The following is a 72,089-nucleotide window of genomic DNA, read 5'->3' as shown; positions in this document are numbered from 1 at the left end:
AAAGTTCCATATCAAATTTTTCCAATTTTGCAAGAGTGGATTCAAGGGGCCTTGGGCTTCAAGTTTTGACCTAATACATTCTCTATAAGTAGCATAGACAAACCACACGAATAGGGGTTGGAATTTCAGGGCAGAGGTACACTTGCAAGAACAAAAAATCTTCAAGAAAATCCAAACTCGGTTTCAGAGATTGGGGGCTTTTCAAGTGGATTTGAGGATTGCAATACGTTTGGGGAATCACTCTGAAGCTATTGAGATAATCACTCTGCAACAACACCCCCAGATTACTCTCCATCGAGCCAAGGTACGTGGTTTTAAACTTACGATCGATTGGAATAATTCGTGCGCATCCATGGCAAATTGATTGTATATTCTGATTATTATTGATGCTCTGTACGTTTCTGGTTGGTTTAATTGGAGTTTGTGTATTCAAAACGTGAATCACCATTATAGGCCGAATTAGGGTTCATAAGTTAGAATTGGGGCTTTTCGGTTAGGGTGAAATTAAGGGCAATTGAGGGTATAGTTATGTTTAGGGATCTTGGACGAAGAGATTCATGAGGTCGCGAAAAGTTTATACACACATATGCTCGATTCGCTATTTTTTCAGGTTCGTGTTTGCTACGAACAAAGCGTGGCTATTTCGTAGCTATTCGTCTGGAATTTTCAGGTTTTAGGAAGAAGATGACTGCGTGGCAATACGTTATTGGATTGTTTGAATCTTGGCGCGCGTTCCCATCTTTGTTTCTTGGATTCACATATGACACGTTGGAAGCGTTTATTAAACGCGTGACTAGCCTAGGCGAGATGGTAAGAGCATGTTTGGGTGTCCCAAGGGTCCAGGGTTCGATCCCTGGCCCTTGCTATTATTTTTTCTGAATTTCTAACTCACTATCCCATGCGCTGCCACCAAGGTGATCCACCATATACCCTCAGCTATTAGCCATAAGATCCTTGTCCTCTTAGATCTAACACCCAGGATCTGCCTGTCCATATCATGCACCCTACTGACCACCACATTGAATCCTAGTCCTATAAAAACTAAAATCTTTTTAATTAATTATTTGTTTTAATTAATTTCTTTTAATATATTTATTTATGTATTAATGATTATTTTTATAAATAAATTAGTACATGATAATTATATTAAAATGATAATTTGTTGTCCGTGCCGATTAAATCGATTAATCGCTATGGTCAACAATAATTTTAATTAAAATGTTTATTTAATTAAAATGCAATTAAATCATATTTGATTAAATGGTTTCGACTATCTTATTAGTCGCGATGATTAATCTTTCTACTGTTCTAATTCTAATTTGTTATTATTTGTAATAGTATTGATCGATTATGAGGGGTAACAATACAAAATAAAATTCACAAAAATAATAAAATACATTAATTCATTATTAGTGATAATCGAATCAATCGATCTGAATTGGTAATGATGCAAACCTCCTAATCTGTTAACTATGGCGATTGAATCCATTGATCGTTGCGGTTAATAGTGCTAAATCAAATCAGGGTTGTACGCCCAAACTTCAAAACACTTTCCAAACATCTTTCAAACTTCAATTTCAAAATACGGATTTTTATCCTCATTCAATACAACTTCAAACCTTCAAATCAAATTTCAAACCTTAAGGGCGTACAACCCGTCGCCCGAACTACGTTGACTCTGATTCTCCATAAGGAGATACGTAGGCAATTGGCAACAAGGCGAGTCCCCTTTCCTCTAAATCTCATTTTTCCCGATTCATTTCCCTTAATTATTTAACCCTCGAAAGCATAAACCTTACCTTAATACTCTTAGTCATCAAACTGTTTACCTTAGATTCAAAGCCATAGGAAAGGGTTGAGGGTGCCTAACACCTTCCCTCGACCTGAATATAGTATCTTACCCTGATCTCTATACTGCGTAGGGTTTCCTATTCGCCCTTCAGAATAGGTGGCGACTCTAAAAAGCTAAATTTTTAGGGCAGGTTGCTAGAGCTCGGTGTACGCATGCACCGTTTTCCTTTCCGATCCGTGACGGCTTGGTTGATGAGAGGGATCCGATCCTCTTGTCTATGGCCTGATCATTTTTGCGAGGTCTAATGCTTGGTTGACTCGGATGATTCGCTCCCCTTGGTTGTGGCGGGACCGTTTTTCTACCACTCGGCTAGTGCCGTTGGTTCCGTTTGCTTTACAAGCGGAGCTTGTTTGTGTGACATTATTGTTTGCTTTCCCTTCTTCCCTGTAGGTTGCTAGTTTAGTTTAGACTTGTACCCTTTGTATGATAACATTAGGTAGCAAGCTTTCCCCCTTAGTTTAGGTTTTCCTCATGCATTCTTTAAAACACAAACCACACTCTTTGATTTTCTTTTCTTAAGAGCTTGTTATTTCCGCTCCATTCCCAAGCATAAGTCTCCAAAGGTCGAGCAGCGGAGTGCGAATGTAACTCGTTCACCTAAAAAACAAAAAACAAACAGAAATTAGTTAGCCGAGCTAAGGTAGCTCTGATTCTGCAAAACAGATACGTAGGCAGCGGGGTAGGGCCTGTGCAAGCATAATCCTTTCTTTTCCCTACATTCTGCATTCATTTTAGTCCAGATTAGCGTAGATTTGTTACACACCCATAGATTTAGACACTAGCATGGATACCATCGAGTACGATGGGCGCGAGGGGTGCTAATACCTTCCCCTCACGTAACCGACTCCCTTACCCTTTTTCTCTGGTCGTGAGACCGTTGTTTTGTTTTGTTTTGTGGTTTGCTGGCATTCCCTTCCTTTTCAGGATAAATATGTTAGTGGCGACTCTGTTAATTTTCGCAGTAGCGACACCAGTCATGCATGAAGTGAAGATTGCAAAAACGAAAACATTAAACATAGATGTCGTGAGCCAAAATGGTAAAACATTCACCAAAATGGCTTTATCTTTTTGCAATACAGATAACATAAAGTAAGAAGACAGATAAGGTCAAAATACGTTCCATTACTTTAAGGGATTAGAGGTACATCTAATCAAAATGGTTGCATGATAGGCAAACCAAAGTTACAAAAATTACTACTAAAGTAAGTGTCCAAAATTATGGAGAGCAAAGATAAAAACAAAGATCCATAACGCCTCCAACAATGCCTCCAACAATGCATTCCTCAGTTAATCCTCTTTTGCAAACCCTCTAAGTTCAACAGGGCGAGATTTCCGCTTCAAAAGGATCCAGGAATCCTTCCGTGCGCAATTGTTTTACTAACCCTTGCTTTATAAACATGTGGGATAGTAACCTTCCGTAGCGAAGACAAGAAGGTTTGCCTTGGCGAGAGGCAGCAATAGCGACGACTTCAGTAAGATGTTTGAAAATAATCAATGGTATGTTGATTTTCTTTCCTCGGAGAGCACAAAGCATGAACTCCAGGTCTTCCACCATGATGCTTTCCTGGTCCTCATTTCATGGGCGAAAGTTGCCCACTAGAAGTTGATGCCAAATCCTACACACAAGGGCGCTGAAGGGATTGTTAGCCATGATGGTCCTTAAAACGGAAGAGGTGCTCATGCTGGAGGAGTTGTCAACAAAAACTTCCCCAGAGTTCTTACATCTCAGTACTTCAGAGATGAATGATGGAGAAATGGTAATACGGGATCCACAAACTTGGGAAACAATGGTAGTTTTCCCTTCTGAATCTATCCGGAGGGACGCAAACATCCAGAAATCCGCTAGTATGTTTGGATAAACAGACCCTTCCAGGATTCCCTGGTAAACTTGTATGTTTTGGGAGGCAAATAGTGCATCAACGTTAATGCCGTTTTGATCGAACTCTTCGGTAGAGAGTTTGAACTCTTTCTTGATAACATATCTGATAATATTATAAGAAAAAGGTGTCATTTTTGCAAGGAAGTATAAGAAAGAGAAAACCTTGATGAAAATATGGAAGAGGATGAATAAACGATCAGAATGGCAAGATTTATATAGAGAACGTTGGTCTTAATGAGAAATTTTGAGGGTACCATCCCAAGGCTAGAAACGGCGGACTCCATATCTTCCCTCGGGGAAACCACACGCGGTCCCCGTGGGAATTTAAAGCGTAACCACTCTTTAAGACCAACGTTCTCTATATAAACCTTGCCATTCTGATCGTTTATTCATCCTCTTCCATATTTTCATCAAGGTTTTCTCTTTCTTGTACTTCCTTGCTAAAATGACACCCATATCTTATAATATTATCAGATCTGTTATCAAGAAAGAGTTCAAACTCTCTGCCGAAGAGTTCGATCAAAACGGTATTAACGTTGATGCATTGTTTGCCTCCCAAAACTTACAAGTTTACAAGGGAATCCTAGAAAGGTCTGTTTACCCCAACATGCTGGCAGATTTCTGGATATTTGCATCCCTCCGGATAGATTCAGAAGAGAAAACCACCATCGTTTCCCAAGTTCGTGGATCCCGTATTACCATTTCTCCATCATTCATCTCTGAAGTGCTGAGATGTGAGAACTCTGTAGAAGTTTTTGTTGACAACTCCATCACCATGAGCACCTCTTCCGTTTTAAGGACCGTCAAGACTAACAATCCCTTCAGCGCCCTCGTCTGTAGGATTTGGCATCAACTTCTAGTGGGCAACTTTCGCCCTCGAAATGAGGACCAGGAAAGCATCATGGTGGAAGATCTGGAGTTCATGCTCTGTGTTCTCCGGGGAAAGAAAATCAACATAACACTGATGATTTTCAAACATCTTATTGAAGTCGTTGCTATTGCTGCCTCTCGCCAAGGCAAACCTTCTTGTCTTCCCTACGGAAGGTTACTATCCCACATGTTTATAAAACAACGGTTAGTAAAACAATTGCGCACAAAAGGATTCCTGGATCCTTTTGAAGCAGAAAGCTTGCCCCTGTTGAATCTAGAGGGTTTGCATAACAGGGATAACTGAGGAATGCATTGTTGGAGGCATTGTTGGAGGCGTTGTTGACCTTTGTTTTTATCTTTACTCTCCATAATTTTGGACACTTAGTTTAGAAGTAATTTTTTGTAACTTTGGTTTACCTATCATGCAACCATTTTAATTAGATGTACCTTTAATCCCTTAAAGTAATGGAACGTATTTTGACCTTATCCGTCTTCTTACTTTATGTTATCTGTATTGCAAAAAGATCAAGCCATTTTGGTGAATGTTTTACCATTTTGGCTCACGACATCTATGTTTAATGTTTACGTTTTTGCAATCTTCACTTCCTGCATGACTGGGTTGTATCTTTTCAGATACTTCCCGTTCACTCTTAAGATCCTACGATCTTCTGCCAACTCCTCTATCTCATAAGCATTATTTGAAAATACTTTTAAGATTCGAAAGGCACATTCCCAGTGTGGAGACCATTTGCCTAAAGCTTGATTCTTTCGATCTATAGGCAAAATAACTTTCCAAACTAAGTCATTGTTAATAAATGTTTTTGTGAATACAAGATTACACTCAAAGATGTTTTTGATTCATGGCAAACTCAAATAAGCATTCAAACAACAAGACTGAAGCAGAAAACTTAAAGAAAAGCAAGCATTGATCACTCATAAGTCAACCCATTATGTGTATGTGTTTATAGGTTGCCTCAACACAAGCAAAACAAGAAGAATGCAGAAAAACAGCAGTTAGGTCGACCTACCATCAACCCAGGTCGACCTAAAATGGAGAAAAACTCATATGTCCCTGCTAGGTCGACTCACACATCATTTAGGTCGACCTAAATTGATGAATTCTACATACCAGCCTGTTAGGTCGACCTACACATCAACTAGGTCGACCTAATCTGTGAAAATGTCCCCAGAATGCATCAGAAGAGGATTCTGGTCGACCTACTCCTTCAACAGGTCGACCTAACTGGGAGCAAAATTCTGCAAGCTCTGTTAGGTCGACCTAAGCACTACAAGTGGTCGACCTAACTGATCAAGAAAGTTCAAAAATCAGTTTTTCTTGATTCTAACTGTTATGCAATCATATATATTGTACAAGGGTAATTATTCAAAAAACACCAACGACTGAAAGATACACAAACGCTTCTCATCTTCGTTCTTCATCATCTCCAACACAATTACACATAATCATTCTTGCGTTGCGGGTTAGTGATGAGTTCGATAACGTCCATGGAACGGAATTGAAGATTCCTAGTGGGTGAAGGTTTGTGGGGTTTGTTGGTGAATAAAATCTGCGGGTTTTGTCCTCCACGACGGGTGGTTCTTGGGGGTTTTTATCAAGAGGCGTTCATTGAGGATTCGGCTGAGTGTAACGATTGAGGAACGGGGAGTTCAAGGAATCAAGACACTGCAGAAGGGAATCAAAGTGAAGCTCTTGGATAACCTTGATCTGGCTCAAGATTAAGGGGGAAGAAGATTCAAAGGATCGACATAATTGGTTTATCGTTTATCGCTTTGTTATCTTCTTTGTATATACTACTTTCAACATTAATGAAAGATTACCCAATTTCAATTTGGAATTGGGGGCAGACGTAGTCGTAGCGAGGACGATCGACGAACTGCCTAAACAAATATCGTGTTCTTGTCGCTTTTACTTTCTCTTTTACTTTCTGTTCATAATTGGTTATAAGTGCAAAATTGATCAACGATTCAAGTGTTAAAATTGTGAATTAAAGTTATGCACAAACATCACAATTCACCACAACTTGAATCACTATCAATTTGAACCTATCACCAAGTGTTTGTGTTTTTGCTTAATCCAATCTTACTGCATTGCAAATCAAAGTTGTCAATCTAGAAGTTAATTGGATTTCAGGTGTTAAACGTATTGGTTAGCTATCATATTACTTCACCATCAATTCCACTTACTCTTTGGTTTTGAAACACATACGACCTTTGCAATAGCGGTCCAGAATAGACGCAAGTCGATTCAGAACCGCTTTCGCTCAAGTCTGTAGAAAAATCTGTAAAAACTTAGTGAGATCTATTCACCCCCCTCTAGATCTATAGGCCAGCGTCTAACAAGTGGCATCAAGAGCTCTGGTTTATTCCGTGCTACGTGAAACACTTATTGGAAAGATGGCTTCTGGACCTAAAGGGGCTCATAATAGAGCTCCAGTTTTCAACGGAGAAAACTACGGCTATTGGAAGGATTGTATGTGTGTCCATATCAATGCAATTGATAGGAACATCTGGACAGCTATTGTCAATGGTCCATTTCAGATCACTATGACAAATGCAGCTGGTGCAGTTGTTCCAAAACCAGAAGATACTTGGAATGCTGAAGATGAAAAGAAATATGCATACGATTGGAAAGCGAGAAACATTCTAATCTCAGCTCTAGGAGTTGATGAATACTATCGCGTTTCCCATTGTAGATCAGCTAAAGCTATGTGGGACACATTGCAAGTTGCCCACGAGGGAACGGATGATGTCAAACTAGCTAGGATCAATACGTTAACTCAAGAGTTCGAACTTTTCCACATGGAAGATGGTGAAACCATCGAAAGCATGCAGAAAAGATTCGTTCACCTGAAAAATCGATTAAATTCTCTTGATAGACCTGTTTCCAATGCAGTTGCTACTAACAAAATCTTAAGGTGTTTGAACAGGGAATGGCAGCCCAAAGTTACAGCAATTAAGGAAGCAAATGATCTCAACACTTTAGACATTACCACTCTCTTTGGTAAACTAGAGGAACATGAACAGCATCTTAAATGCCTTGACATGCATGAGAAGAGGACAAAGAAAGAAAAGAACATGGAGAAAGAGGTAGAGAAGAAGTCAATAGCTCTAAAAGCTTCGAGCTCCAAGACCTCAAAACGAGAGCCAAAGGATAGTGACACAAGTGATGACGAAGACTCCGATGATGAGGAAATGGGACTGTTTGTGCGAAGATACAACAAATATCTAAAGAAAAATGGAGCAAAACATTCCGACAAAGGATTGATCAACTATAGAAAGCAATCAAACATGTTCAAACAAGATGACGACAACAAAGGAAAGATCAAAGGTCTTTGCTTCAATTGTGGGAAAGCCGGTCACTACAAACCGGATTGTCCATACCTTAAGAAAGAAAAGGAGAAGAACCAAAGCAAAGGTCATAACAAATCTAAAAGAGCTTACATAGCATGGGAAAGTGATTCATCTAGTGAAAGCTCGTCAAGCGATGAAGAAGAATCAGCAAACCTATGTTTCATGGCTCATCAAAACAAGAAAAAGAAAGCTGTAAGTCATCTTAAACCTGAACTCGTAGATAAGGTATCTCATTCTCAACTAAAACTTGCTTTTGAAGAATTACATAGAGATGCAATTAAAGCTTTCAAACTTTTGGCCTCAAATAAGAAAATATTTTCATATCTTGAATCAAAAGTTGAGAAAACCGAAAGGGATATGGAAGCTTTAAAACAATCTATGCTAGACATTCAAAAGGACAAAGTTGAATTAGATCCTACATCATGGTTTGGTTGTGAGACATGTCACATTTGGCAAAAAGAAGTGAGAGATCTAAAAGCCAAGTTAGACAAGGCTCTACAACCAAAAGTGACTTTTGCGGTTGATCCAAACAAGTTCAAAAGATCGTATACTCCTTTATATAGTAAATACACTTTTGTACCAAAAGTATCAACTAGCAAAACTCCATATTCTCATCATATTACCTGTCATTATTGTTGCAAAAAGGGACATACCATTGAAAAATGCAAATTTAGGAGAATTTTAGTTCCTAAAGGGGTATTTCAATGGTTGCCTAAGTGCAACAAATTGTGTACTCACTACCAAGGACCCAATGAAAATTGGGGACCTCCCTCTTTAAATTAATCTTGCAGGAAAAGTGTCTTGACATTGCCGAAAGGTTGTGGTTCCTTGATAGCGGATGTTCAAGACACATGACTGGAGACCTATCTCTTTTCGTTGAGTTTCAAGCAAGGAAAAAGGGGTATGTCACCTATGGAGATAACAATCGTGGAGCCATACTTGGTAAAGGAAGTGTTGGTAACCCTTCTACCACTACTATAACTGATGTGCTGCTAGTAGAAGGTCTTAAACATAATCTTTTAAGTATAAGTCAATTGTGCGACAAAGATTTTAAAGTAATGTTTACAAATTCTGGATGCACAATAGAACATACTAAGAAAAGAGACATTATGTTTAAGGGCTTAAGAGTAAACAACATCTACATGCTAAACTTGGATGAGGTATCTAAGTCTAGTACCAAATGTCTAGTTGCTCTAGGCGATGACTCATGGCTTTGGCATAGACGTCTCGCCCACATAAATTTTGACTTACTAAATAAAGTTGTCTCAAAAGATTTAGTAATCGGCTTACCCAAAATGAAGTTTTCAAAAGATCATCTATGTGATGCTTGTCAAAAGGGAAAGCAAACAAAAATCTCTTTTAAATCAAAGAACGTGGTTTCAACATCACGCCCTCTTGAACTACTTCACATGGATCTCTTTGGCCCTTCAAGGACTAAAAGCATAGGTGGAAACACCTATGGTTTTGTCATTGTCGATGATTACTCGAGATTTTGTTGGACAATCTTTTTACCTAGTAAGGATCAAACTTTTTCAGCCTTTACTCAATTTGCAAGATTATGTCAAAACAAAATGAACAACAAAATAGTTGCAATTCGAAGTGATCACGGTGGAGAATTTGAAAACATTCTTTTTGAAAAATACTGTGATAAACATGGAATTGAGCATAACTTTTCAGCTCCTAGAACACCTCAACAAAACGGAGTAGTTGAACGTAAAAATCGAGTTCTAGAGGAGCTGGCAAGAACAATGCTGAATGAGGGTAATCTACCAAAGTATTTCTGGGCTGACGCGATTAGTACAGCATGTTATGTTTTGAATAGGATAACAATACGTCCTATACTGAACAAAACTCCCTATGAATTACTAAAGGGTAGAAAACCAAATGTATCTCATCTCCATGTATTCGGTTGCAAGTGTTTTGTTTTGAACAATGGTAAGGATAATCTTGGCAAATTCGATGCTAAAGCTGATGAGGGCATATTCCTTGGTTACTCACAATCTAGCAAAGCATATCGAATATATAATAAGAGATTACTTATAGTAGAAGAGTCAGTACACGTTTCTTTTGATGAATCTTATGCAAAATATGTCGAGAAAGGTCTTTCATTTAATGGTGCAGGCCCATCCACTGAAGACATTGTAAAGGATAAGGAAGATGAGGATGAAAGTATTGTAAAGAAAGATGCTGAGAGAGAGAAAGATGAGTCTCACAATGAAAATGAAAAAGAAAGCATCTCAAACAATGAAGAACTTCCCAAGGCCTGGACAAACGTGAAAGACCATCCAATTGACAATATAATAGGAGACATCTCAAGGGGCGTTACAACACGCTCAAAGATAAGTAACTTCTGCCATCATTTTGCTTTTGTTTCACAAGTTGAGCCAAAAAACGCAAAGGACGCATTACTTGATGAGCATTGGCTAATGGCCATGCAAGAAGAATTAAACCAATTTAAACGGAATGATGTTTGGGACTTAGTCCCTCATCCGGGAGATCATCAAGTAATAGGCACTAGATGGGTTTTTCGTAACAAACTTGATGAAAACGGTGTTATTACTAGAAACAAAGCTAGATTAGTTGCCCAAGGTTACAATCAAGAGGAAGGTATTGATTATGAAGAGACATACGCTCCTGTAGCACGTCTCGAAGCTATTCGCCTTTTACTTGCTTATGCTTGTTCTAAAGACTTCAAACTATTCCAAATGGATGTTAAGAGTGCCTTTCTAAATGGCTATATAAATGAAGAAGTCTATGTTGCTCAGCCACCCGGCTTTGAGAAGTACATGTATCCAACTCATGTTTATAAGTTGAAACGTGCTCTATACGGTCTTAAACAAGCCCCTCGGGCTTGGTACGAACGTTTGAGCAAATTTCTCCTTAGTCAAGGGTACTCTAGGGGTAAAGTTGATACTACTCTCTTTATTAAAAGAAAAGATAAGGATATTCTCTTAGTCCAAATTTATGTAGATGATATTATATTTGGGTCCACTAATGCAAAACTTGTCAAAGACTTTTCTAAGCTTATGCAGAGTGAATTTGAGATGAGTCTCATGGGTGAGCTAAATTTCTTCCTTGGCCTACAAATCAAGCAACTCAATCATGGAACGTTTGTGAATCAAACTAAATATTGTACGGAGCTGCTCAAAAGATTTGGAATGAGTGAAGCAAAGGAAATTGACACACCTATGGCAACAAATACAAATCTAGACAAAGATGAGAAAGGTAAAGAGGTTGACGTGAAATTATACCGAGGTATGATAGGTTCACTATTGTATCTTACTGCCTCAAGACCAGACATTATGTTTAGTGTGTGTATGTGTGCAAGATATCAATCTTGTCCAAAAGAATCTCACTTGAAAGCTGTCAAAAGAATTCTGCGATACTTACGTGGAACTACTACATATGGCCTATGGTATCCAAAAGGAAATGAGTGTCATTTGGTAGGATTCTCCGATTCAGATTTTGCTGGCTGCAAATCCGATAGAAAAAGCACTAGTGGAACGTGTCATCTATTCTCAAACTCATTAATAAGTTGGCATAGTAAGAAACAAGTATCGGTTGCATTATCCACTGCTGAGGCAGAATATGTAGCTGCTGGAAGCTGCTGTGCACAAATATTATGGCTCAAGCAACAACTTCTTGACTTTGGTATTAAGCTTGATCACATACCTATCATGTGCGACAACACAAGCGCCATAAACTTGAGTAAAAATCCTTTCTTACACTCACGTACCAAACACATTGAAATAAGACATCACTTTCTACGAGATCATGTAGAGAAAGGAGACGTTACTTTTGAACATGTAGAAAGCAAGAAGCAACTAGCTGACGTCTTCACCAAACTGCTAGCAACGGAGCAATATTTCAACATTCGTAGGGAATTAGGGATACTCGATATCTCTAATTTGGGCTAATTACGTTTGTTTTCTCTTAATATTATTTCTTTACTTTATGTATATATCTATTTGTCTTGCTAACATTTTTTTAGCATAAAGGTAGTTCATCATCAAGCCAGGCGTCATATTGAAAAAGCGGTAACGTAATTGTTGTTCACTTCCAAAAATATTATTGATACTATAATATGCTATCAATTAACATGCTTATAGTGACCTCATGCATAAAAAATGCTCCTGCTCACATATGTGTCTCATTCTACCATTAACTACCTTTTACCTACTATACTATACATGCTAGCATTATTATCTATGGTTCTCTTGTTACTCTTCTATTCTCTTGTTTTCTCTTTTTGATGTTGACAAAGGGGGAGATAGATGCTGGATGTACGGGGGAGCTTTGTTGAGAGATTGCCCTGTTGAGAGATGGATGCTGGATGTACGGGGGAGCTCTGCTGAGTCTTTATCATTTACTACCAGAGCTTAGTCGAATGGTTTGCCATCATCAAAAAGGGGGAGTATGTGAATACAAGATTACACTCAAAGATGTTTTTGATTCATGGCAAACTCAAATAAGCATTCAAACAACAAGACTGAAGCAGAAAACTTAAAGAAAAGCAAGCATTGATCACTCATAAGTCAACCCATTATGTGTATGTGTTTATAGGTTGCCTCAACACAAGCAAAACAAGAAGAATGCAGAAAAACAGCAGTTAGGTCGACCTACCATCAACCCAGGTCGACCTAAAATGGAGAAAAACTCATATGTCCCTGCTAGGTCGACTCACACATCATTTAGGTCGACCTAAATTGATGAATTCTACATACCAGCCTGTTAGGTCGACCTACACATCAACTAGGTCGACCTAATCTGTGAAAATGTCCCCAGAATGCATCAGAAGAGGATTCTGGTCGACCTACTCCTTCAACAGGTCGACCTAACTGGGAGCAAAATTCTGCAAGCTCTGTTAGGTCGACCTAAGCACTACAAGTGGTCGACCTAACTGATCAAGAAAGTTCAAAAATCAGTTTTTCTTGATTCTAACTGTTATGCAATCATATATATTGTACAAGGGTAATTATTCAAAAAACACCAACGACTGAAAGATACACAAACGCTTCTCATCTTCGTTCTTCATCATCTCCAACACAATTACACATAATCATTCTTGCGTTGCGGGTTAGTGATGAGTTCGATAACGTCCATGGAACGGAATTGAAGATTCCTAGTGGGTGAAGGTTTGTGGGGTTTGTTGGTGAATAAAATCTGCGGGTTTTGTCCTCCACGACGGGTGGTTCTTGGGGGTTTTTATCAAGAGGCGTTCATTGAGGATTCGGCTGAGTGTAACGATTGAGGAACGGGGAGTTCAAGGAATCAAGACACTGCAGAAGGGAATCAAAGTGAAGCTCTTGGATAACCTTGATCTGGCTCAAGATTAAGGGGGAAGAAGATTCAAAGGATCGACATAATTGGTTTATCGTTTATCGCTTTGTTATCTTCTTTGTATATACTACTTTCAACATTAATGAAAGATTACCCAATTTCAATTTGGAATTGGGGGCAGACGTAGTCGTAGCGAGGACGATCGACGAACTGCCTAAACAAATATCGTGTTCTTGTCGCTTTTACTTTCTCTTTTACTTTCTGTTCATAATTGGTTATAAGTGCAAAATTGATCAACGATTCAAGTGTTAAAATTGTGAATTAAAGTTCTGCACAAACATCACAATTCACCACAACTTGAATCACTATCAATTTGAACCTATCACCAAGTGTTTGTGTTTTTGCTTAATCCAATCTTACTGCATTGCAAATCAAAGTTGTCAATCTAGAAGTTAATTGGATTTCAGGTGTTAAACGTATTGGTTAGCTATCATATTACTTCACCATCAATTCCACTTACTCTTTGGTTTTGAAACACATACGACCTTTGCAATAGCGGTCCAGAATAGACGCAAGTCGATTCAGAACCGCTTTCGCTCAAGTCTGTAGAAAAATCTGTAAAAACTTAGTGAGATCTATTCACCCCCCCTCTAGATCTATAGGCCAGCGTCTAACAGTTTTACCTTTCACCTTTTTGTTGTATGCTCTTGACACCCTTTTTTTTTGCCTTTTTATCATTTCCAATGCTCGAAGTCTATCTTCGTCGAGATAAACTAACTCATTCATAATCATTTCCCAATATACATTTGGGGGAATTTCTGCTTGTTTCTGAATCCTGACTGACTGCAAGTATATTTCGACTGGGAGTACTGCATCATGTTCGAACGTCAATTGGAAAGGCGTGGTATGGTGCCTTCTTTTGGTGATGTTCGACAAGCCCAAAGTGACTGGTCCAAGGTCTTATGCCAATTCTTAGGTTTCTTCCCTACATGTTTCTTTATCAGACCGATTATCACTTTATTGTCTGCTTCGACTTGTCCGTTTGCTTGAGCATAATAAGGTGTAGAAGTGAATAATTTGAGTCCCATTTCTTTCGCGAACTCTTGCATCTTTCGACCCGTAAACACTGATCCTTGGCCTGTGGTTATGCTTTCTAGGATTCCATATCTATATAATATGTGTTTTTGGATAAACTCAATCACAGCCTCTTGGTCTACATTGGCTAATGGTATTGCTTCAACCCACTTTGTGAAATAGTCTATTCCCACTAATATATATCTTTGGCCTTTGGATGATGTGGACGGATTTCTCCAATTAAGTCTAATGCCCAACCTCTGAAAGGCCATGGTTTTACAATTGAACTTAATTCATTTGCAGGCGCATGTTGAATACTTGCGTGTTCTTGACACTCCTGACAACCTTTGGTGAACTCTATGCAATCTTTTAAAATAGTGGCCCAACACATTCTATAACGAAACAAATGCCATTTCATTTTGTGCCCCGCTTGATGAGCACCACAGGCCCCACTGTGTACATTCGAGAGTGCCAAGTATGCTTCAGCTTCGCCCAGACACTTTAGTAAAACTCCCTCAGGGGTTTTCTTAAACAATTCGTTTCCCATCAAGAAGTATGATAAGGCTCTATATTTCACCTTTCTATCTGTATCTGTCGAAGGATCTTTCAAGTAGTTTACAATTGGACTCCTCCAATCTGTATCTGCTAAGGAATCTATATTTAAGACTTCAAATTCCTCTTCGTTGGCGAAGCCTAATTGTGAATTCTCCAGATCACTTGGGGATAATTTTGTGGCCGTTGCTTTGCCTCTTACCTCGATCAATTCTTCTAATTTTTCTATTGATAGTTTACCCTTGATACGTGTTTTAAATCCACATATTCAAAAATTTTAAGCAACCTATTTGCTATGACAAAATACATGATCAAATTCTCTTTGATACATTTGTATTCTTTCGTCAGTTGCTTTATCACTAATTCTGAGTCTCCTTTAATTTCGACTCTGGTTGCCCCCAATTCCAACAAGGCTTCAAGTCCAGCAATTAATGCTTCGTATTCAGCTTCATTATTGGAACATAGAGGGCCTTCAATTTTAAACTTGAGCAATGTTGGAATTCCATCAGGAGAAATTAAGAGAATACCAACACCACTTCCCTCTTTATGTGTTGAACCATCGAAGTACAACTTCTAAGGCTTCAAGTCTACATATTGTTGAGGATTTTCAACCACTGCATGATCCACAATAAAATCTGACACGATTTGTCCTTTCATTGCCTTAAGAGGTTGAAAGATTATAGAGTATTCAGTAAGGGCCAAAGCCCATTTGCCAATTCGACTATGCAATATTGGTTTGGATAGCATATGTTTAATAACATCAAAATGAGATGAAACGTAAACATCAACTGGCTTTATATAATAGTTGAGTTTGATACAAGAGAAATATAAACAAATGCAGAGTTTTTCTAAGGCGCTATACCTAGTCTCTGCATCATTGAGTACTCTACTTAAGTAATAAATGGCTCTTTCGATACCATTTTCATCTTCTTGTGCTAACATGCTACCTATTGTATTATCTGAAGCTGAGATATACTGGCACATGTGCTTCTTTCCATTTGGGGGGACAAGATGGGTGGGTGCATCAAATATTGCTTGATTTTCTCAAAAGCTTCTTGATGTTCAGCATGCCATTCAAACCTTCCTTGCTTCAGTCGAAGTAAGGGGGAAAAAGCTTGTGTACGCCCACTCAAATTAGAGATAAATCTTCTTAAGAAGTTTATCTTTCCCAATAAAGATTGTAATTCTTATTTCGTGGATGGAGGCTTTGTTTCCATAATATCCTTCATTTTATTCTGATTAATTTCTATTCCCTTTTTGTGGAATACGAAGCCTAGGAAATCTCCAACCTGCACAAAGAAAGCACACTTAAGGGGATTCATCTTTAAGCCATGTTTTCTCTTTCTTTCGAATGATTGGCTGAGATGATCAAGATGACTATCATCTGAAACGGACTTTTCGACAATATCATCTATGTACACCTGCATGAATGTTTCTATAAAATCATGAAATATAGAATTCATTGCTCTCTGATAAGTTGCCCCATCATTTTTCAAACCAAAAGGCATAACGACCCATTCATAGGTACCTATTGCCCCAGGGCAACAAAAAGTTATTTTGGACACATCTTCTTCTGCAATAAAAATGTGATTATACCCTAAATATCCATCTAGCATACACAGATATTCGAAGCCTGCGGCTGAGTCTACTAACATTTCTGCCACAGGCATAGGATATTCATCTTTAGGAGTGGCTGCATTTAGATCACGAAAATCTATACATACCCTTAAAGAACCATTCTTTTTAATAACAGGTACAATATTAGCAATCCATTCGACGTACCTCGTAGTTCTAATGAATTTGCACCGAAGAAGTCTTTCAACTTCCGCTTTAATCTTTGAAAGGATTTCTGGTGCGAACCTTCTGGGAGTCTGCTTGATGGGCTTCTTCCCCTCTTTTATAGGAAACTTCAGTTCGACCAAATCTCTCCCTAAACCAAGCATCTCATCATAGTCCCAGGCGAAACAATCTTTATTTTCCTTTAGCAACGCAATAACTTTTGACTTTAGGGCTGGTTCTAATTTGCACTGATGTATGTCACCCTTTTTCGACTTTCATCTCCAAGATTAACTTCTTCGAGTGGGTCTTGAGCTAACATTTTTATATTTGGCGCCATTGGATCTTTTTAAAACCCCAAAGGTTCTTCATCATAGATTGCGTCTAATCTTTGATTTGCCTCTTTGCTTGAAACCTGTTCATCATGTATTTCATCATCGGGTGGTTGTGGGATAAAATGTATCCCCGGACCTGGTACTTCTGGTTCTTCGTGAATGGCTTCGATAACCATGTTTGATAGTTCGGCCTCGAGAGCCGCTTTTCTTTTGTTTTCGTCTATGTAAGCCGAAATCTTTTCGAAGAAAGATGACTCAGGCATAATTACCAACTTCGTCCTAGCCAGTTGGCCGTATCGCTGGTAATCCTTCGACAGGTTGTGTCATCTGGACTGTCCATTATTTCTGTGTTCCACTGGAATCCGTTTGGGTGTAAGGATAGATAATACATAACATTTTTATTTGGAGCATATATATCTTCTGCTGCATTGCATGGCCCTATATTGGCTAAATTTATGTCGAAGCTAGTCTTGTTGACTTGGTTAACTTCAGCCATATAGTAACTCTGATCACCTTCTATATTTTCCACTATACCATCTTCTCTCCAGATAGTTAGCCTTTGATGCATTGTCGAGGGTACTGCAGCAACCCCATGGATCCATTCCCTTCCCAACAAAAGATTATAGTTTGCTTTTGCTGGTATAACCATGAACATCGTAGTTCTTGTGACTGAACCCACCGTTAAGTTTACTTGGATTACTCCCAAGGTATGTCCTACCTTCCCTTCGTAATTGGACAAAACCATATTATGAGGCCTTATGTCGGTATCGAACATACCAATCCTTTTCAACATATATTGGGACATTAGATTCACTGCTGCCCCTCCATCAACTAGGACTTTGTTAACGCCCACATTTTCAATTTTAGCTCTTATAAAAAGGGGTTTCAAATGATTCCTTATACCTTGGTCGGGTCTTTTGAAAAATGCATTCTGTTATTCGACAGCCCCGTTATTCAACATATAATAACACACAGGTCTGTGTTTTTCCATTTCTTCTGCATCAGCTTCCTCCCAGTCTTCGACTTCCGTTTCTTGGTAAAATTCGTGAGGAAGTACAGACACCACATTGCAGTTAAAGTTTATGGATGACACACCATCTGAGTCGAAACCATTAGTCAACCTATCATATTCTTTCCAAGGACTAGACTGCATCCTTTCTTCTTCTTTCTCGTTTTCAGAACTGAATAGCTTGCGTTCTACCGGCGGTTTGCTTGACCTTGCCCCCTGCATTGGGACTTTAGTGCTGCTAGACTCTCCAGCCTCCTTCTCCTTGTATTCTTTCTGGGCTTTCTTCATTCTTTGGTGTCTTCTCCATTGAGATTTGGACATTGGGTTTCTTCCTTTGTAATTCTCCAGCCTGTATGTCTCTCGATTTGATGCCTGGAACTGCTTTCTATAAGCCATTGCAGTTCGTCCACCTTGGTCCCAACTTCGCCATTTGTTATTTCTTGCACCAGCTTGTGTCCATCTTTCCATGGGTATGTCTGCAGGAAGTTTGAATGTCACTCTTCGAGCTTTAGGATGAGGACTATCAGGCCTTTTTGATGGTGTACGATTGTCGAATACATACATGTTGGGACGGAGTCCTTGAGCCTCCCAACCAGTGGTGAACAACACCCTTTCGAATGATTGTGCCATAAGGTTGTCGTAGACAGCCCCACATCTGGGACACATAACGATCTCTGTATTTTCAAAGCTTTCCTCTGGCCTTGGATAAACCTTCAGCAATTAGTTTCCATCCCTCCAAGGCTGCTGCATCTTGTTTCGTTGGGCCCTTTCATAATTAGCTTGGACCATTCGATTGAGCATAATCGAGCACCTAGGACACATTAACATCCTTCCAACATTTTTCTCATGACACTTCCAAAGGTAATCTTTCAAACTTCCACCTGTCTGTGGACTTCCATAGTTTCCCTTTTCCCTTAGCAGACACTTCTCCAGTTCCTCAATCTCAGATAGAGGTTGTCTAACATTCACCATGTTGACGCCAGCTGGGGAAGTTTCAGAGATCTGTATCTGTTGAAGTTTCACCCTGAGGTCTTCAGTGGTCTCGCTAGTTTTCTCCTTCGGATCTTCAGTGATCTCTGCCTCGAAGGACTCTTCAACATCAGTATTGAAGATTGCATTGTCATTTAGGCCCTCAGTAGCCTGCTTTCCAGTTGAAACCATCTCCCATTAAGCAATGTCACCTTCAGACACATCCACCATATTGATGTCAATTGGTTCAGCGTAGTTTGTGTCAGCAACATTCAAAGGATCAGCATCGACTTTCATGTGATTCTTTGTCTTATCTGTGAACTTCAAATGTCCATCCTTGATAGCATTCTGAATTAGATCCCTGAAAAGAAAGCACTATGAGGTTTTATGGCCTAAAAACCATGATATTTACAAAAGCCTCGCTTCTTCCGCTGTTCCAACGGAGGAACTTTGGAATTTGGAGGCACTATCATTTGGCCATCTTTTACTAATAAATCAAATATTTCGTCACATTTAGTGACGTCAAAAGTGTAAGTTTTCTTTGGAAAATAATCACTTTTGTCATTCTCGACTGGATTTTTTCCATTCGAAGGGGTGAGCAATTTACAAGAGTAAGGTGGTGCTTCTTTTAATTCGGCTAAGTCTATTTCAACTTCTTCGACATTGTATGAATCTTCGAAGGCTTCGCCTTCTGCATCTTCAGCCTCAATATATCCCACTCTCTCTTTCTTAGAATTCTTGTTTTCTATGGCCTTTTCAGCTTTTAACCGTTCGACCTGTCGAACTCTATCTGCCAGTTGGGCCATATCCCTCAGATATTGAGTATCCAGTTTCTTTCTAATTGAATAGTCTAGACCTCCTGCAGCCATTTCGACTAATTCAAGTTCTGGAACAACTGTGAAGCACCATGATTTTAATAAACGGAACCTATTCAAATAATCATCTATGGGTTTCGTGAATTTCCTCTTAATGCTAGCCAACTCTTTCAAACTTATCTTGGTTTGGCCCATATTGAACTGTTCATGGAACAATCTCTCCAAGTGTGCCCATGCATCTATGGAATTTGGGGGTAAGGTAGTAAACTATGTGAAAGCATTTTTTGTTAGCGAACCGGGACATATTTAATTCTCAAGTTTTCGTTGCCTGCTAAATCACCAGCCTCTGTTAAGTATCGGGCTATGTGTTCTACAGTCGACTCACTAGTATCTCGTGAAAACTTCATAAATTTTGGCACTTTGGTACCTCTTGGTAATTCCATTTGCATAATATACTCCGCTACAGGGGAAGTATAATTTGGACGTCGAAGTCCAGTATTAAGGCCAATATTGGCCATAATTCTTTGTATCATGGTGGTTAGGTTATTTTCAGTTGCCATATTATCTCTCCTAACCCTGTGTAATACTTCGTCTGGATGTTCGTCCCTACCTACTACAACTAGCCTAGGCTGTTCCCTGGGAACTTGTTGTTGGCCAGTATTGGTCCCTTGATTCTGATTTTCTAAATCTATTACTTGATTTCTTTCGACAGGTACCTGCCTAGGTGGCGGAACTACATCTTGAACCCATTCTAAGATTGGGTCACCTTCTCGATAGGTAGACTGGTTATTTCTTCGCCTAGTTTGAGGGACTCCTAAAAAATCTACCATTCAACCTATTTGTGCATATTGTTTTGGTATGTTTCTACATTATCCTGGTTAGTCCTGGTAATTTTTGCTACTAAAGGAGTAAAGATCAATCCCATTTCTCGAGCAAGAATACCCACCATATCGTGGTTACTTGCATCCATCTCATTCCTGAATACTGCTTGACTGCTGGTCGTTAATTGAGGCATTTGGCCTGATGGGCCTATATTATGTGCGCTTCGACCTACTGAACCTGCGTTAGGTGAGAATGTCGTCGCATTAGGTTGAGTATATGTAGGTCATGCACCATGTAAACCTGTCATATATGAAAATGGCATTCCATATGGATTTCCAGGTCTCCAACCCTCGAATGATGATGACGACGGTCTCGGGGTTTGTTGTTGATTTGCGAAAGTTGCCGCAAAATGTTGTGTTTCTGCCATGCCTGTGAAGTGAGGCATGGTAGTCAAACTGGAAACTGAGACTGTTCCTGTTGGCCCTGATGTATTTTCGGGCATGGCTTGGGAACTAACTACAGCCGCAGACCCTGTCGAAACGGGCATCTCCTATGCTTGCGACGTAGAAGTCAAAACATTTGTAGTACTTGCTGCTATTGTTCCTGACCCTTGTGGGGGATCTTGATCTCCCCTTCCACTGGTCGAATTGACCATTTTCTTGTTGTACCTTCGTTTATGAATCGGTGGTGCACTGTTGGTTAATTTACCGTTCCTAAGGTTCATACAAGGTCTTGATATGTTCTAGACAAAAACAAAATAACAAATTAATGACAATCTGTTTGACATTGTCCCACTGAGCGTGCCAATTTGTTTACGGTGATTTCCGGTAAACAACCGCTAGTCTCCCAAACTATAGTTTATACTTTGCTTACTCGCAGGATCGACTAGATTGATCCTAGGACATAGTCAAATAGTTGTCTTTTGATATAATTTGATTCATATTTGTTGGTTTTTGCTTCGATACTTGTTTATGGCGTGATCGTGTGAATAATCTTGCGAAATAAACTTGTTATACACGTAAATATAACTTCGACAAAATATAAAAGAAATGTAAATTGCAGAAACGTAAAGTACAAGAATGTAAAGTGCAGGAATGTAAAGTAATGGTGAATGAAAAAGGCTTCGAATTAAAACTAAACGAAAGATGGAGATAATGGAAAGATACTTGAATAAAGAAAAATACAAACGTATTTAAAGTGGTGTTGGTGTCATACGTACATTTCTCAGCGAACTCTTTCTCTTAACACTTGATACTTGAGTAATTTTGTGTGTGATTTGTACAAAATGAACACACTGGATCCTGATATCAAGACCCTTATTTATACTAATTTTTACCCTAACGGTCCTATACTAACGAAATGCCACGTTGCTCACATGCATACGCATCGAATCCCTGGGACGCCATCTATCCTTGTTCGGTTACACAGAATGTTTCGAAATTCAATTCCTCCCGCCTGAATTCTCTTTCGATACGTGGCAATGTGATCCTTAACGATAATGCCACGAAATACGCCAAGCTTCAGTTCTCTTTGTATTTCGAGAAAAACGCTTAAGTCCCAAAGACAATCTATCTTGATTCAGCTTCAATTTCAATCATCTTCATCTCAACTTAAATAACATCCTCGAACATGGCCATCAGGAGCCATTTTATTCTCGAGAATGGCCATCAGAAGCCATTCTTCTTTGAACTCTGATTTCTTCAAAGAACATTTTCTTCAATCGAAATCTCCAGCTAACACCTGCACAGATCATTTTTTTCTTATTTTGTTCTTCTTGGCCACTTTTTTGGTTTTGATCGAAAGGGCTTTACTACAAGCAAAATCAAAAGATATTGGGCCGTTTACTGTATCCAATTCATCCCCCAACCCAACAACTGAGTCATCCATCATGACTAAAGGAGTGGACCCCGCATCTAAACTATTGACTGACGGGTTCTTAAGAAAAACTATATCGTTGTTTTCGCTTCCCTCGGTACTCTCAATGACATCATTACTAGCACTAAATGCATGGGAACCACTGTTCACGTTATCGACCGAAAGTCCTTTTTCGAAAAAAAAGGATTTGCCTTTGTTGCCTCTTTCATGGCATTCTCTTTGTGGCTTCATGTTTCCAGACCTGACACACCAAATCCTCTGCACCTCAACTCTCTCCTTTCACCTCAACCGTCGCTATCAAAGTCTCCTTAGCCAGCTGGATAAAAGGGACAACACCCGACTCTTCTTCTTCTTCGCCGAAAAGAGTACCCTCCATCGGAGAAGAAAGAAACTCTGATCCTCCGTCCTCGTCTCTGCTAACAGTCACCACGTCTGAATCCAAAAAGGAAGAATGGAACTCCCTCACAAAGATCCTGAAAGAAGTTCCATCTATCAACACATGAACTTCTTCGTTGATGAGAAGATGCTTCTTTATTTTGATGAGAACCCTTGCTTCATTCATTCTAACCTTGTTAATTGTCTGAAGGTCACTCTTCACTAACGAGCCGAAAGAATCCGCCACAAGATTGAAGAGCTTGAAACCCCATGCATGACACGATATACCTGAGATGTTTAGCCAAGCCCACCTATCCTCATCCACATCCTTAGGGTCCCAACGTTTTAAACTGCTAAACCAACGCTCCCACCAGCTTCTTCTTTCGGCTAAGAACACATCCACCTCTCCAAAATCAAGGTCTTCTAGTAAGCAAAGGTTTGGTCCTAGCAGCGTGACTCTGATAGAGAAAATGCCTTCCTCCAAGAAAATACGCTTTATCTCAGGCGCATCCCTTGAATCCTTTAAAACTCCCGTGAACGCTCTACCATATCTGATTTGGTCCTCCTCTTCCGAAAACATCTTCAAAGATCTGACTTAGGGAGCTTCACCTTTCAACTCGTCTTTGAACTTTCTGTTCGCTAAAACCTGCGAAAAAGATATATTATCAACCCAAGCTCCTTTTAGAATACCTTGGCGCACTGTTCTATTAGAAGCAGCCGCTGCACCTCCATGGTTAGCTCTCGGTCTTGGATCCTTGCCGTAATGCTTAACTGATCTTTGAAACCTCGGTAGATTGGCAAAAACCTTCCTTCCATCCAGAAAGACGTTTTCAAGTTTGATAGCCAAAGACTTCTCGTCGTCCACGTTAGCATAACGTGCAAAACAGTATCTCCGCCCTCTCTTGTCCCTCTTGGGAGGGATGACAACCTCAACTATGTCTCCGAACTCCTTCATTTCTATAAGCAAATCTCTTGCTCTCCATCCTTCACCAAACTCAGTGATAAAAAAAAGGAAACCCCTTCACGTGGTACCCTCTTCCCATCTTCTACCGCCACATCCCAAGCACCCTTGTCTCTGAAACCCACCTTCTTATTTGAGGCCTTTCTCCAGATACCTCCTTGGTCGTTTGAACGATGCATGATCGAAAAAAGAACCCTAAAAAAACATTAAAAGGTAGATACATTTCTGTAGCCACCTCCTTGTCTCTAAAACTTTTTTTTAGGATCTAATAATGTTATAGTAGCTTTTGTCAAATTCTTTTGACAGGTATATACATTTTGTGAAGGTTTACTTATCTCACAACTTGTGACAGATTACTAATTCCCTCATAAAATTTGGGGACATTGAAATTCGCTAAGATTTTAGATTGTCGTGAAATCCATTACAAAAATAATTTGTGATGGAATGTTAATACTTTTGTGACATATTTCTATCCTCTCTAAATTTAACTTTAATTTTTTAGTATTGAACTATGTCATGTTGCATAAACATTAGATATCGCTGATTGCATTAGCAACACAACAAGAATGGTTAACGCTTTTACAAGTACATGACAAGTTTTAGAATATACTTACGTATTAGCAACAACTAGCTACCATATGGAGCCTTCGGATTATGAGGAATACCATAATCTTCAAGGGGGAGGTGTTTTGTTTTGATGTTATTTGTTCTAATATTATCTTTCTTTCTTGGAGATGGTTGTATTGTAGATATACTAAGTTTAGACCAACCTACTATGAATGGTTTAAACTTCCTTTATCCGACACAATCAATCTTTAGTGCCTTGTTTTTTTTGTAAAGGTTGCACCCCTAGTGCGAGCTTTATCAATCAATTGCTTATTAAAAAAAACTATAAGCTCTAAACAACTGGTTATGATTGATTATGTATTTGATAGAAACCTAATGAAATCAGATACATTGACCACATTTGCTCAGTTAGTTTGAAACATTTTCTATTTATTAATTGGTAACTTCTAACCTAAGGCCGAGGCATTAGTTTCCAGAACCAAAGCTTATAAACTAAATTAATCTCTAAAAATATTTTGATCTTATAAAGTTGATGTTTTGAAAGAGGATCCTATTTTAATAAACTTATTTGCATTAAAATGTAGATATATTTTTTTATGATGCTATTTGAAAAAGATTATGGAAACAACTTAAGGAAGTCCTTCAATTTCTTAAGCTTATTTCCACGAGCTCTTCTTCATAATAGCTTTTGAGAACAATGTATAAGTTATACAAAAATAGATCAATTTATCAATTATTGTAAAAATATCTTACACAAAAGTCCGATCAAGTCGTTTATCAGCAAGACGTGGCTTCAAAGAAAGAATGCTTCAATTAGAATAATTTTGTTAAATAAGTAAATGAATGTTAGAAGTCATAACGATAAACTTACTAACTTCTCTCTGATTACATATATACTTCCAGAGGGTTAACTAGACTTTTCTAGATACATGAAATCTTTTTAAAACACATATATGCATGTACTTGATTGACGGTAATTTACAAACATTGAATGCATCAATTGTTGTATGGAGCAGTGATGAGGGTGCCACAGATTGTTAAAATCTACATCTACTTTTTCTTATGGAGTTTATGTCAATGTTTACCACTTAAAATAGTTTATCTTAAATAACTGGTATAACATTGTCATAAATTTCATAAGAAAAAGTAGAGGTAAATTTAAAAAAAAAAGTAGCACTCTTATCATTGTTCTATATAAAAATTAATTTGTTCAATGATTTTGAATTACAATCTATAAAATATATGTATCTTTATGTCTTATAAATATTGCATACATCTAGAAATTATAGATTAACACTCTAAAGGCATTGATGTAATAAAAGAAAAGATAGTAAATCGACCGTAACGAATTACGTAAATGTCGATTACTTAATAAATTATTGATCCTAACTAAATCATTCTTCTTTGAAACGTAACTTGTAATATGTTATCACTAGATCATGAAAGTCTTTCTATATTTGTTCATGGTGGTTAAAATCTAAGAATATGAGTATGTTTTGAATGCATAATATATTATCATTAGATCATTTAATTAAAAAAAAATTGTTAATGTTGTTTGAATGAATGTACAGAAATTAGAAAATCTGATAACTTATGCATACCAGTCAGAACAAATAAACTAAGCATCCTTCTTTAAAGCTGTTATTTTTGCCAGTCAACTTGTTGTTTGCTGCTGGCGACCAAGCTCGTACCTATACAAACCCGGCGAAAAGAGCGTCAAGACATCATCAAATATTTATTACAATCCAATTAAAGGTGTAAATAGAAGTCTAAATTCACTACTTATCTGCTGGTAAATTCTAAAAGGATTACCAGTAGCTAAGAGAAAAACTTACCAATTTAAAAAGAAAACTTCAAAGAAAATAGACAAACTATGAATTAGATGACATTTAGTTTCAGAGATGCATGCCAAACTGTGAATTAGATTAGGTTGGAAATAAAGAAGAGAAACTAAAAATCAAAATAGAGTTGATAAATTTACAAGAGAAAAATAGCAATATTTTCAGGTTGGCATATTTGGCATGTCTCTTTCTTAAGTAAATCCTTGAAATACTCATATTCTTTTATAATTGAGTTTATTTTTATAATTGAAAATCTGTCTCTTATTTTTATAATTGGTTATACTTTTATAATTGAGTTTATTTTTAGTTAATTATATTTGGTGCGTCATTTTAATTATTAAAATTACTTTGTTAGTGCCTTTAATTATTTCCTACTTCAAACTAAATAAAAATAAGAGTATTATTTAAATTTGAAAAAAATAAATACAATTTCCAACCCCCTATAAGTTATACAGAAAATTCATTTATTTTGATTAAAAAATTAAAAATCATAAGAGTTTAATAGTTATGCACTGATAGTGTAAAATAGTTTTATACTATCAATCAATAAGAATTAATTATTCTGCCATGTCATGCCATGCCAGTAACTTACCATTTACAGTAAGATGTGGCGGATACATGGTGGTGGTTAATTGACCGTGTTATATAATTTTACTCTTTAGTGCATATCCCCTTTTCTCAAACCATAATTCTGTCAAAACAAAACCTAAATATTTTCTCCCAACTATTACTCGTTCAATACAAACCCGAAATATTTTCTCCCTCTTTTCAGTTTCTCTCACATATATTTTTTTTCATAAACAACTTATGAAAGGTTACACCTTAATCGAACACATGGAGTAAAATTGGTTCCTTCTTGAAAAGTTTGATGGGTAGGGTTTTTTTCTTAGTGTGGAAGGAAGAGCTGACCGATGCAGAAGATGATATTACAAGCCTGATCTCTTTTATGTAAATGAAAGTTAAAATTAATTTTTATTGAGTTTGTCTTTGTTTATAGCACCCTAACCTAATTTGCTTGTTTATAATCCTTTGTTAGGAATGAATTGGTATGTTGCACCTTTGATTTTAATGCTAAATATTTTCTGATATTTTTTATGGTATAGAGATTCCAGTTAATTATTATTTACGCTAGTTATAATCTTGTTGTGTTTGTATGGTTACGAGTTTGGTCGTCATCGGAAAAACTAAGTTGCCAGACAACAAGATGGTTAGGAGGATTCATGTTAGAGCTGGCAATTTGGAATGGAGAGCTCTTAGATTGGATACCGGAGAAAAACGGAAACAGCTTTAGTGAGTGTTTTTACCATATCTATCCTAAAAAAAATTGTAAGTAAGCAGTAAACACATATCTATCTTCAAAATAATATTTGGAAAACTCCACCGCAAAACCGTATTGTAAGGTGTCGATTCCATTACTAATAGTGTTTTATTCATGGTTTTTCTGATAAAGAACAAGTTGTATGTAGTTAATTAATTAGACTGTGACGATAAAGAACAAGTCGTAGTCGGTGTTGCAACACACCGAAATCGACAAAGCCTTTATGCAACCTTTAAAGCCTTAATGCAACCGCACATGACTGTTATTTAAAATCTTATAGTGCATTTCTCATCGGCCTAATCTTAAAGTTTATGAATAAATTTTGCTTAACTTTAAGGTATTGTATTGATAGTTTACTCTAATTTCATCTGATATAAACTATGGGATTCTTTGATTTGGAATATCCAAGAAGCTGAAGTTGTTGCTCAAGAAGTAAAGAAAAGTAACAACAATGAAGAGCAATTTAATGGTGGGCGTTTTGTGGCCTGCATTTTATCTCGCCCGGGTCAATGTTGCCGTTTTGATGGGTATGTAAACTCAACTTGTCCGTCAATATTTTGGCAAATGAAAGGTAAATGATAACCTTACTAATTTATATTTCTTCTTTAGAAGTTTTGAGTTGAGTTGAAATATTTCATTATAAAATTGTTCAGATGGTTCATAAATAAATATATAGATATATATTTCTTTTTTTTGAAATCAAAAAGGAGGGAAACATGAATTAGTGTTGTGTTTTGAACAATATTGGTTCAAAGTACTCATCATATTTTTCTGGGTATGTAACTTTTATTGATCCATTAATTTTCTTTTAACCTATGTGAATAAGGTACATGTTTTTTCTTCTGTAATTTAATTGTAAAACATTTCAACGCTATATACTCTGTCTTTTAATTTTTTTATTATTGAACTTAATTTGTGTTCACTTATTTTGTATATGAAAATAAATGTATTACTATCAACTTGAATGGCATCAATATTTTCTTTGGCTTAAAACCATAACTGATGTTGTTTACTTATTGTATATGATTTAACTGGTAATTACTCAATAACTTATTATTTGGTTATTTACTTTTTGGATAGAAACTATATTATAACAAAAATAATAATTGACCACAGTTTATCTATCATATAAGAAAAGTCTTCTTTTTTTTATCAATGGGACTGTCCACATCAGCTGCTGTCTCCACAATATTTCACATCAGTAGCCTTAATCTTCTATTCTCTCAACCTTCTGTTTCACGTATCTATTCCAATTCCAATTTCAAAAATTGTTTCTCACGTTCTCTTTCTTCTACCGAACGGTTTCTATTCCAATTCCAAAAACAAAAATTTCATTACGTTACCCAATAACTAAATCTTCTCACAAATTCATTTTATATCTCACCCATATCCAAATTCCTAATTTCCCATTGAGAATCTCAATTCACCCTAAACCCATAACCATGGGTACCGAAACAAAATCAATCGATCACATCACAGAATCCTTGATTCAAGAACCACAAACCAACAATTAAAACAGTGAATTTTTATCCGAACCAGTTCCTGAATCATTTTTCTAATTCTAATCGCTTATTATTTTTTTTGTGTTTGAGGGATGATGATGCTCCGTCGCCGTTTCACCAGTGAAATCTAGAAACAAAGGTAACAACCATTCATATTCCGCGGCAGATTTACTGTTCTGTTTCTTTTAATTTGAATTGATTTTTTAAATTTGCTAAGCTACTAAAGGTATTTGATGTTATATAGTTGTTGAATGGTATAACTGATACTATGAAATTTGAAAGTTTTATCTTTTAATTGATTTGGTGTTCTGATGTTTGTTTTTTATTGGATTGTTTTTATTGCGGTGGTAGATCTGTGGCAACGACAACGAATTTCTAGCGGTGAGTGTGGTGGACGTTGAATTCGAATTGGTTGTTGTGTTTTACCGGCCACTACGTCGTACAAGGGCTACTAAAGCGCTTATTTTGGTCTTTTAGAGCGCTTAAAAGAGCTGCCATAGCCAGCGCTGCCGTAGGTAACGACAGCGCTTTTTTGTACGCCAAAAGTGCTCTCGTAGCATCCCCTTTAGCAGCGCTTTTTCCAGAAAAGCGCTCTCGTAGCATCCCCTATAGCAGCGCTTTGTCCAGAAAAGTGCTCTCGTATCATCCCCTATAGCAGTGCTTTTTGCAGAAAAGCACTCTCGTAGCATCCCTATAGCAGCGCTTTTTCTAGAAAAGTGTTCTCATAGCCTCCCCTGTAGCAGCGCTTTTATCCAGAAAAGCGCTCTCGTAGCATCCCCTATAGCAGCGCTTTTTCCAGAAAGCGCTTTCGTAGGTTGCGCTTTTTTTTATCTTTTATGCTTTTTTTTTTATCTTAGGCAGCGCTTTTAATTATAAAGCGCTTTTGTAGGTAGGCCTTTAAGAGCGTATTTGAAAGCGTTGTCGTTGCTAAACGCAGTATTTTAAAGTGCAACCTGTAATTTAAGCCTCCCAGTTCGACCTGTAATTTATATTTATTTTCAACCTGTAATATTTTCAACCTGTAATATATTTTCAACCTGTTATATTTTCAACCTATATTTATTTTCGAGACATAGGTTATCTTCTTCTTCTTCTGACTCTGAAAAGCGTTAGTGCATTTTTTATTATTAGATTTTAATGCAATAGACTTACCTTTCTTTTGAGGCTCATTTGCATCCAGCTCAATCTCATGACTCCTTAGGGAACTTATCAGCTCTTCTAGAGACACCTCATTCAAATTCTTAGCAATCTTGAAGGCAGTCACCTTGGGTCCCCATCTTCTGGGTCAGCTTCTGATGTTCTTCTTTACATGATCAGCTTTGGTGTAGCCTTTATCAAGAACTCTCAATCCAGAAGTCAGAGTCTGGAATCTTGAAAACATTGCTTCAATGTTCTCATCTTCCTCCATCTTGAATGCTTCATACTTCTGGATTAGAGCTAAAGCCTTTGTCTCCTTTACTTGATCATTTCCCTCGTGAGTCATCTTTAGAGATTCAAAGATATCATGAGTTGTTTCTCTATTTGTTATCTTCTCATACTCAGCATGAGAGATAGCATTTAACAATATGGTCCTTGACTTGTGATAATTCTTGAATTCTTTCTTTTGGTCATCACTCATAGCTTGTCTTGGAATCTTGACTCCACGAGTGTTTACAGGATGTGTGTAACCATCCAACACTAAGTCCCATAAGTCACCATCGTGACAAAAAAAGTAACTTTCAAGTCTATCCTTCCAATACTCAAAGTTTTCACCATCAAAGACTGGTGGTCTATTGTAACCATTGAAGCTACTGCTTCCATTGTTACCATTGTTGTTTTGCTCAGGAGTTGGAGTAGATGAAGTTGTTTCAACCATTTTGATTTTATGTTTTTCTCCCTGAATCTTTTGTCTAACACGGTTAAGTGCTTGCACCTAGAACTGGCGCTCTGATGCCAATTGAAGGAGTGAAAAACACTTAGAAAGGGGGGGATTGAATAAGTGTAACTTCTCAAAATGAAAGATAAAAACAATGAACACAATTATTTTTATTCTGGTACGTTGTTAACCAAACTACTCCAGTCCACCCCTGACAAGGTGATTTACCTTAATTGAGGATTTAATCCACTAATCCAACTGATTACAATGGTTTTCCACTTAAATACCCTCTAAGTCTTCTAGAGTCTACAGATTACAATTTGATCACTCTAGGAATTCCTTTTACAATCAATGTAAAATAAATGTTTACAAGAGTTTGATTTTCTTCTAATAAAGCTGTAATCACAAAGTGATATTTCTCTTAAGTTCTAATTCTTAACACTCACTAAGATATTACAAAGTTGTGAGGTTGAAGATGAAGTTCTTTTTGCTTTTCAGTTTGACAGCGTTTCTGTAAGTTTGCGCAAGTGTTGTTTTCTGCTTCTGAATGAAACTTCTATATATAGGCGCTTGAGAGGAAATGACCGTTGGGAGCATTTAATGCTTTGCGTGAATAGTACAACACTGCATTTAATGTTTCACACTTTTGTCAACTACCTCGAGCCATGCATTTGCTGCTTTTACTAACTTTGCCTTTTGTAGCTTCTAACGTTCCTTTTGTCAGTCAGAGATTTGACGTTATAGCCCTTTCATCTTGTACTTTCTTCTGGAATCAGAATTTGTTGAATAGACGTTTGAATTTAAGAGTCTCCAGCTTTGGTGCAGATGCAACTTCTGTCTTTAGACTTTGAAGTGCTTTAAGCGTGATACCATTAGAGCTTCAGAGCTTGTACTTATGACTACCATCTTCTGATGCTTTCCAGTTAATGTTTTGATTCTGCAGGACCATCTTCTGATGTCTTGCCAGACTATGTTCTGATGAAGCCATCCAGAACTTCTGGGCCAGTGCCTCTGAACGCTGATTTGTGCATACTCTTTTATACTTTTCCTGAAATGGAAAACGTAAAGGATTAGAGTACCATATTGTCTTATACAAAATTCATACTTAATGTTATCATCAAAACTAAGAATATTGATCAGAACATTTCTTGTTCTAACACATAATTTGTAGGTAGATTTTCTATTATTTGTAATACTAGCATAGTATATTGTGACATTCGTTGCAACTTTAGGAAAAAACTTAACCATAGCTAAAAGTTATTGTGACATTCAATTTGGTGTCACACAACACCCCCTTATAGTTGATACCACAGGTGGGTGTCACTCAAAGTCCTATAGACATTTACCTACAGATTATTAACTTTTAGTGACATTTTTTTAGTGTCACCGAAAGTCAATTTTCTTGTAGTGGTACAGAAGACTCTTAACATCTTCTTCTCCTTAAGACCCAAATATATTATTAGGAAAAATATTATCATAAGTTGTAAGTATTTTGCACCTGAATAAAGATTTAAAGGGTTCATGTCAAAAGGAGTATATAGTTTTATGTGTAGTGACAAAGAGGAAATAAAACAAATAAGTTCAAGACAATCATAATGCAACCACCATATATTCCAGAGAAGAGAATCATAATGCAACCAAAACTCTCAAGGACTTTATATATATATATATATATATATATATATATATATATATATATATATATATATATATATATATATATATATATATATATATATATATATATATATATATGGGAGCAAGTGAGAGCATTTTTAAATGAGAGATGAGAGGAAAAAATATCAACCATTGGATTCATCAAGAGAGAGAATGTTAACACATTAATGAGGCTATTAATTTCTCTCTCTTGATGAATCCAATGGTTGATATTTTTTCCTCTCATCTCTCATTTAAAAATGCTCTCACTTGATATGCTCCCTATATATATATATATATATATATATATATATATATATATATATATATATATATATATATATATATATATATATATATATATATATATATATATATATATATATTATAGGAAGGGCAAAACCAACCTTTCTGTAGGATAGAAGACTTTGGTCATTATTATCTTTGTAATAATATGGTATAAATCTTAAAAGTCATTGATTGAGTAATTACCTATAAAATTATATTCAGTAAGGGGCAGAAGGGCTGAAGAAGGGAGAAGGAGGTTCGTTGATCTCGGGCAAGAGAGAAAGATGAGGGAGGCAGCCTCAGGCCCTTCGAGGATCTATGGTGGTTAAGTTTCAAAGAGAAGTTTTGCAGAAGCATTCAAGGGAAAGAATGTTGACGCCGAAAAGGTCACGAAAGAAGTGGGAAAGTCTATCATCTTTAATTCGTTGGAGGAAGATAAAACAAAGTTTAGGAAGGAAATGGTTGGAATATTGAACATCCCTAGACAGGCATATGGTGTAGGGAAAAGTCTGTTGGAGCAAGGCATTTTCTTTGTTATAGCTACACCATTAGGACCTAATTTATGTTTGCTCGAGGAATCCGCGGAAGGAGAGCTACATATACTTTTTGAAGCTTGGAGCGAACGGAAAAACCGTTGGTTTAAGGAGTTAAGAAGTAGGAAGCATATGGGAGTGGAATGTACTAGAGCAGCTAAGATTTCAATCTTTGGATTTCCTTGTCACGTGAGAAACAAAAACTTTTTAGAGACTTTGATTTCAGATGTAGGTGTGATCGCCAGCTTTAATTTCCTAGAAAACAAACCGAAGAGGCTGGACGTTCTCTCCTTTATCGTGTTCACAAAGGATTTGGAAACTATCAGAACCAAAGTTAATGTCTGTTTGGATGGTGTTTGGATAGAAGTTTGGATAATAGAAGAAGTCACCTTGAGATCGGAAGCCCCATTTTTTTCAGACGAAGAAGATAGTTTTACAAGCGATAGGGATGATAGCTCCTTTTCATCGGAGATGGTAAGCAAGGGAGAGTTTTTTCAGAAACAGTTGGTCCTCCTTGCCGTGTAGGGTCCCAAGGTAAAGGTGATGGTGACTATCCAGTGGCTACCAGAAAAGGGGAAGAAGGGTCTGATGGTTTTGATGATGGCTCTGCAGACATTAAATGTTTTACTATGAAGATGAAAAAGTCAGCGTCGAGCATCGTATTGCTAAGCTCCACAGATAGCATTTCCATGATTTCCTCTAGTAACGTAGCCTGCACTCTAGAGCTTGCTGGTAACTTTTGTACAGGTGATGACGTGGCAAAAACTAAGGGACCAGTTGGCATTTTTCTTCATAATCCGGTTCCAAAAGATAATAAGGGGGCTAGAAAGGAGCTTTAAGGGATTGGGCCTGGGCCATCTTTTGTTTCGGACCCAATTCTAATTAGAAGTGGAAATTAGGTGAGCAATATTGTAAATGAACGTGAAAAAGGAGGGGCATGAGACGCTTTCCGACGAGAAGAGAAATTCAAGGATAAATTTTGATGAACAGTGCAGTAAGCTAAGAAACTCAAAGAAGTTGAGGAAGAAGATGCGAGAGGTTCTTAATTTATGAAAGTTTTTTTTACCTTAGGCTAAAAGGGGCAGGTAGGATAAGTAAAAGGGTCTCGTGATTGATGTAATATTATTATTATTATAAGAAAATACTCTTTCCGTTTCTTTTTAAGTGTCGTTTTAGAAATTTTTGTTTCCTTAAGGAACGGAGGGAGTATTAATATTATTAATTGTTTTTTTTTTGATCAAATATTATTAATTGTTGAAATTATTTAAAAATGAAGATAAATAAAATTTGAGAGAAACACAAACACAATTTTTTTATTATTAACATATAAAATTCTATAAAAAAACCCAAAACATAAAAAATAAACGGGATGAGGCAAAAGCAAAAAACTGTAAATGAGTTTATTTATAGTAAACATATAATTGTGTTTTTTGTGCACCATTTTAATAATTAAAATTAATTTTTTTTAGTGCCTTTGATTATTTCCAATTTCAAACTAAATAAAAATTTTAAGATTGTTATTTAAATTTTAAAATAAAACAATATCCAACCCGCTATAAATTATACAACTAATTTTTTTATTTGTCAATAAATTTATGAAAAAAGTAATTAAAAAATTCAATAAGTAAATTTATATTTTTATATATTAAAAGAAAATTTATTATAATGTAAAATAAGAATAAAACAAGTGTATTTTAAAAAATATATTTTAATAAAAAATTTCTTTTACAAAACTTTTCATTTTACATCTTTAAAACAGATTTTGAAAATAACATTACTAAACATATTTTATTTTATTTCTTCAAAACAATTTTTAAAATTTAATTAATAATATAAATTGTAAATATTTAAAAACCGAAACTCGTTCAAAACAAACCCTAAATATTTTCTCCTTCTTTTCAGTTTCTCTCCCACATAAAACACATACCATAAATGAAATTCAATAGTGGGTTTAGGTTTTATCCGTGATTTGGAATTTTCTCTTCAGATTGTAATTTCAATGCTAAATATTTTCTGATATTTTTTTATGGTATAGAGATTCCAGTAAATTATTAATTAAGCTAGTTATAATCTCGTCAGATTTGTATAGGTACGAGCTTCGTTGTCGGCCAGCAAATAAGAAGTTGCTAGGCAACAAGAGGGTTAGGAGGATCCATGTTAGAGGTGGCAAATTGGAACGGAGAGCTCTTAGATTGGACACTGGGAATAATTTCACTATGTTGCTGAAATTGGTAGAAAAAAGAAAACAGCTTTCAAGAAATATTCTGCAGAGGTAATAGTTTTTAATACATGTCTCTAGTAAGCATTATTGTTTTGTGATAGTATAGCAGCACAACACTTATACTGACTGTTATTAAAACCATACACGATGGGCAAAGCCTTTATGCCACTTCACGACCCTCGACTGTTATTAAAAAAAAATTAATTTTTTTCTCATCGGCCTGATCTAATAAATTGGTATTATTTTGATAGTTTTCTCTAATTTCTAATATGATATAAACTTTCAGATACTTTGATTTTGAATATCTAGAAAGATTGTCAACATTTACCAACAATTTACGGTGGTTGTTTGTAGGTAAACTCAAATTGTCCATTTTAATTTGAGAATATAGAAAAGAGAATGTTTTCTTTAATTTTATGATCTAATGATAATTTATTATGTATTATACATACTCAATTTTTTAGTTTTTTAAATTCTGTTATAAAAAAATGCAAGTATTTCACTCTTTTGAAATAATGCATATGTAAGCAAATCAAATCAATTATATTCTGGAATGAATCAATTACGGAAACATATAAGAACCCACCAAATAGAAAAATATGATTAGAAGACATTCTAGAAAGAACGCAACATATACCGAACCATTAAAAATGCCAACTATTTTTAAGAAAGCCACTCAAAAAACCATGTAATTAACATTCTTCTCTTTTCCACATCCTCGTATATAAATAGAGTCAGAATTTAAAATACTAAGTTGACCATTTTATGCTTTGTTAAAATTTAATGTAATTAAGCCTCCAAGAAAATGAAAGAACCTCTAAAGAATGTCCTTTGTTTTAAATGAGGCCCCTAACAACCAAAGACTCATCATTCCACCGTGTCAGTCAAGATATAGTAAGGCATATATATATTCCTTTAATGTTATTAATTAAATAATCATAAATCATGATTGGTTGTCAATACATATATTTTTCTATACAAAATAAATGGAAAAATTAAGTTTTTAATATTTTTTTAAAATTGAAAAGATGGAGTAAATTGTGATGAAATATTTTACAATTAAATAAAGTAAAAAACCATAACTTGTTCACATAAGTTAAAACGAAAAACAAGGGATCGATGAAAGTTGCAATGATTTGTTTGACTGCAACTTTCATTGATTCATTGTTTTTCTTTTTAAGCTATCTAACAAAGTATGCTCTTTTTTCTTCTTTTAATTAATTATAAAATTATTTAAACATCTTTTACTCCGCCTTTCCAAACAACTAGGGATTTAGAAGAAGAGATATCCGCACTCCATATTAGGGAGGCTCAAGAGATATTGACAAGGGAATGATGTAAATATTTTTGTGAATTTTTAGAGTAAAATCTAATTTAAAATCAATTTTATAAAAGAAATCAAAATAAAAATGAAAGAAAGAAAATAAAATAAAATAAGCCACAACCACTGAATTTGGATTCATTAATCCAGGTGGCACATCTAATGATACAGATGGCGCATCTAACCGTTTGGATTCAACACTATGATGTTGAAATTGGTAGAAAAATTTAAACAACCTCCAAGAAGGATTCCTGAGAGATAAAATAGTTTTTTATACATGTATGCACTACACACATGTTTCAAATCAAGGTCTGTTATACAATAACAGTTATTGCAAAAATAGTCTTGACAAAACGGTATTGGAAGGTTTATATTCCAATACAGTTTTATTCATACTTTTGTGACAAAAAAATTGTGGTAAATTAACCCCGCCGCAACGACCGCACTCAATGTTGCAAGACAACATTTATACGGACCAAAATCACCAAAGCCTTTACATGACGGCTAACGACTTTAAGCAACCACACGCGACTGTTATTTAAAATGAAGTTTAATTTATTACTGAAGAAGTCAAGAAAAATAACCACTTGCAACAATAACCTGAGAAGCGTTAGAGAGATCGGCAACATTTACTAGCAATATAATGATGGGCGTTTGTTGGCATGTATTTCATCTTGTCCGGGTATGTAAACTCAACTTTTTCATTTTAATCTCATGAGAATGTTGAAAAAAGAATGTTCTCAAATTCTTAGTTTATAAATTCTGTTATAAAAAAAATGCAAGCATTTTTCATGTAGAAAAAAGAAAACAGCTTCCAAGAAATATTTTGCTCCTTCGAACTCAGGACCTCAATGTTAGAATATGTCAAATATTCTGTTTTAACTAAATTAGGCAATAAAATATTATGTTAGCTGTAAAATATTCTGTGTTAGCTAAGTAAGGCAATCAAATATTTTGTAAGCTGTAAATTAGTCAATTATACAGTGTAAATTGTTTGCTGTCATTCCCTTAATAGAAGAGGAATTATAGGGGGCTCTTGTGTATATATATGTTGCATTACAATATGAATAAACATAAGAAATTATTCTCTGAAACTGTTCTATATGGTATCAGAGCTACACCGACTTCCTCTCTACAATATAGGAATCGGTACTTATTAGTTTCTTTGGATAATTTCTCATGGCTTCTTCCGAGAATAATAAACCGGAGAAACCCAATTCTTCCGCTGCGATTCAGATGCATGAAGCGCTAACCCCTGAACGACTTGACGGCAGCAACTATGTCGAGTGGTCGTTGAATGTGCAGAACAAGATCAGAGGCAGAAAACGTTGGGGCTACGTCACCGGAACAAAGGCTGCACCAAAGGACCAGAAATCTGACGATTATGAAGCATGGGAAGATGAGAACTGCTTGGTCAAGTCTTGGCTTCTGGACTCAATGACTAAAGAAACCAGATCCCTCTTCATTCGCTTGGCTACGGCAAAATAAATTTAGGAAACTGTGAAGGAGACGTACTCTGTCAACCAAGATGCATCAAGAGCATATCAATTGTATCATGAGGTAATCTCTACCCAAGTGTTCAATCAGTTTATGCAACCGTTTGTGCTGAAGTAAATCGCCAAGAAGCTATGCTTGGTAGTGAACCTACTGAGGGGTCTGTTTTTGCTGTCAAGAAGTACCCTAAGAAAGGAGTTCGTAAGTGTACCCACTGTAATGGTGATAATCATGTAGTGGAAGCATGTTTTAAACTCCATGGATATCCAGATTGGCATCCAAAAGGGAAAAATAATTCCAATAGCAAGGCAGAAAATATGAAGAGCCATAATTCTACAGCTGCTGGATTTTTAACCAAGTCAGGTATATCTAACTTTGCTCTTAATCTTTCTGTTGTTACTAGGGGTAGAGATTGGATAATCGATACAGGTGCTACTGACCATATGACTTGTGATCGTCAAGTATTTACTAATTTTTCCTCTAGTGGTTCTAATTCTAAAACTATCATTGTTAATGCCAATGGAGTCGCATCTCCTATTGAAGGTGTGGGTACTGTATCCCTCTCACCCTCATTAGCCATACCCGATGTCTTATTTGTTCCTACTTTGAATTGTAACCTTCTCTCTGTCAGCCAATTAACTAAATCACATTCTTGTGTTGCTATGTTTTACCCTACTCATTGTCTTTTTCAGAATATATACACCAAGGAGAAGATTGGCAGTGGTAGACAAAGTGAAGGACTGTATTATCTTGAGAATGTTTCCAAACAAACTCATAAGGGAGCATTGGCTCATATTGCAAGTGATCATATACAAGATAAAAATAAAAAGGAAATTTGGCTATGGCATAGACGATTGGGACATCCATCTTTTAGTTATTTAAAGAAATTGTTTCCATCACTATTTCATAAATGCAATATTTCGGATTTTCTTTGTGAAACTTGTGTTCTAGCAAAAAGTCATCGTGCTGTTTATCCTTTAAGCAATAGAAAAACTGATTTTCCTTTTTCGTTAGTACACACAGATGTCTGGGGCCCTGCTCCACAATCTACGCATAATGGGAAAAAATGGTTTATTAGTTTTGTTGATGATTGTACTCGGGTAACTTGGGTGTATTTGCTAAAACATAAAAGTGATGTGTATGATGTGTTTCGTTCCTTTCATCAAATGATAGTTACACAATTTAACACAAGTATAAAAGTCATTAGATCTGATAATGGAGGGGAATACTTTAAAAAGGAATTAATGGAATTCATGAACTCTAAAGGCATTTTGCATCAAACTACATGTCCTTACTCACCCCAACAAAACGGAGTGGCTGAGAGGAAAAATAGACATCTATTAGAAGTGACAAGATCACTCTTAATAGAAGGTAATGTTCCATCTCATTTGTGGGGCGAGGCTGTGAACTCCGCCGTTTATTTGATTAATCGAACCCCTTCTAGCGTGCTTAATTTTAGAAGACCTTTAGATGTGTTGTCTGATCATTGTGCTCTTCCTTCCATTGTTTATTTACTTCCTCATGTTTTTGGATGTGTTATATATGTGCACTTACACCCACATCAACGTACAAAGCTTGAAGAACGAGCTATTAAATGTGTCTTTGTTGGGTATGGATCAACTCAAAAAGGTTATCTTGCTTATCATCCCACATCAAAGAAATTTTATATTTCTATGGATGTGACATTTCATGAAGATAATTTTTTTTATGTCGATTCTCCACTTCAGGGGGGGAATGAAAATGAAGTGCAGCATCATGATGTTAGTTTGTTTGAAATTTCAAATGTAAAATTATCTTGTGAGGATCACTCTGCAGGAAGTGAGCCAGCCTTAAATATGGACACTCCTTTTTTAGATAATACAGTGTCTTCAGATCATATCCAACTAGCTCAATCTTCTCCACAGGTTCAACATGGCTCTTCAGAGGTATCTCTTAATCCCATCTTTGATAATACACATATAGATGAAGTTAATGTTGTTGATTCTGAAATTGAGTCTTGTTTGCATGAAACTGACCATGAAATTGATCATTGTTTACATGACACCACCATCACACCTAACACCGAGTCATCTACCGTCAAATATAATCTTCCATCCCGTTCTAACCGTGGTCAACCTCCTGTTAGATATGAACCAGATCTTCAATCCAAAATTAAATATCCCATTAGTAATTATGTGTCATCTCACAAGTTATCTCGGTCATATAAGTCATTTGTATCTCAATTATCTTTAATTTCTATTCCTAGTAATGTGCAGGAAGCTTTAGCAGATCCTAAATGGACGAAAGCAATGGCTGAGGAGATGGCAGCTTTAGAAAAGAACAACACTTGGGATATTGTGACTTTACCAAGTGGGAAGAAAACAGTGGGGTGCAAATGGGTTTTTACAATAAAACACAAGGCTGATGGAAGTATTGAGAGGTATAAAGCTCGACTAGTTGCTAAAGGTTACACTTAGTCTTATGGTGTAGATTATCAAGAGACGTTTGCTCCGGTGGCCAAGCTCAACACTGTAAGAATACTTTTGTCAATAGCAGTAAACCAAGATTGGCCTCTTCTACAATTTGATGTGAAAAATGCTTTCTTACATGGGGAAATTTTGGAAGAAATTTATATGGATTCTCCACCAGGTATGACAGATTCCATGATAGATTCAAATGGAATGAAGGTTTGTAAATTAAAGAAAGCTCTATATGGATTAAAACAATCCCCAAGAGCATGGTTTGGAAGGTTCACTAAGTCTATGAAGGCGTTTGGCTATAAAGCAAGTAATTATGATCATACCTTATTTTTGAAGAAAGAAGAAGGTAAAGTTACAGCCTTAATTATCTATGTAGATGATATGATAGTTACAGGAAATGACCAAGATGAGATTTCTAGTTTGCAAAGATATCTTGCATCTGAATTTGAGATGAAACAACTTGGAAACCTCAAATATTTTTTAGGTATTGAAGTAGCTAGATCAAAACATGGTATTTTTCTATGTCAAAGAAAGTATACTATTGACTTGTTATCTGAAACTGGGTTGCTTGGGTGTAAACCAGTTGATACCCCAATTGAACAGAATCACGTGCTTTTTCAATGTTCAAATTCAGCTAGCATAGACCGAGAGAGGTACCAGAGGCTAGTGGGAAAATTAATTTATTTGTCTCATACACGTCCTGATATTACCTATGCAGTAAATGTTGTTAGCCAATTTATGCATGATCCACGCAAGCCTCATATGGATGCCGTTGAGAGGATTTTGAGATATTTGAAGTCTACTCCCGGAAAAGGAATTCTATTCTCAAATCATGAGAACTTAAAGGTTGAAGGGTACACCGACGCTGATTGGGCAGGGTCAAAAAATGATAGAAGGTCTACCTCCGGTTACTTTACGTTTGTAGGAGGAAATCTTGTAACCTGGAGGAGTAAAAAGCAACCGGTAGTAGCAAGATCTAGTGCTGAAGCAGAATTTAGAGGCATGGCTCTTGCGGTATGTGAATTTTTGTGCGTACGAAATGTTTTATCAGATTTGGGCTTTAAACCTAAGGAAGCTATGAGTTTGTACTGTGATAATACATCGGCAATAGCAATTGCTCATAATCTTGTCCAACATGATATAACAAAACATGTAGAGATTGATAGACATTTCATCAAAGAGAAACTGGAAGCTGGAATAATTTCCTTTCCCTATGTAAGATCTGAATTGCAGTTAGCTGATGTTCTCACCAAAGGAGTGGCAAGCAGAGTGTTCAATGAATCATTATTCAAGTTGGGAATGTGTGATATCCATGCACCAACTTGAGTGGGGGTGTTAGAATATGTCAAATATTCTGTTTTAGCTAAATTAGGCAATAAAATATTATGTTAGCTGTAAAATATTCTGTGTTAGCTAAGTAAGGCAATCAAATATTTTGTAAGCTGTAAATTAGTCAATTATACAGTGTAAATTGTTTGCTGTCATTCCCTTAATAGAAGAGGAATTATAGGGGCTCTTGTGTATATATATGTTGCATTACAATATGAATAAACATAAGAAATTATTCTCTGAAGCTGTTCTATACTCAAGGGAAGCACGTCCTTGAGGCCGAAGCTCCACCGCTAGACCAACCCTCTCGGGTTAGGTAATTGTTTTTTATACATGTCTCTAATGAGTGTTTTTATTATATTTATCTTTGAAAATTGTTTACGTACGTTGAGATTGTAAGTAAGCACTAAACATATGTATATAGTGACTTTTTTTTTTTTGAATCAATAAATTTTGATTAATTCAAAAAATAGTAATTACACGGCGATCGCACACGATCCAGCCAAGCACAGATCAAATACACAAGCGGAGTACTACAAATAAAAGAGCACCCCTAACTCATAAGACTAGCAATATGGCTCCTATATTTCTTAATGTTCCAAATTCTATACACAATTCTATCTATAATGTCCTTCTCAATGTCATTACTAGCAGAGTTCCCAAATACCATGTCATTCCTCATACTCCAGACCGCATATATAACTTCAGAAATAGCACATTTAAGAATACTAGCTCTCCATCTCTTCCCCTTACAATTACGGGCTAGCCAGTCTAATTCTCCATCCCAAGGCAAAGGATTATGAACAATTTGGATCCATCTTAGGATCTTAATCCAAACTGATTTTAAAAGAGGACAGCAGAAAAAAAGGTGATTCAAGGTTTCCTTCTCCACACAGAACATACACCTCTCGTCCTGGATCAACCCAAACTTCTTCAATCTTTCTTTAGTAGCCAATCTCCCATTACACACAAGCCAAAGAATGAAGACTGCACGCGGCCTAGCAAAGTTACCAAACATGAGATGGCTCCATTTAGGTCTCGAAACAGTAGCTTTAATGGCAATGTAAATCCTCTTAGCATGGAAGGCCCCATGATTACCAATACTCAGATCCTGATACTCCCTCCTAGACTGCAGGAGATTCTTCATCAGCCACGACTGAGTCACTTTAATCTGAGCCTGCAGGAAATCAGTCTGTTTCAGATAATAAGCGTGTATCCATTTTATCCAAAGCGAATCTGCCTTCCTATGGACATTCCACACAAGCTTGAGAATGCACACTCTATTCCAGCATTCAAGATCAATGATACTCATACCTCCATGTGCCTTAGGACTGCAGACATGCTTCCAAGCAACTGGAGATTTTCGTGAGATCTCATTACCCCCTGTCCACAAAAAACTGCGACACACTGCATCAATCTGGTGGAGAACAGCTTTGGGCAGCGGCAGCACTTGCATCCAAAAGTTCACAACCGAGAAAATCACACTCTTTATAAGTTGGACACGGCCAGCATAAGTCAACAATTTTGCGCTCCAGTGGGTGATTCTATTAACAATATTATCTATCAAAACCAGATAGTGTTTCACAGCTAATTTCTTACTTGTCAACAGGATTCCAAGATATTTAAACGGGAGGACTCCTTCGCGGAAATTTGTGAGGCTTCTGAGAATCTCTTTATCACCATTCACCACACCACCACAATACAGAAAGCATTTCTGGGGATTCATAATCAATCCAGTAGACAAAGAGAATTTAGCCATCTGAGCCAGCAACAGAGACACAGAATACTTGTCCCCTCTAGAGAACAACAACAAGTCATCAGCGAAAGTCGGGCTAATAAGCTTCAGCTTCCTACACTTTGAATGATAGTGGAAAGTAGGATCCTTGTCCAGCTGCAAGAGAAGACGAGTGAGATATTCCATCATAATTACAAAGAGAAGTGGGGAGATTGGATCTCCTTGCCGAATCCCTCTTCTAGCATTCATACTTCTAGTGAGTTTACCATTAATCTGGAATTTATAAGTGACTGTCGAAACTGTAAGCATGATCCACTTAGTGAACTTAGAAGGAAAACCAAGTTCCTCTAAGACTCTCTCTAATGCCCTCCAGTCAACCATATCGTACGCCTTCTGAAGATCGATCTGCATCATACACTTTGGGGTGGATTGCTTCCTCTCATACCCCCTAATAAGCTCATAGGCAAGAAGAACATGGTCCTTTAAAGCCTGCCCTTTCACAAAAGCAGCTTGATTCTTGGAGATGAGGGAAGGCAAAACAGTTCCAAGTCTACTAGTAAGTATTTTAGCAATGATCTTGTAGATAGTAGTACAGCAGGAAATCGGACGGAAATCTTTTGCAGTCTTAGCCAAGTTAGATTTTGGGATAAGAGTGATCACAGATGTGTTGATCCCTTTATGCAATCGGCCATTGGAGAAGAAAGACTCCACTGCCCGAATCACATCACCACCAACAATACTCCACGCACTCTTAAAGAATCCAGCTCCAAAACCGTCTAAACCAGGGGATTTATTGACATTAATATCCTTGAGGGCTGCCACAATCTCTTCGTGAGAAACAGGTTTGGTGAGAAAATTTCTTTGGTCAAACGTCACCTGATTCCCTTGTCTCAGCACAGAGCAATTGATCTCCTCGATATTATCAGCAGCTGTGCCCATAAGGGAGGTATAATATTTCATAATCTCTTCTTCCAATTCATACTGTTCAGTAGCAGTGGTTCCATCCTCTCTAATCAAGCTGTTGATAATGTTCTGTTTTTGTTTTTGCTTAATAGAGGCATAAAAATACTTATTATTACCATCTCCTGTTCGAATCCAGTCAATCTTGGCACGTTGGGCAATGTCAACCTGCTCCATCTCAGCCAGATGTAACACCTTAGTCGTTTGCTCTTTCACTTTCATGATAAGGGACGGGTTCATTCTCTCTGCAGCTAAACCTTGTTGAGCCTCAAGCAGCTTGCCTCTTGCATCACTTAACTGAGCTTTTAACCCATTCAAAGGCCTACCAAACTTCCTCATAATAGGGATCAACCTCTTCAACTTTTGCCATACTACGTACATAGGACTGCCCGAGATCCTTTGGTGCCAACTTTGGGCAACCGTCTGAAGAAAACCCTCAAGCAGAGTCACATTATTCCAGAACTTGTAATTACTCTTATACCTCTCTTGGCCCTGTTTACTCAGGCATAAAAGCCATTCATTTTATCTAACAATTGTATTACTCTAAATTCTATGATAGAAAAATACAAGAATTTCTCACATTTCAAATAACTCTTGTATGCAAATCAAATCTTTTACGGAAACATATAACCACAAAATTGAAAAATATGAGTAGAAGACATTCTAGGAAGAATGCAACATATACCCAACCATTAAAGAAGCTCAATATTTTTAAAAAAGTCACTCAAAAACATATAATTATCATTCTCTTATGTTCCACATCCTCGTATATTAAGAGATTTAGAATCTAAAATATTATGTTGGCCATTTTATCCTTTGTTAAAATTTTGTTGTTCACAAGTCTTCCAACGAGCAAAATGAAAGAACCTTTAAAGATTGTGCTTTGTTTTAAGTGAGGCCCAAACACTTAGTTTCCAATTTAATCAAATGAGCTTTTATACCAAAGATTATACACTTATCCAACTTTACCCTCCCGCATTAAAACATTGAGTTTAAAATTCAATACAAGAGATTATATAGATGGACTCTTGAAAAAGGAAAAGAAGTAAACCACTAACAATGACGATGACAAGATAAACCACCATGATTGGATCCATCTTATCATTTAAAGAATCGAGATAACTAAAACTTAAATCACAGGCAAATGATAACCTCGGAGTGAAGAAACTTCATCAAGTTAGGTTTTTTTCTGGCGTCTACGACTTTTGAAATAGAGTGGGTGGAGTTTTATACAACTTTTAAAATGATTGATGAAGCATGCAACAAAACCAATCATGGTCCAAAATTTACCAAACTTTAGCTTTGTTATATCACATTTTACTCTTTAAGACTTTGTTTGCGAGTTTGGAGGGAAGAGGAGCAGAAGAATATCGAAAATGAAATTTTAAAAAATATAGGAAAATATTTGACATTTATTGAAAAAATGATTTTGTTTAGAATGATAAAAGAGTCATTATCATTACTAAATTTTTAGTTTTCAGAATACTATAACCTACAAAATATTTGTAAAATTTATGTACACCCTCCTGTGCCCTTCAAAACTCTCATTCAATACAACTTTTGAGTTCTCTCATTTTATGGGGTTTTTGGTGTTATCAATAAAATCAAACACTCCTACCCAAAATCATTTTATTCTTTTCACCTGTTTCTTCCTATTTTACAAAGTCCTCCCCTCCCTTCCCGTCCAAACTCTCAAACAAAGCCCAAGAATTTAACCACTAAAGTCGTACTAATTTATATTTTTTCTTTTGAAGTTGTGAGTTGAGCTGAAATATTTCATTTTAAATTGTTCAAATTGTTCATAAATAAATATATAACTTTCATTGATCCATTAATTTTCTTTTAACCTATGTGAATAAGGTATATTTTTCTTCTTCTTTTATTTGATTGTAAAACGTTTCAATACTATTTACTTTGTTTTTTGTTTTTTTTTTTTAAATTAAGAAACTTAATTTTTTGCCATTTATTTTGTATAGGAAAATAAATGTATTACTATCCACTTGAATGGCATCAATACAATTTTGGCTTACAACCATAACTGATGTTGTTTACTGACTGAATACAATTTAACTGGTAGATATTTTTTGGGATAGTGAATAAAGTCTTCACCACCAACCATTATAAATTTCAAAGAGATTCATAAGGCAACCAAAACTGTCGAGAATCATTATATTTTATTCTAGGAAGGGCAAAACCAACCTTTCCGTAGGATAAAAGACTATGGTCAATATTATTTTCGTAATAAACCTCTTTATTCTTTAATTATTGTTGAAACAACCTTAAAATAAGATATAACTTGCTCGAGAATTTTGTGCCATTGTGAGTTGTAATTATGTGAAAATAAATTATTTATTTGTTTTTATTCATAAAACATTTCGTTTTACAAAATAAATATGCTCCATCATTTTTTACTTGTTAGTTACATATCAGTTGTAATACCATCAGAAAGAAGGTCATGGGCCAGATATTTGGGTTTCTTTCCTTTTTTTTTTTTTAAAATTGGGTTTTTTTCCTTTAAAATAATTATATGCACTTACTTTTCTTCATTACTTGGAACTTTTATAACACATTATTATACATTACTTGCTCATATAATATGTTATTTTGTATGCATTACTCTATTATTTTTATACGTTGAGTATCAAATTTGAAATATATATATCATTTTCTTCTTGTATGTATCAAACACTTACATTCATATCATCCAATCTCTTACATACATATCATTCAAACACTAACCATTTGCACTTGGTTCACCCTTATGGCTTCCTCTAGACAAGTCTTTGGAGAAAAGGGTTTAGTGTTGCTCATCTTGATTAAGTATCATTTTTCTTCACGAATTTTTTGGAGTCACCTTTAGTGGTTGTACTATGTGTGTTCTTTAACATATTTGAGATTTGGGAAAGTAGTGGATGTGTTCATTCCTAGCAAAAGAGGTATACGAAAAGGGAGATGAGATTTGGTTTTGTTTGTTTTATTGGGGTATGTGATGTAAGAAAGATGCAGAATCTGCTTGATAAAACTATCTTTTACAAAAACGATAACAAGGAAAAATAGAGTTATTTTATTAGAATAATTTTGGAAGGAAGATGCAGAATCAGCTCCTTCTCAGTAATTAGAGGTATCTCTATTAAAATAATTTGATTTTGAAATGCCAACAACACCAACTGAAGTTCTTCTTAACAAGGATAAGAAGATGAACGCTCTCCCCAAATTAAATTTTGGAAGGTAAAATTTCAATAGGCCAATAAATTGTGTCTGGATAAAGGTATACACGCGCAATTGGGAGTCTACCAGAAGATAGTTAAGTTATTTAGGTCGATTAATTGTTACAATTTTGTTTATTGACCTCATCAAAAACCGATTTTTTGATTTTTACTTCACCAAGACTTCTTCACTATATCTATCGGAGTCACACCTTATACATGAAGCTCAAGCTCTCTAAATTTTAACTTGAACAGGGTTCTTGCTTAAAGGTTACTTACATGATCGACTAGTAATCGTATGGCATAGAGCCACATTTTTTATGTATTTTGTTTGTTATAAATTAATAAAACTTAAATTTTGTGAACAATAAAGATCAAAGGAAAAAGTTAACAAAGATAAAGAAGAAAAGCTAAAGTAAAATGTTTGAAATTTATAAAACCCACACATACATTGTTAATGTAACACTCTTTTCTCTCTATAACTAGGATACTTTGAGTTTCTTTAAGAAATGTAAAATTCTCGATCACTAAAATTAAAAAAGAAATCGACTTATACAGAGATCCTAAAAATAACTGTAGATAAGCGTCACTTCTTCCATGTCTCTCTCAGATTCACACCTTATCCATGAAGCACAAGCTCCCTGAATCTTAACTCACTCAGAATTCACAAGCTTTATAAGTTTTAACTTCCAAGTAACGTCTCACACATGACTCGACCTCTCTTCTCACTCGCCCCGTTTATTTTTATAGGTCTGCATGCAATCCCCTAGTAGGGAAATGACGTTTTGACTTTCAGCTTTGTAGACAAGTTGGCGAGATCGACACAAAGAAGCGTTCATATTTTTTTCCAATTTATTATAAAGCGATAACTTCATACCCAACCAAAAAAATTGGGTACATTTACCCGACTGATTTACCGCTATCATTAAATAGATTGGTACATGACATATCTAATTCATCTTAACAACAATACTTTTTAATGATTATAAATTTACCGCTATTATTAAATACTTATTATTTTCTACTTAAATTTAATTCACTTTATCATGTATCTCAACAAAATTTAAAAAACCACCCTATCATTAAAAGCAAATGGTAGTCATTTACCTTACGTTAATAATATAATCAACGTACCAATTTGACATTTTATTTATTTATTTAGTTTTTATGATTAACTTTTTTTCTCAAATATTAGTTATAAATTAGTCAAAAAATTAATAACTTGAAAATAGTAAACTTATATATAATTCTCATTTTCCTAAAGTGAGTGTTTTTAATAGCGCTTCATAATAAACGCTATCTTTGCTCTGTTTCAAGCTACCAGACACCTTGTTTATGAAAGGATTTAATAGTACTTTTTGAAGAATGGCTTTTATAGTTCTAGTATTCAATAGCACTTTTTTTTGAAAGTGCTATTGTAGACACTATCTTTAATAGCACTTTTAAAAAGCGCCATTAATGCCCTTTATTTATTCTTTTGAGAAAATGAGATTTTGTAACTCAATACTAAAATAAAAAATCACATATTCTTTTAAAATTTTAAATATTGACAATATGACACATACGGCTTGGGCAATTAATATGTTCACTATTGTGGCGGATGGGTTTGAAGGATTGGTGCAAATGGCTGTGGAAAAAGGAGTCTTTAGGCAATTCAAGTTGAGGTCAGGGGCAGGCTATGATTTGCTATAGTTTGCAAATGAAGGCTATATTTAGGGGATTTGAGATGACACCTGGATTGGAGATAAATATGCACAAGAGCAAATTATATGGCATTGGGGTGGATGATCTTTTTCTACATGCAGCGTCGTAATTCATGGCTTGCAAGGTGGATGCCATCCCATTCAAGTTTCTTGGTATAAAGGTTGGAGGAAATCATACAAGAGTGGATTTCTAGAATTCCAATGATATCAATTTGTAGAGCAAGATTGTCTTCTTAAAAAGCTAGATTTTTGTCCATGGGAGGAAGGGTGACGCTGATTAATTTGATATTGTCAAACATACTAGTTTTCTACTTATCATTTTACAAAGCTCATTTGAAAGTAATTCAAAAAATAACAAGTATCCAGAGGAATTTCCTGTGGCAAGGAACAAATGATAAGTGTGCCATTGCGTGGATTAGCTAGAGTCAAGTATGTATATCAAAACAACAGGGCTGGGAGTGAAGGATATTGATTGGTTCAACACGGCGCTAGTTAGTAAGTGGGTGTGGAGAATTTTAGCAGGTGAAGGGGCCATTTGAGTTGATATCCTGGAAGGAATATATGCGAAGTTAGATAGAGGATGGTGGTTTGAAGATGTTAGAAGGACGAAGCCGAAATAATCACTGTGGTGGCACGATATAATGGCTATTAAGGAGACACAAAGTTACTTTGGGTTAAACCAATTGATCTCTTTTAAATTAGGTGAAGGGGCTGATTTTTCTTTCTCTGTAATTGTTGTTTGGGAGCTTCTGCTCTGTGATTAAAACATCTTGCCTTCAGGAAAAAAAACAAGAGGCATGAATTTCTTGATTTTAATTCCTATTAGGATCTAGGAATGTATTATTGCATACTTGTTATTTGTTCTTGATTTACGGAAGCTTTACATTGTTGAAGTGCTATGGTTTATAAAAACTGATAAAGTTTTTAATGGTTGATTGTATGCATTTACTTAATATTGTTCTAAATTCTAAGGACTCTATTATGATTTGGGGATACATCATAGTATGTTATTTATTAGAGATTAACTTATGTTGTTGCTTGTTACATTGGGGGAAATATGATAGGAGGTTCAATTAGATATTTTAATTAGTAGTATAATGTTAGTTGTTATTTTATTTTGAATGTTTGGTTGAATCGGGCTTTTAGTAGTGTTTGGGATTTTATATTATTATTATCCATTAAGAATATTATATAATGTAGTCTCGTAGAGACATTTAGAAGGAATCAAATGAAATGAAAAGTTATTTTTTATCTCTAGTTTCTTAGCTTAGTTTTATTGTCTTACCCTTTTTATTGTTGAAGCCTAAATTGATAGTCTTGGTAGGATTAGCTTCATATCAATTGGTGCTTTCATCATGTACTCAAATCCTCCTATGGATTACCCTTATCTTACACCTTCATCTCATCAATGGAGCATTCCTCCTACCTATCCCACAAACCCCTCTTTCACAACTCCTACCACACCTTCATTTCCATCCTTTCCATAGGAACTTTTCTCACCCTATTACACATATCCATGTGTTCCAGCACCATCCCCATATTTGTATTTTAATCATGGTTATACACCTCCTCCACTTAACCCATATTCATCCTATCCTACATCTCATTATTCACCCAACTACAAAAATTCCTATCAATTCCAAAATCCAACAAACAACTCCTCCATACTTGGTCCTAAATTTCAAACTCATTCTAGCAATAGAAGAGGTTTTGAGAAATATTTGCACATGGGTCCTCCCTGTTTTAAGAAAAGATTAAAAACAAGAAAACCTCTAAAAAAACCACTAGATCCACCAATTCTGCCATCGGTATCAATTTGGGAACCACCAATACTGCCGTCGCCACCATGGAAGGTGGAATACCGACTATTACCACCAACGTGGAGGGTCAGAGAACTACGTCGTCTGTAGTGGCGTATACCAATAATAGTGATAGGCTGGTCAGTCAACTTACGAAGAGGCAGGCAGTTGTGAATCCTGAGAACATGTTTTTCTCCGTCAAGAGGTTTATTGGAAGGAAGATGTCTGAGGTTGACTAAGAGTCAAAGCAGGTCTCTTATAGCATTATCAGAAATGATAACGGTAACTTTAAACTCGATTGTCCCGCTATTGGTAAATCTTTTGCAGCAGAAGAAATTTCTGCTCAGGTTTTGAGGAAGCTTGTTGATGATGCTTCCAACGTTAGCAATCTCACAAATGAATCTTTACATAAGCCATCCTAAATTCCCTTCAACATCTCTTGTTAACACTCTTAATGCCCTGTGTCACGGATTATTCTCTAAAACCCATTTTCTCTGAAGCAAAACTACAAGATTCAAACAACCCTATTGTTCTAATCGATGAAGAGATACCCCCACCAGAACCTCCCGACGGAATCGTGGTCTTGAAGTCTTCCCTTATGCATCCAACAATTTATGATTCATCAGTGTTCATCGTCACTAAGGAAAATCTTGAAGGCAACTTCTCATGTTACCTTGCTCGAACACTTCCTCCCGTAGGTTCTTCACCGCAACTTTCCGAGAGACTCCTCTACACTATAGTGGCTCGAACGTCGCCATAGTGGCTTGAACCGCAGATTGAAGTGATTCGACACGCAATAAAGATAATTGAGAGAGAGAGACAAAGTCTGTGAATGACAATCCACTTATGGATGTTTCAAAGAATAATACACTTCATGGAGGAAATTTCCAAGGTACACGAATTGAAGTTTTCATGGATAACACATGTTTAGCCATTGCTTCAACCGAAAAACTCATGTTTGCGCAATTCTTTGAGCTAGTGAATTATTTATTCAACAACGGGTTGTCTTCGACCCTAACTGCAAGCCGCAATCAGAGTTTGGATTATGATTTCAGAGGATCGGAAATTGCAATGCCATCTTATTGCTCGAAACTTCAACACCCTGATAATCTTGTTACTATTCAAGTTTTGGCATCTTTACCAGTAGAGTTGAAGTTAGATTGGAAGCAGGGGATCAAGGTTTCCAGAATGGAGGCTAAAAATGTGTTCCTTGATGGTAGAAAGGATCTAGAGTTGAAATATGAGGGTCATAACAATTCTATTTGTTCGTCTATGAACATTAACAAGATTACTAACAAATCATTGAGAACTGAAAATGATCAAAGTCATTGTGAGAATTATTTTGGCTTGATTCAACAATGGATTTTCAAATATCAAAGGTCAAACTCAACATACAACATTGTTCCTAAGCTCAATCAAAGTGAAGTGGTAACGTTTTTATTCCTATTACTATCCTATACAATTCCAAGTTCTACTAAAGTTCTTCATGTAGCCTCTGATATTGTGATAAGAAAAAGAATTTATGAATTATGTGTTGTGGCATCACTTCTTAGGGAGTTGGCATCCAATCTAGTTAGCATCGGACATAATTTTCCTAATGGTTTTGATATATCCTTTTTGGGAGCTTTTTCACTTCATGAGCTTCATCATGGTTTGATTTATGGCTTAACTGATAGTGTGCAGAGTGTGTTCCTAATTGGTGATATAGTCTTTTATGGTCATCCTCAAAAGGTTTTGGGAAGATTAAATTCAACACTAGATATGTTATTTCAATCAAATGCTTTCAAAATTGAACTTAGTAAGTTGATGTGTGGCTTTCCTAATTCGGAATTGGCGGAACCGAAGAAGCGGTATGAATGTTACTACAACAATTCTCATGGAGTACAACTTGTTAAGGAGTTAACTATTCCTCATCTCATGGCAATTAGGGTAGGTGCAACAATTGGTGCTGGTGTGTATGTTCTAGTTGGAACTGTGGCAAGGGAACATGCTGGACCTGTTTTACCACTTTCATTTATGGTTGCTGGATTAGCAGCTGCTCTTTCAGCTCTTTGTTATGCTGAATTGGCTAGTCGTTTTTCTTCAGCTGGAAGTGCTTATCACTATGCTTACATGTCTTGGTGAAGGAGTGACTTGGCTGATTAGCTGGTCCTTAATTCTGGAATCTCCAAATTTGGCTGCACTTATTGGCGGTGTTGACAACTTGCCGACATTTTTATCCTATCAACATATTCCTTGGATTGATATTGTTGTAGATCCACTTGCAGCAATTATGGTATTCATTGTTACTTGGAACGGAATGGGCAGCATACATTATAAATGTTGGGGCTATTATAACATTGTGTTCATCATTGCTTGGTGGAATGTTGCCTCAACCAAGAATTTTGATGGCTATAGGGAGGGATGAACTACTGCCACCATTTTTAGAACCTTGAGGACAAGGTTCAAGTGAACCCGACGACAATGATAGGAGGTGCAATTAGATATTTTAATTAGTAATATAATTTTAATTGTTATTTTATTTTGAATGTTTGGTTGAATTGGGCTTTTAGTAGTGTTTGGGCTTTTATATTATTATTATCCATTACGAATATTATATAATGTAGTCTCATAGAGACATTTAGAAGGAATCAAATGAAATGAAAAGTTATTTTTTATCTCTAGTTTCTTAGCTTATTTTTAATGTCTTACCCTTTTTATTGTTGAACCCTAAATTGATAGTCTTGGTAGGATTAGCTTCCTATCAAAATAGTACCACTTGTAATCCTATGCTACAACATTGTCTTTTCCAATTAAACCAGTAATAACAGAATCTTTAATTTCACCTTTACGATTGATAATCACGCTAGCATTATCTTCAAAGTACATGAATACACCGCGGTATCGGTTGTACTAACACACAATAACAGGTGGGAACACCTTCTTAAAGAAACTTGGCTTTCCATTCTTCATTGTGGCCATGACCATGTTGCCAATACAAACATAGGGCAAACGATTGAGTCTGCCTTTAACGAAAATGACAATGCAAGCTTACAACATATTTTAAATACACCCTTATTGATTTCACATGAATAAATAACTCGATATATGGTATATAAAAATTGGCTACCGCATAGATTACCTGCAATACTCACAGGGAAAAAGATAGTCCATATCAATAGAAGTTTGTGGAATGTCAGTAAGAGATTCACATTCACTCCTAAACTAATCATATACAATAGCATGTGTCGAATTGTTAATATCATCATACACTTCTTCTGTTTAAAGGCGGGATTTGTATTGCAGATGATACTTTGGATTAGAAAGAATTAGAAATAAAGGTGCTGCTTAATTCCGTTGGTATAGAAGAGATCCATTGTTATACTTGCTAAATGAAATGTGTCTTCATGGTGTGAAGTGAAAGAAAGTTAATTTAAGGAAATTAACTATCTAATTTTTTTTAGATATGCTAATTTCTCATGAAATTTATGTCTGGATTTAATTGTGTAAAACAAACAAATGTGTTTAATTAAAGAAATATAGAAAGTATGTGGCTACTTTTTGTTTTGTAAAGAGTCCAATGTTATATTATTTCAATGGTTAACTTATTTTTCTTTGAATTGTAGAGAACCAATAGTATGATGTAGGAAGAATTGAGCCTGAGTACTTTAATAGTAGTGGCAAGGCATTTTGGAGATTTAATAGTTTTTGTTTTTGTTTTTGTAGGCAAATCTATTAATTGCGAGCAAAAGGATATTTCATCCAAAAAGCTACAAACCCTTACCCTAAAGCAAAGAAGAGGATTAGAATTCCGAAAGGAAAAATTACATACAACTGAAAGATTACAATGATAGGACATCTACTTCCAAGATCTCAAAACAATAGTAGTCTTATAATCAGTAAAGTTGAACTTGGTATTGTTGAAAGAAACCTCGTTCTGGATCAGCCACATACTCCACACAGTGGCAAGCCAAATCTAATTGACTTGTTATCAAATTTGGACCAATTATGAAAGAAGTTTTTAAGCTCTAACAGAGTTAATTTATCCTTATTTCCCAACCAACTATATATGTTCCTCCATGCTAAGATTTAATAGGTTTGGTGAAATATGCTTTCTTGTTACAATATAATTTTCAAAAAACAAATTAGCTTAATTTTTGTGAGTCATAGCACTAAGATGTAGGTTATAGAAATGAAAAGATTTGGGCTCTAAATCATTGATTTAATTTGTATTATACTTCTTTATTGTTATTGTGTAAGCAAGATATTAATAAGGGAGAACTAAAGGTTCTCCAACCTGATTACACGAAGAGACGGAAAGACCCGACAAAAAAGAAAAATTACAATCAAAATAAAATTAAGGGTGAGATAATAACGGATCCTTGCTAAACTCGTAAAAGGAATAATTGTAATGAGTAATTTGTTCGCAAAAAGACCACTTCCAAACAAAGAGCTTTATGTTTCACACCGTGTCTTGGAAGTTCCATACCTCCTCCCGAAACCAAACCCCATTCCTTACCATCCATAAAGTTCAAGTAGTAGCGAATCAAACAGCATCTACCTTACTCTCTTTAACCTTTTGTATAAGAAAAAACAAATGCCAAATATACTTCATTACTGTAAATTCCATACCTCTTTATTAATATAATTTTTTTAATAATTCTTTATTAATTTATTTTTTTAATGTTATTCTAATAAATTGACAATAGGCTATTAATATAATTTTATTAGTATTATTATAATAGAGAGATGATAGGCCATTGAAGACGTATGACAAGATGATATGTGCATAGCTCTAGGAGCAATATTAATATTAATGATGATAAATATATTTCATTACTGTAAATTGCATTCAAAAAAATGTTTCACATTAAATATTTTATAAATTAACATTACAAATTCTAATTTCCTTTTCTTAAATATAATATATTGTATTGTGAGAAAATTTGAAATAGGATATTAATCAGTGAGGGATTTGAAATATGTCACTAGTGAGGGAATTGAATTTTCACTAATTAGTGAAGGAATTTTCAAAATATTATAGTTTTTTTTAATAGGCAATGATATTGATATAGAGCAAAAGGGTTGCTCCTCCCAAATACAAGGCTAAAAGTAACCGCTACTCAAAGCAACAATGCGGAATAACATGCCAAAAGTGAAAATTACAATTTGATACAAGCTTAAGACACGAATGTAACCAAGTCCACGATCGGAAAACTATCGCCGTCATACAGTCGAGGAAGCTAAAACTCCCGCTTTTGAAAATGATATTATTGCGACTCATCCAAATACTCGAACACGTCGCAAGCCAAATAACACCCACTATCCTCCTTTTGGCTAAGATCTTCACTTTATCAAAGAAGAAAGGGAAGAGCATGAAGTCCTCCATTGAGAAGTCAGGAATGGTTCCTATCCATGCATACACCTTCGTCCATATTTCTACCACCACTCAGAAGCCTCCTAACAAATGGAGTAATGTTTCCTCCGTTATCGAACAAAATACACAAAAAGAGTCGTTGACATCTAAGATAACCCTTTTGAGCAAATTATCCTTGGTAGCAATTCTATCATGAATAATTCTCCAACCAAAGAACAAGAAGTTTGAAGGGGCATTAAGATTCCACAAAAAAGTTGCAGCTTTTATCACTTGATCATTAAGAGTAGGCCCTGACAACTTTGCGAAAAACCAAGAAAAACAAGACATTACTGTGAAAACGTCGTCCTTGTCAATGCGCCATTTGAAGGAGTCCTTAACACCCATCCTTGGAGTAACATGAGTGAGTAACTCCTGAAGATCCATCCACTGCCGCGCTGCACTGCTGCTATTACTGGCAGCCATAAAAAGCTCAACATTCCACTACCAATACTGGCCAATAACAAGTTCCCAGGGAACAGCCTAGGCTAGTGGTAGTAGATAGGGACGAACATCCAGACGAAGTATTACACAGGGTTAGGAGAGATAATATGGAAACTGAAAATAACATAACCACCATGATAGAAAGAATTATGGCCAATAATGGCCTTAATATTGGACTTCGACGTCCAAATTACACTTCCCCTGTAGCGGAGCACATTATGCAAACGGAATTACATAGGGGTACCAAAGTGCCAAAATTTACGAAGTTTTTAGGAGATACTAGTGAGTCGACTGTAGAACACATAGCCCGATACTTAACAGAGGCTGGTGATTTAGCAGGCAACGAAAACTTGAGAATTAAATATTTCCCCAGTTCGCTAACAAAAAATGCTTTCACATGGTTTACTACCTTACCCCCAAATTCCATAGATGCATGGGCACACTTGGAGAGATTTTTCCATGAACAGTTCTATATGGGCCAAACCAAGATAAGTTTGAAAGAGTTGGCTAGCATTAAGAGGAAATTCACAGAACCCTTAGATGATTATTTGAATAAGTTCCGTTTATTAAAATCAAGGTGCTTCACAGTTGTTCCAGAACATGAATTAGTCGAAATGGCTGCAGGACGTCTAGACTATTCAATTAGAAAGAAACTGGATACTTATTATCTGAGGGATATGGCCCAACAGGAAGATAGAGTTCGACAAGTCGAACGGTTCAAAGCTGAAAAGGCCAGAGCGAAGATTCAATTGCAATTTATTTAATTCAGGTTTAATATTTACCGCCTTTATTTATATATTTATTTGCATGATATATTATATGCCAATTAACATGCCTTTTATTATAAGCCAAATTAATTCATGCATGCTTAACTGTATTAATATGTCTGGCTAAATTACTAAGGTATCGGTATGTAAAGTAAGTTAACTGTGGGATCCGAAATAAATTCGCTTAATTATGTTTTGTTAACTATCACCTGTTTTTGGTTTGTATGTCTAATTTAATTAGTAAGTCTTAAGAACAATAGAGCGAAAGTTTGAGGTTTTAAGACGGTCAAAGGTTAAAATCAAGAGCGAAAGTTTGAGATCTTTAACTGGATAGTAGACATAGGACATTAGTTTTAAGGATGGCGAAAGCGTGTTAAAACTAATTGGGACTTATTTATTTTCAAAAATTGTTTATACACCCGAGCGGGATGGCGAAAGCGTACGTTAGGGATATTAGCATGTTCCGAGTCAACAGAGCGAAAGTTTGAGATTAGGAGATTTAAATAGATAACAACTTCATAAAACAGGCATTTTATTAATTACGTTGTTTCCAAAAAGCTTTTCTAAAATCTAATGGGATGGCGAAAGCGTACATTAGGATTAGGATAGTAATCTAAATCAACAGAGCGAAAGTTTGAGACGAGGATTTTTAACCAATTGAATTAGTAAAGATTTTTAATTAAATTATGCAAAAGCCAATGGACCTTCGGATCACCTTAAGTTAAACGAAATACATACTGATATCTGTCTTCTATTATATTTCTTATTATTCACAATCACTCTCCCTTAAGAACAATCAAAATATTAGTAGCCTTAGCTTTACATAGTAACCTTAGATAACGGTAGATCGATTCATAGTCCCTGTGGATTCGATATCTTTTAAAACTACACGACACGACTGTGCACTTGCAGTCATCAGATTTATAGACACGTAAAGTCGCGATCAATGTTTCCAGACCTTACACACCAAATCCTCTACACCTCAACTCTCTCCTTTCCCCTCAACCATCGCTATCAAAGTCTCCTTAGCCAGCTGGATAACAGGGACAGCACCCGACTCTTCTTCTTCTTCGCCGAAAAGAGTACCCTCCACCGGAGAAGAAAGAAACTCTGATTCTCCGTTCTCGTCTCTGCTAACAGTCACCACGTCTGAATCCAAAAAGGAAGAATGGAACTCCCTCACAAAGATCCTGAAAGAAGTTCCATCTATCAACACATGAACTTCTTTGTTGATGAGAAGAAGCTTCTTTATTTTGATGAGAACCCTTGCTTCATTCATTCTAACCTTGTTAATTGTCTGAATGTCACTCTTCACAAACGAGCCGAAAGAGTCCGCCACAAGATTGAAGAGCTTGAAACCCCATGCATGACACGATATACCTCAGATGTTTAGCCAAGCCCACCTATCCTCATCCACATCCTTAGGGTCCCAAGGTTTTAAGCTGCTAAACCAACGCTCCCACCAGCTTCTTCTTTCTGCTAAGAACACATCCACCTCTCCAAAAACAAGGTCTTCTAGTAAGCAAAGGTTTGGTCCTAGCAGCGTGACTCTGATAGAGAAAATGCCTTCCTCCAAGAAAATACGCTTTATCTCAGGCGCATCCCTTGAATCCTTTAAAACTCCCGTGAACGCTCTACCATATCTGATTTGGTCCTCCTGTTCCAAAAACATCTTCAAAGATCTGACTTGGGGAGCTTCACCTTTCAACTCGTCTTTGAACTTTCTGTTCGCTAAAACATCCAAAAAGATATATTATCAACCCAAGCTCATTTTAGAATACCTTGGCGCACTGTTCTATTAGAAGCAGTCGCTGCACCTCCATGGTTAGCTCCCGGTCTTGGATCCTTGCCGTAATGCTTAACTGATCTTTGAAACCTCGGTAGATTGGCAAAAATCTTCCTTCCATCCAGAAAGACGTTGTCAAGCTTGGTAGCCAAAGACTTCTTGTCGTCCACGTTAGCATAAAGTGCAAAACAGTATCTCCGCCCTCTCTTGTCCCTCTTGGGAGGGATGACAACCTCAACTATGTCTCCGAACTCCTTCATTTCTATAAGCAAATCTCTTGCTCTCCATCCTTCAGCAAACTCAGTGATAAAAAAAGAGGAAACCCCTTCACGTGGTACCCTCTTCCCATCTTCTACCGCCACATCCCAAGCACCCTTGTCTCTGAAACCCACCTTCTTATTTGAGACCTTTCTCCAGCCACCTCCTTGGTCGTTTGAACGATGCATGATCGAAAAAATAACCCTAAAAAAACATTAAAAGATAGAGAGAAGTTGGAGCTTCTCTCTCTAAAACTTTTTTTTAGGATCTAATAATATTATAGTAGCTTTTGTCAAATTCTATTGACAAGTATATACATTTTGTGAAGGTTTACTTATGTCACAATTTGTGACAGATTACTAATTCCCTCGTAAAATTTGGGGACATTGAAATTCGCTAAGATTTTAGATTGTCGTGAAATCCATTACAAAAATAATTTGTGATGGAATGTTAATACTTTTGTGACATATTTCTATCCTCTCTAAATTTAACTTTTTTAGTATTTAACTATGTCATGTTGCATAAACATTAGATATCGTTGATTGCATTAGCAACACAACAAGAATGGTTAACGCTTTTACAAGTCATGACAAGTTTTAGAATATACTTACGTATTAGCAACAACTAGCTACCATATGGAGCCTTTGGATTATGAGGAATGCCATATTCTTCAAGGGGGGGGGGGGTGTTTTGTTTTGATGTTATTTGTTCTAATATTATCTTTCTTTCTTGGAGATGGTTGTATTGTGGATATACTAAGTTTAGACCAACCTATTATGAATGGTTTAAAATTCCTTTATCCGACACCATTAATCTTTAGTGCCTTGTTTTTTTTTAAGGGTTTCACCCCTAGTACGAGCTTTATCAATTAATTGCTTATTAAAAAAGACTATAAGCTCTAAACAACTGGTTATGATTGATTATGTATTTGATAGAAACCTAATGAAATCAGATACATTGACCACATTTGCTCAGTTAGTTTGAAACATTTTCTATTTATTAATTGGTAACTTCTAACCTAAGGCCGAGGCATTAGTTTCCAGAACCAAAGCTTATAGACTAAATTAATCTCTAAAAACATTTTGATCTTATAAAGTTGATGTTTTGAAAGAGGATCCTATTTTAATAAACTTATTTGCATTAAAATGTAGATATATTTTTTTATGATACTATTTGAAAAAGATTATGGAAATAACTTAAGGAAGTCCTTCAATTTCTTAAGCTTATTTCCACGAGCTCTTCTTCATAATAGCTTTTGAGGACAATGTATAAGTTATACAAAAATAGATTAATTTATCAATTATTGTAAAAATATCTTACACAAAAGTCCGATCAAGTCGTTTATCAGCAAGACGTGGCTTCAAAGAAAGAATAATTCAATTAGAATAATTTTGTTAATTAAGTAAATGAATGTTAGAAGTCATAACAATAAACTTACTAACTTCTCTCTGATTACATATATACTTCCAGAAGGTTAACTAGACTTTTCTATATATCTGCAATCTTTTTAAAACACATATATGCATGTACTTGATTGACAATAATTTACAAGCATTGAATACATCAATTGTTGTATGGAGCAGTGATGAGGGTGCCACAGATTGTTAAAATCTACATCTACTTTTTTTTATGGAGTTTATGTCAATGTTTACCACTTAAAATAGTTTATCTTAAATGACTGGTATAACATTGTCATAAGAAAAAGTAGAGGTAAATTTTAAACAAAAAGTAGCACTCTTATCATTGTTCTATATAAAAATTAATTTGTTCAATGATTTTGAATTACAATCTATAAAATATATGTATCTTTATGTCTTATGAATATTGCATACATCTAGAAATTACAGGTTAACACTCTAAACGCATTGATGTAATAAAAGAAAAGATAGTAAATCGACCGCAACGAATTACGTAAATGTCGATTACTTAATAAATTATTGATCCTAACTAAATCATTCTTCTTTGAAACGTAACTTGTAATATGTTATCACTAGATCATGAAAGTCTTTCTATATTTGTTTATGGTGGTTAAAATCTAAGAATATGAGTATGTTTTGAATGCATAATAAATTATCATTAGATCATTTAATTAAAAAAACAAATTGTTAATGTTGTTTGAATGAATGTACAAAAATTAGAAATTCTGATAACTTATACATACCCGTCAGAACAAATAAACTAAGCATCCTTCTTTGAAGCTGTTATTTTTGCCCGTCAACTTGTTGTTTGCTGCTGGCGACCAAGCTCGTACCTATACAAACCCGGCGAAAAGAGCGTCAAGACATCATCAAATATTTATCATTGAAATTACAATCCAATCAAAGGTGTAAATAGAAGTCTAAATTCAATACCTATCTGCTGGTAAATTCTACAAGGATTACCGGTAGCTAAGAGAGAAAATCATATTGATAAGAGTTGTAGTATGTGTGATAGCAAAATTATATTTATGTTTCTCATGACACCTATTTCGGCCCATTTAATGACAAACTAAGAACCTTGAGCAAGTCTCCCGTACAGCCGTTTCTTTCTCTCTCTCTTGTGTGGTGGAGCTGGTTTTACAATCTACTTTTGGAAGGAGGATTGGGTCAAACCTAGACCCATTGATTAAGTATTTCAAAGAGATTTTTATATGCCATCTTCCACTAGTATTTCATATCTTACCTCACAGTTTTATTAAATTTTTATCAAAAATGAACATTAAAAAATGATGTATTACTAATTAAAATTTTTTTCTAATAATTTGGTAGGTAATTTAACTGTTTTTTTTAAATCGTTAAGTTGAAAAATTTACCAATTTAAAAAAGAAAAGTTCATAGAAAATAGACAAACTTCAAACCCAAAATTAGATGACATTAAATTCCAGATATTCATGAGGAATATTTTGAGGTTGGCATCCACGTCTCTTGCTTAAGAAAATCCTTGAAATACTCAAATTGGTAAGATTGAACACTCTCTTATTCTCTCCTTCATACACTCTCTCTAGTAATAATTACATTTATGATAAACCCTAAATATCATTGGTATATTTGTTGAAACAAGTTTGATTCTACTTTTGTAATTGAGTTTATTTTTATTTAAGTATTTTTAATGCATCATTTTAATTATTAAAATTACTTTTTTTAGTGTGATAGGAAGATTTTCCTATAGAACTAGGGTTTCTAAAATAAAGAGGAAAAACAATACAATTATCTAAGAGAATTAAAAAAATAAATAACATTTTCATTTGATTTTTGATACCTAATGTCTCAATGAGATTATAATATATGATTCTTCTAATGTTAATAAATTTAAAGGCTCAAACACTACTAAAAGCCCAATTCAACCAAACATTCAAAATAAAATAATAACTAACATTATATTATTAATTAAAATATCTAATTGCACCTCCTATCATTGCCACCCGGTTCACATTGAACCTTGTCCTCAAGATTCTAAAATTACTCCCGGATCCTGTTTGAAAATGTGTTTCAATCGAAAGAACCGAGGCTGGAATCGTGAACGGAATCACTTTCCTTAAAGTATTTCAAGCACTCCCGAAATGTCTTAGAGTTTTTATGCAGGAATACCCAGGATAATTCAGCCTTATCGAGTTTGCGCAAGACCGGCGAAAACTCGAATGCAGCGAAGAACGATCTGGAATTATTCAGAGGATTTTCGGAATTTGTGATGTGTTTTCTGAATGCGGAATCATCTTTATATAGGCCACGAAAATGTTAGTTTCAAAGGTTGCGACCCTTAATGAAACAATATATTTTCAAAAGTTATGACTGTTGCACATAGACAGATTCATGCACCATTTGCATGGTTTCAATTCTGCATGGTTTCGTGAACAGTTGCCTCCTTTCCGATTCAAAATTCAAATCACGTACACTGAGCAAAATATAGCACCCGGCCGAAGGCCGGCCGTCGCCCGCCGGAGCCGCCTCATTAACGCCGCGAATAGCCCGATCGCTCCGATGCGACGTGCCTAAGTGCTCAAGTGCCGTCTACAAGCCGCCACTAGCGCCTCTACGCCCACGCCCCCGGACCCGGACCCGGACCCGGAGTCGGAGTCGGAGCCGGAGCCGGTGTCGCCGGTGGCGACACCGGCGAGTGGTTGTAGGATTGGGACAAGTGGCAATAATGCTTGGGACCACCACATTTGTCAATGTGGCACTTTATCCTCTTTTGTCCTTTTGTTGAGTTAATGTCATTAATTCTTTTATAAGGACTTTGAAAATGAGTGAATCTTTCAATGTGGGACTTTATTGCATGCATTTATTAGCATTTACTCATTTTCACCATTTGTCATTTTAGAACACACTTGTAATCATTATACCATTAATAATTACAACAATCCCCCACTTGTTCTAATAATGAAAATTCCAATTCCAGAATATAGAAGATAAAAGTGTTAATACAGTTAGGTATCTTTCGATTTGAACTTAACCTTAGTAAAGACAACGCAAAGTCTAATCGGAACGTTAGGTAGCTATGCTTTGAACCATTATCCCATGTGATCAGACCGGCATTGCTATACACACACTTTTAAGGTTTTCTTCGCCTACATATCTCGCCTAGCACTATTTATGGCCATGTGCTTTTCCTGTTTTCATGAATTTTTCATGAGAGAAACTCCAACTCTCACTTTGAGACGGCACCATCTCGAAATTCACATAGGTGAAGTTTTATCTCTATATCCTCGATATAGTACTTCATTAAGAGTTTCCTTAAAACTCAACCCTCAATTATGTAATAGTCAACATTATCACGAAATGTTGCACCAACTTCCAAATCAACGACTTGTTGTTACCCATTGAATCTTAGGTTAAGATGTATTAACTTCAGATTGGGTTGCTATCATTGTCGGAACCCTTATTCAAGGAGCTTTAATCCCATACCTTTCGAGGTAGACTTTACTAAATCTCTGGCCAGTGGTTTAGTAAAAGGATCAGCCAAATTGTAGCTTGTTTGTATATATGTCAGTGAAATGATCCCATCCTTTATCATTTTTCTCACGAGAGAATGTCTAAGACCTATGTGTCTAGACTTTCCATTGTATACTTCACTGAAAGCTCTAGCCAGGGTGGCTTGACTATCACAATGTATCAACACCTTTGAAACATTTTCTTTAGCTAATGGAACCTCTAATAAGAGATCCCTCAACCATTCTGCTTCTTGCCCAGCAGATGCAAGAGCCACAAACTCTGATTCCATGGTTGAGAGAGTAATGCATGTTTGTTTCTTGCTCTTCCAAGAAATCGCACCTCCAGCTAATGTGAATATCCACCCAGTTGTAGATTTATAATCTCCAACACTTGATATCCAACTTGCGTCGGTATATCCTTCTAGTATGGCAGGAAACTTACCATAATGAAGGCCAAGGTTTTTAGTTTTTGACAAATATCCAAAAATCCTTGTTATTGCCTTCCAATGTTCATCATTTGGATTGCTAGTAAATCTACTCATTTTACTAACAGCAAATGCTATGTCTGGTCTAGTACATTGCATTAAGTACATTAGACATCCAATTGCACTTGCATATTCCAATTGTGCCATGGATCTACCATTGTTCTTTTGAAGTTTGACACTAGGATCGAACGGAGTGTGTACTTCCCTGAAGTTAAGGTGTTTGAACTTTTCCAACATTTTTTCAATGTAATGTGTATGATTAAGTTCATAAACCCCACTATTTCGTCTTACTTTGATCCCTAATATAGTGTCAACTAATCCAAGATCTTTCATCTTGAATGTGGAAGTTAGAAAACCTTTTGTTTCTAAGATTCCATTCATCTCATTGCTAATAATCAACATGTCATCAACATATAGACATAGAAAGATAATAGCATTTCCACACACCTTTGTGTACAAGCATTTGTCACAAGAATTTGGAATGAACCCATTTGAAAGTATGGCAGTGTCAAATTTTTGGTGCCATTGTTTAGGTGCCTGTTTTAAACCATATAAAGATTTGACAAGTTTACATACCTTTTGTTCATTTCCATGAAGTGTGTAGCCTTCTGGTTGCTCCATATAAATTTCCTCGTCGAGATCACCATTTAGGAATGCTGTTTTAACGTCCATTTGATGTACAATAAGGTTGTTCAAGGAGGCTAGTGCAAACAGAATTCTAATCGTCGTAGTTTTTGCTACTGGTGCATATGTATCAAAATAATCAATACCTTCCTTTTGTCTAAATCCTTTTGCAACTAATCTGGCCTTGTAGGTGTTTAATGTACCATCGCTGTGATACTTCTTCCTAAACACCCATTTGCATCCAATGGGTCTTGATCCCTTCGGAAGATCGACTAGTTCCCAAGTGTGATTTGACATAATTGAATCCATTTCATCTTGGATAGCATCCTTCCAAAAAGAAGCGTCTCTAGAAGTCATTGCTTCTTTATATGTTTTAGGATCCTCTTCAATTTGAAGAATAATAGGAATTTTATGAACATCATTCTTATTATTTCCTTCAATTAGATAAACGGAAATAAGTTGAGAATCGATTTCGTCTGGTCCTAGACCTTTATTCCTACGTGCCCTTTTGCTTCTTCTTGGTTCGGGTTGTGTTTCAACAATCCGCGTCGAATCATTGTTACCAGATTCTTTGATCGTGGGATTCTCTGGTTCCTTATTCTTTGTGATAAGATTTTCGAAGAATTCCACATCTCTAGATTCGACAATTACATTAGACTCTAAATTTAGTAGTCTATATGCTTTGCTATTTTGTGCATATCCTATGAAAGCACATCTGATCCCTCGAGGACCTAGTTTTGTTCTTTTGGGGTCCATATTTTTATAATATGCCACGCACCCCCACACTCTAAAGTAATCAATATTTGGTGACCTTCCTTTCCATTTTTCATATGGAGAAATTCCAGTTGTTTTTAATGGAATTCTATTCATTATGTGACATGCGGATAATAATGCTTCGCCCCACAAATTAAATGGCAACTCTGAATGCATCAACATAGCATTAATCATTTCTTGATATGTTCTATTTTTTCTTTCGGCCATGCCATTTTGTTGTGGTGTGCGAGGCGCAGAACATTCATGTATAATGCCATATTCTTCACAATATGCATCAAATTCTGCCGAGAAGTATTCACCGCCTCTATCACTTCTAAGTACTTTTATGGTAGTACTTAATTGATTTTCGACTTCCGCTTTATATGTTTTAAAAGCATTAAAGGCATCGTCTTTATGCTTTAAGAGGTATACATGTGTGAATCTAGAACAATCATCAATGAATGTTATAAAATAACGATTTCCCCCACGGGTTAACATTCCATTGAATTCACACAAGTCAGAGTGCACAAGATCAAGAACATTTGTTTTTCTTTCAACACTTTTGAAAGGTTTCTTAATCATTTTAGACTTAACACATATTTCGCATTTTCCGAAATCATGAATGTTACATGATATCAATCCAGATTTAATTAGTCTATTCATAGTACTAATACCAATATGTGCTAATCTAGAGTGCCATAATGAAATAGATTCAAGCATATAAGCAGAATTAGAAATTTCATTAATAATATTATCAGTAGTACATAGTTTGATCATTCCCTCAGCGGAATATCCTTTTCCTACAAATATACCATTACGGGTCAATATTAACTTGCCCGATTCATACACAGATTTAATGCCAGGTTTTCCCAACAAGTCCCCACTAACGAGGTTCCTATTCATATCGGGAACATGAAGAACATTGATAAGAGTGACTTTCTTTCCAGAGGTGAAGTTGAGTTCGACAGATCCTGTTCCAACGACTCTTGATCGGACCTCATTGCCCATTTGCACCTCCTGTCCATCATTAACTTCGGTATAGGTTTTGAATGCCGCTTTATCATAAGACACATGTATAGTTGCACATGTATCATACCACCATCCTTGGACTTTTCCTTTGATAGCCATAATTTCGCTTACAGTAGCGATTATGTCGTCATTTGTATGAACAGCATTAACCTCATTTTTGGGCCTGTTGTGCCTGCAATCTCGAGCATAATGTCCGGGTTTGCCACATGCATAGCATCCATTTTTAGTACCCCTTTGTCCGCTAGAGTTTTTGAACCTGTTATGATCTTTCTTTGGACCAAGATGATTTTTTGTACCATCATATTTTTTCTTTCCTTTTGCAGCAACAGCATTTGCCTTTGCAAATCCGGAGGACTCGGTCTTTTCACGATCCTTCGTTTCTTCCTCGATTCGAAGGTGTTTCTGGAGTTTCTCCAACGAGAGATCCTCGGAACTATGCAGCAATTTCTTTCTGTATCCTTTCCATGAAGGTGGCAATTTTGCTATGATTGCACCGACTTGGAAAGCCTCAGGGACATCAATTTTTACGGCCTTAATTTTATTCACGAGAACCTGTAACTCGTGTACTTGTGCAAGAATAGGCTTTGAATCCAACATTTTAAAGTCAAAGTATTTAGATATTAAGAACTTTTTCGTACCTTCTTCTTCGGCTTTAAATTTGAATTCAAGTGCCTTCCAAATTTCCTTTGCAGATGCGGTATCAGTGTAGAGATCATAGAGACGATCGGTTAATGTGTTCAGAATGTGTCCACGGCACAGCAATTCATCTTCCTTACGTTTCTTTCTCTCCTTCTTTATTTCATCGGTGTCATCTGGAGTGGGTTCTGGAATTTCCTCCAAGTCAGGATCCAAGACATATTGAATTTTCAGAGTAGTCAGGAGAAAAGTCATTTTGTCTGCCCAACGGGTATAGTTTGTTCCATCAAAGCGATCTAGTTTCACAAGATCCTGGTTCATGAGTTTGATGCTTGAAACAGAAGCGTCGGTAGCCATGGTTTGATAATACTTTAAGATTGTTTGAAAATGTGTTTCAATCGAAAGAACCGAGGCTGGAATCGTGAACGGAATCACTTTCCTTAAAGTATTTCAAGCACTCCCGAAATGTCTTAGAGTTTTTATGCAGGAATACCCAGGATAATTCAGCCTTATCGAGTTTGCGCAAGACCGGCGAAAACTCGAATGCAGCGAAGAACGATCTGGAATTATTCAGAGGATTTTCGGAATTTGTGATGTGTTTTCTGAATGCGGAATCATCTTTATATAGGCCACGAAAATGTTAGTTTCAAAGGTTGCGACCCTTAATGAAACAATATATTTTCAAAAGTTATGACTGTTGCACATAGACAGATTCATGCACCATTTTGCATGGTTTCAATTCTGCATGGTTTCGTGAACAGTTGCCTCCTTTCCGATTCAAAATTCAAATCACGTACACTGAGCAAAATATAGCACCCGGCCGAAGGCCGGCCGTCGCCCGCCGGAGCCGCCTCATTAACGCCGCGAATAGCCCGATCGCTCCGATGCGACGTGCCTAAGTGCTCAAGTGCCGTCTACAAGCCGCCACTAGCGCCTCTACGCCACGCCCCCGGACCCGGACCCGGACCCGGAGTCGGAGTCGGAGCCGGAGCCGGTGTCGCCGGTGGCGACACCGGCGAGTGGTTGTAGGATTGGGACAAGTGGCAATAATGCTTGGGACCACCACATTTGTCAATGTGGCACTTTATCCTCTTTTGTCCTTTTGTTGAGTTAATGTCATTAATTCTTTTATAAGGACTTTGAAAATGAGTGAATCTTTCAATGTGGGACTTTATTGCATGCATTTATTAGCATTTACTCATTTTCACCATTTGTCATTTTAGAACACACTTGTAATCATTATACCATTAATAATTACAACAGATCCCACCTCTTAAATTAAGACAATTTAATCATTACAACTTGAGCCACTAAAATCATTTCTTTCCAAAGATATGTGGATGAAGCATGAGTACCAATCATTTTGAACTCAAGTATAACATGTAATCCAGAGAGTAATGATAACCAATAGTTAATGAGAGTAACAATAGCGGCTGAAACATGAGTATCATTTCCGATAGTCGGGTTCATGTTGATCGAAGCCTTAAGACTATAAACATCACCTTTGAAGAAGTACTTGGTTTTAATAATCTTACATATGGGGGTAATGAATAATTGGCTAGAATCATAAGTTCTGTCCCACCTATTTGGAAATGTCCCTATCATGCCAGCACTTTTTAAGTTATCCCTATAAGGCCAAATATGAAACCTAAAAGTTCTATAGCTCTTCAACATTTCAACATCAGTTTCAGCACCATCTTCAGCAATGCTCAAACCAAGCTTAATCATTTTGTTGATCACGTTTCCAAACATTTTTGGCTCATCAAGGCTGAACATGGAATTGAGAAGAGCACTCTCAACGAGCAAGAGAACAGGTCTTTCCCAACAAACATCTTAACAGTAACTGTTGTGTACAAAATCAGGTTCAATTGCTTATCACATTTGATGAGATCCAGCAAAGTTTCTTCACCTCTTCTAATTAAAAAAAATTCACTATGACTGAAATTCATTATGATAATTTATTATGTACTAAAAACATTCTCAAATTTGAAGATTTTTAACCTCCATAAAAAAATATTTTTTCACTTTATCTAACAACTAGTGGGAAACCCGTGCGTTCACACGGGTTCTTGTGTGGACCGCGGATATGTCATCAATTTGTTATGAGAACACAAACAAATTAGAAAAAAATATTGAAAAACAGAAAAAAAAAAAAAAAAAAAAAAAAAAAAAAAAAAAAGGGGATGGAAGATGAATGTTTATGTTTTTGAAAACAAATAATTTAAAGAAAAACTATTAAACACAAATGACGTAAAAAAAAAGAATAATCTAAAGGAAATAAGTTTAACGTTGAATTTAGTAAGTTTTACATAACAATATTAAATGTTGTATTCTTAATTATTATCATTTAATTATGTTTTTAATCCAATGGTTATATGTATAGATAACCAATATTTAAAAATGAGAAATACATATTTGAAAAGAAAAATAAAATGGTTATATATTTTTTTCTGATTGGCACCTGTGTGAAGGACCTCCGGTCAGGTTTAAAATCCTAGCTTTCGAGTTTAGGGACCAACCGGTGGAACAACACACGTGGTACTGATCTTCTCACCTTCGGAGATGACTCGGGGTAGAGGACGGCCGAAGAGAGCGGCGGCTTCCCCCTCGACCATACCCTCGAACTCAGGGGGTCCAACGGCTACGACAGCTGCAACTAGTCCAACAGAGACACAAGCTGAGGAGAAACCAGATGAAAACAAAGAGGAAGAGATTATTTCCCAGATCCTGGTGGAAAATCCGAAGCTTGATAACAAGGAAGACAGTGAACCTAAAAAGAAATTATGGGTTGATGTGATTAGTGGTAATAGGTTACCGACTAATGGCATGACAATTGATTTTGTTCCTCCAAGAATCATCGATGGCGAAGCAGAAGTGGAAATTGTGGAAGAGGATACTGATTCAGAAACATTATTTTGGGACTCAGCCCTTATAATGTATGCTTTTGGGAAGGACCTCAGTATGAATGCTGTCAAGACTTACATGAGTAAGTTCTGGAATTTTGTTTAGTTACCAAACATGTTTTTCCACGATGAAGGATATTTCCTTCGAAAGTTTCACTCACACAATGACAGGGACAGAGTGCTTAGCAGCGGACCATATACCATACATGGAGTGCCTATGATACTTAGGGAATGGACAAAGGATTTCGATTTCAAAAGGGATATGTTGCGTACCATACCAGTTTGGATCAAATTACCAAATCTGCCTCTTTGCCTATGGGGTCCGAAGAGTCTTGGTAAGATTGGTAGCGCCATTGGAACACCCCTATGTACCGATGAATGTACTGCTCAGAAACTTCGTGTCTCATATGCCCGCATCCTTGTGGAAATTGACATCACCACCAAACAAAAGGAGATCATTAGAATAAAACAGGCAGATGGTCAAATCCTAATGCAACCAATTG

At 36.1% G+C, this 72,089-nt stretch overlaps 1 protein-coding gene across 1 annotated transcript; it reads right to left on the bottom strand.

The window, feature by feature from the left end:
- Positions 1-57,031: 57,031 nt before the first annotated feature.
- Positions 57,032-57,421, bottom strand: LOC131613827 (uncharacterized). Its single transcript, XM_058885466.1, has one exon. The coding sequence runs from the start codon at positions 57,419-57,421 to the stop codon at positions 57,032-57,034; it is 390 nt and encodes a 129-aa protein (XP_058741449.1).
- Positions 57,422-72,089: the final 14,668 nt, after the last annotated feature.

This window comes from Vicia villosa, linkage group LG6 (genome assembly GCF_029867415.1).
Source record: "Vicia villosa cultivar HV-30 ecotype Madison, WI linkage group LG6, Vvil1.0, whole genome shotgun sequence".
Taxonomy (NCBI): domain Eukaryota; kingdom Viridiplantae; phylum Streptophyta; class Magnoliopsida; order Fabales; family Fabaceae; genus Vicia; species Vicia villosa.
Note: the sequence above shows the minus strand (reverse complement) of the source record. Positions and strands in the feature narration are given on the sequence as shown.

Bases quoted from the DNA above. Each gene is read 5' to 3' on its own strand.
- LOC131613827 (XM_058885466.1), bottom strand. From the start codon at position 57,421: ATGGCTGCCAGTAATAGCAGCAGTGCAGCGCGGCAGTGGATGGATCTT.